We start from the raw sequence: 72,089 nt of genomic DNA, 5'->3' as shown, positions 1-72,089 counted from the left end.
AAGATGTGAGCTCTTAACTGTTCCAGTCACCATGCCTTTGGTCTTCCATCACTGGCTTTAAACCTCTGAAACTATAAATTCACTGACATGCTTTCTTTTGTAAATTGTCTTGGTTATGATGTTTGGTCACAGCAAGAGAAAAGTAACTAATACAATTTGCCATTCCTAGACCTAGAAATGTAAAGACTCCAGACTGAAATACTTACCAGCATTGTAGCTACTAAGGGAAGTACGATTTCTGAAAGGGAAATCAAGATCCACTGCTGCTAGACTGAGAATGGAGGAAAAAAAGAGAATGTCTAGAAAGCAAGGAAAATGACTGGTACCTACTGTCTACTATATGTTACTTTCTATCCTGACCTTTAAAAGGGAAAAAATAAATGCAGAAAAATAAGTTCTTGCTTTAAAAAAAAGGAAAAAAGTCGGGAGAGACATTTAAGTTGGTGAAGTGCTTGCTTTGTAAGTATAAGGACCCATGTTTGAACCCGAGTAGCATATGATTGTCAGAGCATTTGAATTGTGGACAAAAAGTATTGTCTTGTCTCTGTGCTTATACAAAGATGGGAATTGGTCATGCATGAACAAGAAAGTGACTATCACCATATAGCTAATGGGGAAGGCCTCATGTGGGACTATGTAACTGACAGAAAATTAAAACTGTTAGCTACTGATACCACAGGAATGGGGAAGGGAAGGGCATCTTTGGATGATGTGTTGATTCTTAAGAGTGTTTTCAGAAAAACTATTTCAGGTAGAACACAAGAAGAAATACTATGTTGTAGAGGAATATCAAGCATAAGCAGTGAGGAGAGAGATTTTAGGAAGAAAGAAGGGGTAGAGAACAGATAGATAGACAAATGACACATATCTAAAATATATTTTCTTATGTGGTCCCATTGAACAAATTCTTCTGCTGTTGTCTATGACTTTTCTTTTTAATTTTCTTCTTGGGGGCAGGTTGCTGAACTTACCTTTCTTATGGTTGTCAGGGTCCAGGAGGTAGCTCTACAGTCTCTAGTAATATATGGATAGAGAGTGGGTTGGAGGAAGCAGAGAAATGCCTGAGCACTATTATTTTCCCCAGGAACCAAAATAACCAGGAGGGCCAAGATAACAGGGAGAAAAATGCCTTTTAGCGTCTACAGGTAGGAGGTTGAGGGAGCTGGGGAAGAACAGACTGTGCGAAAAGCAGGTGGGGAGCAGAAGGTGGAAGGACAGTGAAGGTTATCGCTATGAAGGTTCATGAGAGCTTGACTCAAGCCTGAGAGGGATGGAGGAATGAAGGTTGTATCTGTACACACTGAAAGATCAAGTCAAGACGAAGCAAAAGACTGAGGAACCCAAAGGGAGCAATGAAGGACCGCAGTGAGAGGAAGGATGTCCACTTGAAGTGGAGATTATTACTGTCAGGCATTACAGATAGAGATGTAGGAGTAGCTGAATACATGGCAATTGGGGACAGAGCAAGAATGCATCAAATTTGTCAAAAAGGCAAAAGATAAAACATACTTTGGAGTTTAAAAAATTTGCTTGACTTAAGTTCTGTTTCTGAACCTTAACTTCAGTCTCAGTTTCCTTTTTTTTTTTGGTGAATGGAAATGTCACAGAAATAACTTGAAAGGCCTGTGATGGTGCTAAGGAGTATAATGCATATTAAGTAATGACTGCTATCTCTGACACTGAATACATACATTATCTATTATCAACCATATAACTATACAGGACCATGGAGCTACTTTAGAGTATGCATGACCTCATTCATGTTTAAGAGTATTCTATGGGGATAGGTAGCACAAGATCTGTCAGTTTTCTGCCTTGTGATCCTGGGGATATACACAACACCATCCTCACATGGCCGAGAAACGCTGTCAGCAGAACGTGTGGGACTTCCCAGAACTCTGGCTATCTCCATGGGGTACCCTGTGGGAGAAGCTGATTCTCTAAGTAGCAAAGAAGCAGCTCTACAGAGCCCAAGATCAATCACAGCGCTGATGTGAACATGAGAAACAAGACAAACAAAGGTCCCAGTAATGTGGGAGATGACAGAGCAAGGAAGAGCCCTGAGAAGAGAAGAGGAATAAGCCACACGGCTACAGGAATGTCTGTAGAATGAGCAGACATAGCGAAGATGCCAGCTTCAAGCAAAGTCTGCTGACTTTAGGACCCAGAATTCTTGACATCTCTGTCACCAGGCTGGGTGGGGGAAATCTACGTTTATCAGGATCAGAGAGACAAAGTAGTGCTACTTTTGACCAATCACATATACTGACTAGGAAAAAACTTTACCATTTTTGTTCTTAAAAGATATGAAAAACTAAGTATCATGTGTTAGAAGTATTGAAACAACAGGACTATTAATAGAGGAAATTAATTATTAACTATTCATAGAGAAAGAAAATATAAACAGCAGTTTGGGCAACAAAAATGAACAATATGTTAAATGAAATGAACTTAATGATAGTTTTAGATTTATCTTTTTATGATTTCTTTTTTAGTTTTCCTTTGGGGAAGATATTACAAAGTTGAAGCGTGGATACAGAGAGACTGAGAGATGAGTGCGATTTGGGTACAGGATGTGAATTTCCCAAAGAATCAATAAAAATTATGCTTTTCTAAAGAAAAGAATTGACATACTTTATTTTAGGCAGTGTTGAAATAGTAGAATTTTTCTGTCCCGCTCTTCAGAGAGGTCCTCTGAAGAGTTTGTAGCTTTAAACAGCACAATGTGTTCAGTCACATTGTGGAATCTACCTTTAAAGGGGCCACATATTTCAAGCATGAATGTTTAACCTTTTCTAGAGTGAAAGGGTGGAATCATGTAACATGTAACATGTTAGGAGCATCTCAGAGCAAAGGCGGGGGGGTCAGAGACATCCCTCCATGTTCATACTCTTTGATGGTTCTTCCTGTACTCTGCCACCTCAGTCACTTTTGTTTTTACAATGTCGGGTGGGCTCAGTAAGCCCAGGATGTTTGACCTACACCTTTATATTCCTCTAGACTCCGAGTTTAAGGGGCTAACCTTGCAAGGGAATCTCTGGAAACGAGGAGGGTTATGGTCCTGAAACCTTAAACATAGTCACGGAATTAAAGCAGGAACTGGAGAAGAGTTTAATTAAGCTAAATGTTCTGATATTTGAATGTTGACACGCTCGACCATACTTAGATCCAAGAGAATTTAGACAATTCCCCCCCGGGGAACAGACTTGATTTACATGGTACTTCTTTCATTAAATTCAGTGAAGCCTGCAAAACTTGCTAATGAAGGAAAATTATGAAGTATTTGGACTCAATTTTCCTTGCTCTTTCCACAATAATTTGGCCTCCGACCATCGGACGCAGAATCTGAAGTAATCAGATTTCAAAGGCATTCCCTCCTCATTCGCCTAACATAAATTCATCAGAAACATGTTCTCAGCTTATCAGAAAGAAGGTGCGACAGAGTGGGCTGCTGGTCTGGTGTCAGAAAAGGACAGTTAGGTTATATGAGGTGTAAGTCAAATGTTCTTCCAAGTCTCTTCACCTGAGAGTTAGTGCTAAGCCAAAGGGAACTTCAGCCATTGGATGTCATCGCTCTTCAGGGAATTGTCATTTTCTTGCTGCCCCTTCTCATCTACTTTACACTTTATGGTCAGAATGATGGTCAATATTAGCATGCACACCTGACTGTAGGATTCTGGTGCTTCCAGCCTGAGACACAGCATCATTAGCAAGATTTGGAGGCTCTGCGCAGGCACCTCTCTGGGAAGGGTTGCCTCTCATTTTTCACAAGCTGGAATATTTGAGCAATAGATGATCTATGGTATCCACAGACCCAAATGTCAGAAGTTCAACATGGACCGCTCAGCAGCAGGTCCTTGCCAGGCCAGCAGCAGGGGCTCATTTACTGGACTCCACTCAGGGACCTCAGTTCACGCTGCATCTCCTCCACCTTGAGTCCTGCTGTTTGTTGTACCTGACATCCAAGAGCCTCGAGAGATCCAGAAGTTAGGGGTTCTGACCTGGACATAACACCTTCAGTCATAACTCAGGGCGTCACATGCTAGTATCTAATTATGGTCAGGAAGACAACTCAAAGGGGGAAAGTCTAAGCATTAATGTCTACCACAGACTCTACGTCTCTCTTGCTCCCTGAGGCAAGGCCTTCTATTTATACTGCCATCGTTCCTCCTTTTGCTTGTTCATTCTTATTCTTCATCATTCCACATTTGCTCCTCCATTTCTCATTCCTTGTTGATTTTTCCTTTTCCATCTTTGTATTGCTTAATGTTTTCTTTACCACTATGGTTTCACCTTCTCCATTCCTACATAGCTTTCCCATCATTTCATTCCAGAGCCCCTTCTGGTGAAACCCAAAGAACCAAAAGATCTCCCCTTCCTTTGGCCTCTATAACACAGGGCACTCACTTTTCAAGAAGACCGCTGCAATTGTGAATGACATTGAACCCCTTTTGTCTCTCAGTAGTGGGCAAAGCTGTCCATCCCTAGTAACTGGAGGAGTGCCTGGGAAAGAGTCAGCTAATATTTAATCACCTCTGTGTGTTTGAGTGAATTACAAGAGATTCATTGTAGTGAAAAAAATGTAGCATTACAGTGGACAGGAGAAACTCCTTGTCAGACTATTGTGTTAATTACAAGCTTACTCTAGGCTGGGGAGGTGGCTCCATGATTAAAGCATCTGTCACATAAACAAGAGGATAGTAGTTTGGATCCCCAGGACTCATGTAAATGCTGACTGGGTGTGTAAGCTCTCCTACATTACAGCTTTGGAAGGCAGAGACAAGCAATCCCCAGAGGAAGCTGGCTAGCCGAGTGAGCTACATCAGCAATATCCAGGCTTGATAAAGGGACCCTGTCTTAAAGAATAAGGTAAAGGGCAGTGCTGGAAGAGTCCTGATGTCAGACTAAAGTCTCCACACATTTGTGCACACATGCACATATGTAACACACACACATATGACCTCCCACACACGTTAGCACCCGCAGACACACATGAAAAGAACAGTAACTCTAATCCAGCATAGGTCATTGGTTTGACTTTGGTGACTACAAATGTCTACCTGACATAGAAGTCAGTGGTGCAGGGAATGAGGTTGAATGGTAGCATGTAAAATCGAATTTAAATTCAAAGAATATGTGAACTTAATGGGCCTTATAAAGCTGAAACAAATGGTCACCAAGCAATTCCCCTTGTTCTGAGGCTCCAGCCTTGCAGATAAAGGCATTCAGCCACAAATGCACTACCTTAGTTTAACACACATTTTTTTTCCATCTCTGAGTGCATGGGGCAGAGCTAAACTAAACATTACTTAACTTTTAACTTTACAAACTTCAGGAGAAACGTCCAACCCATGCACCAATGATATGGGGAATTTAAACTCAACCTAAGAAGGATGCTTTCTCATTTCACAACTGATAGAGTGTGTGCTAAATTACCCCTGGGTGCAGTTTGGAATATCAAGCACTGTATACTGGCCTGCATTTCAAATTCGACCTCACAATTTGCCAAGTTTCTCAGATGAGGCGCAGAGAGCCCTGAGAATTAACAAAATTGTTAAAGTATAGTCTTAGAGTGTGAGTAGCAGGGGTTTGAACTGAGCTCTGTATAGCATAACAATATAATCATAAGGTTAAATGTGCAGTATCATGAAAACAGAAATAATGTTTGCCAGTTATACATCATACATACATGTGCATATATATAAATATATATATATATACTGCATACACACAATATACATATATGTGTATATATGATGCATACACATATATGTGTATGTGTGTTTAATGGTGTGGTGTAGTTGTGTGTGTGAGTGCATGTATGTGTGTATGCACATGTGTGTGCTTTCAAATCTGGAGAAATTATTACTAGAACATTAAACACCAGGGAGAACAGTTTTATGGAAAAGGAATACTTCCAAGTAAAGGATTAAACAACAAATACTCTAATTCTGGAAAATACTCCACTCAATTTCAAGGACTAGTCTTAGTTCCTTCAGAGCCAGAATGAGAAGTCCCTGTGAACCAGAGTAAGACGTGGGCCAAATCTCAACACCTGCTAGAGGATAGGTGTCTATTCCATGGGGTGTTGGGATAGGGGAGAAAGTGTTGGAAATCTGAGGTGCTGCTGCTTTGCCTCCTTCACCTCATAAATGGAAACAGCCCCAGGAGAGAAGGAGGAGATTCTGCTCGCCAAATCTGACTCTCAGGCTCAGATTTGTTCTACTGGATCAACTGGATCAGTGCAATCTTTTTTTTTTTTTTTTTTGGTTTTTTGAGACAGGGTTTCTCTGTAGCTTTGGAGCCTGTCCTGGAACTAGCTCTTGTAGACCAGGCTGGTCTCGAACTCACAGAGTGCAATCTTATACTGAAGAATATTCTTTACATAACCAACAAAGCCAAAGACCACTTTCCAATGCACTGTAATACTCTTAAGTTTGTCATAGTTATTGTGCTAGTTTGAATGTAATTGACCCCAACACACTCATAAGGAGTGGCAATATTAGGAGATGTGGCTTTGTTGGAGTAGGCGTGGCCTTGTTTGAGGAAGTGTGTCACTGTGGAGGTGGGCTTTGAGGTCTCATATATGCTCAAGCCTTGTCCATTGTCTCATACCACTTCCTGTTGCCTTCATAAGATGTAGTGTGAAGCGGCGGGGCTGCGTCCCGCCACCCGCCGCCGGCTAGCTTTACACCCGAAATAATTACACGGAAACTGTATTCTTTTAAAACACTGCCTGGCCCATTATCTGTAGCCTCTTATAGGCTAATTCTCACATCTTCCTTTAACCCATATTTAGTAATCTGGGTAGCACCACGAGGTGTGCCTTACCAGGAGAGATCTTAACCTGCGTCCATCTCGGAGAGGAGCAGCATCGAGAGTCACCATGCGACTCCCTGAAGCGTCTCCCCAACTCTACTTCCTTGTTCCCATAATTCTGTTCTGTCTACTCCACCTACCTAATTTTCTGTCCTCTTAAAGGGCCAAGGCAGTTTTCTTTATTAATTAACCAATGAAAGAAACATAGACAGATAACTCTCCTCCATCATTTCCCCTTTTTCTGTTTAAACAAAAAAGAAAGACTTCAACTTTAACATAGCAAAATTACATATAACAAAACAGTTATCAAGAAAGTATTACAGTTACAATATTTAAATCTATTTTATCTTTTATCATAACTAAGGAAAGCTATAACTATCTATTTATTCTTCAACTCCATCAAAGACTCCAGAAGGATATAATGCTACCTAAGTAAACAAGAAATAAGTAACTTATAAAACTCTAGAAATGACAGAGACAACTTGCTGCCTGGACAGTCACCCAAAGTTCCTCTGTACCATTGGGGCATCCATCTTCAGCCTTCAGGCCCATAGTGTCCAGCAGACTTTTTCATGAAGCAGGAAATTCCAAAGACAGTTCAGTCACTTTCTGCTGTGTCCTGCAGAACGTCTTGCAGACTCTTTCATGAGTCAGGAACCCCGAAAGACCATCTCACCTTTAGGCAAGTTCAGCAGTCCTCTCTCTGCGGGTTCTTTGTGTCCAGTTTATGAAATAGTCCAGCCAAGAGCAGTTTCTTGCCCAAATGGCTAACAAACTCCATAAGTAGCCTCTTCGATGCCCGTCTTCCTCTCGAAGTAGATTGGTGCTGCCAGGAGCAGACGTGTCTCATTGTCATGAAAAACCCTAAGTTATTAAAACATTAAATGCCATATTCTGCAGTCTTTGAAAGATATGAAGAATGTCTATCTAACTGAAATATATCTCTACATATCTAGAAAATCTAATAACATGACTACAAGCTTAACTATTATCAATGATTATCCATTAACAACCTATATTTCCTAATTATACATTACAGTTTTTAAAATGAACTACAATCACAATAGCTTAATCAAGATCAGAAATACATATACATATAACAAAATTGACCTTAAAATCTATACCAATGCAAATTCATATCTATATCATCTCCCCCTTTAAATGTAAAAGAACATTTATAAGCAATATTTGGGAAAATGGGCGCAGTTTTTTCTCTCCAAACTGCTTCCTGCTGAATGGGGGCGCTGTTATTTAGGTCTTTCATGGTATAACCTGTCTGCTAGGTTCATCCCAGTCGGCAGTTGAGCGAAGTAATTTTTTGAGGGTGTTCACAGCAACCTTTCAGGAGGGCGTGGTCTATCATACCATATTGGGATAGAAGCAATCCACAGAGTCTCGTCCTCTGTGAAAACAAAAGAAGAAACTCTTTTCCAAAGCATCATGTTCTTAGATCCAAATCCTGAAGTCATACCGTTAAGATGTCCATTCTGGTCTAGCCTGGCAGCCCATATAATGAAATGTCTCTCTGTACTTAGCTCCTTTACAGTCAAAAAAATCAAAGAAAACACAACAAAATACACAATCCAGACTCTCTGTGAATTTTCCATTTTTACGTGGCTTATTTTTACTCTATCACTTTACTTCTTTTAATCTATAACTATCTGTACTCTGTCTCTTTAAAGACTTTAACCTTTTTTTTTTAAGGCATTAACTTTATTCTCTATATTTTCTTTTTCTCTCTTTTAAGCCTACGTGAGCCATTTAAAGGCCTTCTATGTCTGAATCTTTTCTATTGTGAATCTGTAATTTTTTACTATCCAGGAGCATTTCTTAAAAGGTTAACCACTTCTTAAAATAATACGGTACTGCCTGTTTACAGCCAAGTCTAAACCTTAACTGCGCTGTTATTGTGGTAATTACGATAGATCCTGCCTGAGATCAGCACAGTTCAGCATGGCGGAGCAGAGCCAAAGCCGCTACTGCCTCAGTACACAGCAGTCCACATTGGAGCTGCACTCAGCAGTTTAATTTTGATACTGAGCGTGCAGCACAGAAAACTCTTTTAATCCAAGTTACAGCCAAATCAGATGCGCAGAGCACTGCGCAGACTGAAAACACCTCTCTCTCTATGGCGGCAGGAATCCGCAAATGCTGTCCCGCTCGCCTAAGCCTGATTCCGCCATCTGCCCAGGTGCAGGCGGGGAGCAGTGAGCCATTGGCATGGTCTCAGAGTACTTTCTTTCCGATACCAAGCGGGCAAGGTTTTTAAGTGGATTTAGTGACCACGTTGGAGCGCCAACCTGTAGTGTGAAGCGGCGGGGCTGCGTCCCGCCACCCGCCGCCGGCTAGCTTTACACCCGAAATAATTACACGGCTCAGTCGGTAGAGCATGAGACTCTTAATCTCAGGGTCGTGGGTTCGAGCCCCACGTTGGGCGCCAATCTGTAGTGTGAAGCGGCGGGGCTGCGTCCCGCCACCCGCCGCCGGCTAGCTTTACACCCGAAATAATTACACGGAAACTGTATTCTTTTAAAACACTGCCTGGCCCATTATCTGTAGCCTCTTATAGGCTAATTCTCACATCTTCCTTTAACCCATATTTAGTAATCTGGGTAGCACCACGAGGTGTGCCTTACCAGGAGAGATCTTAACCTGCGTCCATCTCGGAGAGGAGCAGCATCGAGAGTCACCATGCGACTCCCTGAAGCGTCTCCCCAACTCTACTTCCTTGTTCCCATAATTCTGTTCTGTCTACTCCACCTACCTAATTTTCTGTCCTCTTAAAGGGCCAAGGCAGTTTTCTTTATTAATTAACCAATGAAAGAAACATAGACAGATAACTCTCCTCCATCAATAAGATATAGAACTCTAAGCTACTTCTGTGACAAAGTGTAAGCTTGCATACCACCGTGTCCCACTATGAGGAATCTCTGAACTGTAAGCCACTCAGTTAAATATTTTCCTTTATAAGAGTTGCTGTGATCATGGTGTCTCTTCACAGCAATAGAACCCCTAACTAAAATAGATATATCACAAATTAACTTTGATTGTACCTTCTATTTGATCATTGTATTTGGGTATCATTATGTACATTTTTAGGTGTACAGTTTCTTGAAGACATGGACTCTGACACAAGTAAACATCAAAATTTCCAGTTATAACATTTTTGAAATCTTATGGATGACAAAATCTGTATCCAAAAATTATAATAAAAAAGAAACTGCTCATAAAATGATACAAGACTTGGAAGATGGCCCAATGGATAAGGTGCTTGTCTAGAAAGTGTGAGAACCTGAGTTTGGATTCCCAGAATCCACAAAAGTGAGATAGATGCTGTAACCACCTGTAATCCTGGCACTCAAAAGTCAGAATCAGGGGATCCCCAGGGCAAGCTAGCCATCTGAACTAGCCCCATTTGCCGGTTCTAGTGTCGGTGAGACCATGCCTCAATAAACCAAGTGAAGAGTGATTAAGGAAGATGCCAGAAATCAATGTAGATCCTTCTCATCATTGCATACACGTGTTCCTGGGCACCTGCACAAACACACATGACCACACACATGCAAACCCACAGACCACATATACCATATATATGCTACACACACATCTGAAAAATATGATATAAAGGTGCTCAAAATACTTTACAATAGTCTAACATTCATGTCTGATGTTGGAACAAAGGAGATGTACCAGAAAAAACATCCTCCTGTAACTATGGAACTGTGTCTAAAATGATTGGAGAGCTATCATTTGTGACCCCCCCCCCTCAAAATAGTCAACTTTTGTCTAATTAATTGTCATAATTCTTGACTTTCAAACATTACCCAAAGATTTTAGTAGGAAAAATATTTAACGCCTTAAGTGAAGTCTTTTTGGTTATGTGGTAGTTCAGGTAAGCAATTGTTGCACACTGTGGCCAGGAATGGTGTATTTATCCCTGATTGGGTACAGGGGTTCCACACATATGAAAGAAGGATACAGGTGGCAAACAGCTTCCTCAACACTGGAGCTCAGGTTCCCACATTGTGGTTTAACCATTCTTGAATTTTACTAATGTGTTCTTGAGCCTGCAATGTCTGGGTCTGGACTGAAGGCTGTCAAAGAGGAAATGCTGCATGACAAGACATGGAAAACCCAGCGCAGCTGATCTCAAAGCAACATTATAGACCTCCTGCCACCTTCATTCCCACATTGGAAGCTCAAATTTAACAAGGGTTCTATCTGTGACTTACCCGAGCGCACAGAGCACATAAGGGGCTCAGAAGCCAGATTCTTGATATCTAGCCCAAAGTGCTTTCCATGACACAATGTGACCCATGAGTCATCTGGAGAAAGGAACCTAGAATTACAAGGGTGTGACAGCAATGGAGAGCTTTAGGTGTAGCGTTTTGACAGAATGCTCTCTCTTAGTCAAAGGGAGCATTTTAGAGAAAATGCCTACTTTAAATAAATAGTATAACAAGTTCCATTAAGAACTTTAGCTTTGCGAATAAGAAGGTTCCTTCTATTCTGGAAAAGCAGCTTGCTCTGGTGAAAATCCAAAAATTGCAGGTGATTTCAGTTGGACCATATCCATAAATACTCACCTAGGATTTCCAGAGATAATCCCACTGTAGAAGAGTATCCCCCAAGAAATCTGACCTCCAGGCCCCTGTGGCTAGTAATAAGGTGCCCTTGGGAAGGGTGGTGTCTTCCAACAGATGGCTCCCATCTGACCACCAAGTCAGAACTGCCTTTCTGAAAAGGCTGCTGCTTTCCAGGGTTTCTGGCATGTGTGTTCCAAACAGGATCAAGAACATCTGGAGAACTTGGACCCAGCCATGCACTTAGGTCATGGCCTCTAGGCAAGCGATCAGCAAACTGAGTCACTAAAATTGCTTTTTCATGAAGCATTAACTGTGTGGGTCTGGAAACAGTGCCCAGGCAGGCCTGCGTAAATAGAGTCTCCCTCCACCCATTTCCCTGTGTTGGGCTAGTACCTGATGTGGGATTCCCCTCTGTATGCTGTGAATATCATTGGGTAATAAAGGAACTGCTTTTTATCCTGTGTCATTATTTCAGGGCTAAGCAGCCGGGAACCAACAAGCGGCCCTCCCACAAGTACCCAAACCCAGGTCTCCTATGTGATGTCATGTTCCAATGATGGGATTTAAGAGCAGAAGAAAAGAGAAGAGTCATAGGTTCTTTGTAGAGGAATGCTGAGAGAGGTGGCAGAGGCCCTGGTCTTGAACCTTTACACGTATCTGTGATCTGTGGTTAGTGTTAGGAACGGAAGATGTGGGATGCCCTTCTTCCATGAGTTTCATGGGGTATTGTATCCTCTGCATGATATTGGTGGCTGATTAAAAAATCATGAAGTGGGTACTATTTTTGCTTCTCCTTATGCACTCTGTGCCCCCACAATGAATGCTTGGAAATTTGTAAAATACAAATTTTACACAGACATGGCATTTGTATAAAAGCATTTGCGGTTAAGATCGTAATCTATGATAGGTTATTTATTTTGACCTTGTTCCCACCATAATTTACTCACATGGCAGGTTTTTTTTACAACCCACTTTGTGATTTTTCATTTCCTTGTCCCTTTCTAGTTTTCAGAACTCTGAAGGTATTAGTTCCCAATAATTCATTTTATAATCTCACCATCTAAACTGTACATATATAAAAAACTGAAAGTAATCAAAATGAGAAAAATTGCCTGTGGACATTTAGTAACTTTATTAATACACAGAACACACTATAGACAGCTGGCAGAGTACTTTTGTGTAGATTGCTCTCACTGTTTCAGTTCTTTATTAAGCTAGATGGTACTTCAGGTCCTGCCCAGCACTAAATCAGGTATTCAGATCATGTGGTCAAAATGTATTTATCTGTTACTTCTTTACTTGTCACTGTCAGAATATGTGGCAGAAAGATCTTAAAAGAAAGAAGAAACTTGGGCACACAGTTTGAAGTGATCCAGTCTATGATGACAGAGAAAATATGGTAGTAGGTATTTCTCACAGCTATGGAGGTGGGAGCATGAGGTGGCTGATTGCTTCTTACAGTGAGGAAGCACAGAAACCTCCGCCTAGAACCAGAGTCAATCTATAAATCATAACCCCTGATCCAGTGCCCTTAAGTTCACCAGCTAGACCTCATACTCTAAAGGTTCCACAATCTTTCAGAGCAATGCCACCAACTGGAAACCAAGCATTCAAACACATGCAGCTGCAAGAACCACATGCATGGTTTCATATCTAAAACCATGATATCTATGATCTGGACTATAAGGTCATCAAAGCATAGACCAATCCATAATAATCACTCATCCATATAAAACCTGAGAGGTGTAGTCATGGACAGTGCTTCCCAGTTTAAAAAATGAAATTTTGTGAACTTTTAAATGAAGAACTTTTATATTTATATTTTGAGTTGTCAGCCTAGTCTCTAATAGCTGGACCATCTCTCTGGCTCATGAAGGACTTCTATAATAATAGAATTAGTTCATCAAGCAAACCAACCTAAAAAGGTAAGGATCAACAAAACCTTTAAATTAGAATGTTCTCAAGTAAACAAAACAAAACAATTCTTGTAAGTTCTGGTCCCAGATTAAATGGTCTTTATACCATTTAAGCTAGTGTCTCATCTGACAAATGGATTGTTTGAAATCAAATGGCAAGCCTGCTACTTCTGTGACAAAATCCTTAGCCTTGGATTATCTAATGATGACAATAATGGTTATCTAATGGAGGGTTAACATTTAATCAAGTCCTGCTTAGTAATATTTAGCCAATGATGTACTCTTTACACTTTGGTGGGTGATTATTTGGACCTATGACATAGTTGCTGCTTTAGTTTGTGTTTTCATACTTTATGATGTTAATACTATGAAAAAACCACTTAAAGATTTATTTTCCCTGTATACCCACTGCCATTAAACAAACACATGTGTACAGAAATGCATTGGTTTCTAGTGGCATGCAAAGTTATTAAACATCAATATTTATGTTTTACATGTACATAATTTCTAACATAATAGTAATTATGTACATAATTTCTAACAATCATAGGTGAAGCTATAAGAAAACAGAGCACATGGCTGTGTGTGAGTCATGGGTGTGCATCAGGCTTTTGAAGCCTGTGCTCCCGCAAGGTTTCCTCTTGTTACCCCTCACAGAATACCATTGGTGAAGAACACAGCTAAATCACTCTGGTAAAAAAAAATTCTAGACTCCCCTTTCTCAAGATAAATGCTCACTAAGAGCATTTCCACTGTTTAACCCTAGGTCCTTGTTCCTCATGGCAGTCACTTTAAAAGTGCCACCAGTGAGTACCATAATTACTTCATTGCCAAGATACAGTGCTAAGAACACTGAGCCTGAAGGACAAAGCCACTGAGAACTCAGGACTGTCTGAGCAGCCTTGTGGCTGAGATTTCCAGTCCTATCAAAGCATACTTAGAGACTAGGAATCTTGATTGTCCTAGGACATGCAGGCACAGCTCTGGTCCTTACCACTTCTAAGAATCCCTAAAGGACATTTATTTAACTTCTTTGTGAGAGAAAACAGAACTTAGAAGTATTTCAGTGATAAATTAAGTTTTATATTGTTTGTCTTAAAATTTGCATTAACATTTTATACTACTGAATTATTTTAGTGGTGGAAATAGAGTTGTTTTTGAAGTTCTGGTTGGTGAGGTGTTTGCAGGGATGGGAGTAATTAGGATTCGATAAGGTAATAATTCCATGGTGACCCCATAATTGAATCCAGGTGACTTTATAAGAAGGAGAAAGACCAGAAATGCACGCAACATGTGGCATGTGTCCTACCTCTTGCAATGTAGCACCCATCTGTCACCTTGGGCTCTACAAGCAAGAAAGTTTATCATTAATGTGTCCCTTGACCTTGGGCCTTAGAGTAGTATGGTAAAATGTCTTTTCTTTGTAACTTACTAGTCTGTGGTATTGTGTATTGGCAAGGGAAACAGACACTAAAGCAATACAGTGGTGAAAAAGGAATTCCTAAGGGCTTACACTTCAAGCACTGAAAATGGAAATGATTTCAATACAAGTTGAGTATATGTGAACAGCTCGGGAAAAGCGCAGGCTGGAAGTAAGTAATATAACCATCTCTTCGTGCAAAGTATTTTACACTGTACTTCGAAGAAGAGTTGTTAATGCTGGAGGATCATGTTGGATCAGTGGGAACTGCCTGCAGGGGGGGATTATATGCAGGCCCAGACAGGGAGGGCTGATGACAGCTTCAGTCTGAATCATTTAGTATGGCATCAGTGGCTGGACCCCAAAAAACATCAAAATCATTTTCTCTGAGCATCAGAGTCATTTCCTTCTCAGAATGTATGCAACTCATGGAAGCTCTCTCACTCGATGAGGTCTCCTCTTCTTTCTTCATTCACATTTTGCCATGGATAAAACCCAAATGCAGAGAGCATCAAGACAAATCATGCTTGTTCTGCAGTGTACATAAGTGACCACTGAGCGTGGTAATAAGAATGTGGCAATGAGAAGCTGAGTAGCGTATTCAATATTTACAGTGCTGAAATGCTGCTGAAATTTCACAGCCACTACATGGGTATTATTAGTATTAGTGGGTATTAATATCTCAGATTTAACAAGTGGAACCTGAAATTGAGAGGGGGGAGCAATGGCATGACCTGGTACCCAGGTGTTCATCTCCCTTCATACTTCCGGAAGGATCTAAGCAAGAATGGCAGATGGTCTCAGAAAGATTTTGGAGAAAGAACAGAGGTTGTATTCGAAAGTGACTCTAACTTTAAATGATGACGAGCTTTGAATTAAATCTTAACTCCTAGATGTGCAAAGCTCCCTCCACATGCCTAATACTTCTGCCTCTGTCCTGTGGTGATCCACAGCTTGGAGCACGATTTCTCGACGCTAATGTTTGCATGTTTGTGTCGCTTCTTCAGAACCGATGGCAGCATAAAGACTTGGCACTTATTTCACATTCATCATTGCCTTTGGCCTCATGATGACTTAGCACAGAGGGTATGGTGGGCGGGAAGAACTATTGATGGTTGATGCATTGGTCTTTGAATGTTTCAGTAATTACCGGTAAAGTGTTTGACTTAGTGGAAGGAGCAGGGTATGACCCAAGGTCTGCTTTGCCACTAAGATTCTTTTTCTAGGGCTAGAGTTTTCTCATTTAAAGCCACTTATTAGAAATATCCAGGACTTCTCAAAATAAAGATTACTAGATCCCTCAACAGATCAGTCAAGTTGGAACAGTGGTAAGGATGGACCTGGGTCTCGATCCCAAAAATGCAAAGGCAGCCCTGCGGACTATTTCCATATATAGTCCTCTGCTCTTCCTACAGGTCCTAAACATTCATTCCTCCAAATGTGCTATCACTGGACAATTACCCTTCCTGTAGCTACTCCAACAGATCTAATCCCTTCTGTGTACCCCTTTATGGCAGGTAAGAAATATTTATGCCTTCAGATAGGTCCATTAAATTCTCCCAGGATTTGAAAGTCAGGAATGAGCCTGATACAAATCAAAAACAGAGTGGTCAGAAAACATATACCAAAGAAGCAGCTGTTTCTGGTAGGTGCTTCATAGTTCTATTAGAGGCAGATACAGAACTCATTGTATTTGAATCCACGACCCAAAATATCAGCCCCTTGGCACTCTTAAAGAGCCTTGGGTATATAAAGAAAGTTCCTCATATTGTTCTGAGCATTTGAGTCACTGAAGCTCAAATCTTGATGTTGGGAGATACAGGGAGCCTTTTGTCAATAATTTTAGTATCTCCCTTCTTTCTATAAACCAATGGTCTACATGGCAGGGTTGCAGTGGGAATGATTTTCTATCATGGCATTCAGAAGCATGAAGTAAAGAGTCCTGTGTGGTTACTTTCCCTAATATTGTTTTTTAAATTAATTAATTAGTTAATAAATTTGTTGTTTGTTTTAACTTACTAGCCATGGTTTCCCCTTCCTCCTCACCTCCTGTTCCCTTCCCCACCTCCTTTCTACTCCCCCCTCATCCAGTCCTTTGTCTCCATTCAGAAGGGGCAAGGTCTCTCATGGGAGTCAACAAAGCATGGCAATCAAGTTGAGGAAGGACCAAACTTTTTCCCAGCTGCATCAAGACTTGGCAAAACCATCCCACCATAGGGAATAGGTTCCAAAGAGCCAACTCTTGCATCAGGGACAGGTCCTGGTCCCGCTGCTAGGGGCCCCAATAAAAGACCAAGCTACACAAACTCTCACCCAGATTCAAAGGGCCTAGGTCGATCCATTGCTGGCTCCATAGTTGTCAATCCAGAGTGTGTGAGCTACCACAAGCTCAGGTCAGGTGTCTCCATGTGTTTTTCTGCCATGATCTTGACCCCCTGCTTGCTCATATACTCCCTCCTCTCTCTCTTCAACTGGGTTTCCCAGAGCTCAACTCAGTACTCAGCTGTGGATTCTCTGCATCTTCTCTCATCAGTGACTGGATGAAGACTCTATGATCACTATTGGGGTTGTACACCAATCTGGTTACAGGGGAAGGCCAGTTCAGGCACCCTCTCCACTAATGCTAGGACTCCTAATGTTCTAAAGTGAACATTGCATGACCTCCAGAGACTGATGTATGTTGCTATTCTGTAGTTCTTTTTCCTGGCTTTCTGATCTTTCCCAACCCTACTTATGTAGTCAATAATTATGAAATGGCATAAAAACTGTGAATAAACTTGGGTTGGTGATACTGCACATTTGCCATACTAGTTAAGTCACGAATATCCGGCATGCATACTCCTCTCCCTTGGAAGGTACTGCTCATTAATCATGTGTAAACTTTCTCCCCATTCTTCATCCACAGTTACGGACTCAGAAGAAATGTTTTTGTCGCCAGGGCACCATATAGGGAGTGCTAATAGATCACAGTTTAGAACTGACATTTAATTACCTTGTAATTGTTGCCTTTGGCTAAGTTTCAAAACTCTACAAAGATACAGTGGTGTGATAATAAGCGCATGGAAATGATAGATCTCTTCATCTCATTTTGAACACGAGGTGTGCACAAGCAGGTTTTCCATGTTCCTAAATCCAGCAGAAGGTGGAAGTTCCTTTCCCAAACCCACTTTCAACACCCCTTTAGCTTCACATAGTGATTTATTTTATAATCTTCCCAAGCTGGAAAGTCTAGTTTGGAAAAGTTGAGTGAAGCCTGACAGGACAGAATGTATGATAAGTTAGGGTTCGACTCCCCACCGCTCGTGGCTTCCTATCTGCTTGGCAGCTCTTGTTCTATTGGATTTGGCATCAAATCTAACAATGTGAACAATGTGAACCATGTGGCAGGTTTTGTTTCTCTTCTTCTGGAAATTATATCTTAGAACTGAGCGTGCAAGCGTGATCAAATTTCTCTTGAGGGTAATAGATCAAATTATTTTTTCCTATATGCAGCAGCTATGTACTGGCTAGGTATCAACTTAGGTAATTCCACCACCAACTTTCTAGTTTCTGCCTTAATTTCTGTGGTCCTCTTTCTCTACTTGCCTCCATTAAAATTTTTTGGGGAAAGAAAGACAGTCCACATTCCTTGTAGGAAGAAGTCAACTGTTTTGGCATATGGAGCACACTCCTTGCTTCTAGATGGCACCATCTCTCTCCCATCAATACACAGGCAAAGGGGTAATATTTCTTCATTGTCCCCACACTTGTGTCTTAATTGTCAGGAATTAGTATAAGACCTGTTGATTCTTTTCATAAAACTCTTAGGTGAGAATTAGTTTTTCATTCTTAAAGGATGGAAAAGACGCACATTCCCCAAACTACACCAGTAAAATGAGTAGGCAACAGAGATGCTATGCATATTGCAAAGCTTGCCGTTTTTCATGCTGGTCTTTTCTGAGATGTTTGTTGTCTTCTACTTTCACATGGACATAGACGTGTACTATGTATTCACCTTATATTTATCATAATGTTGTAATATTCTGTGTGTTTCTTTCTAACACAGTTACTTTTTACAAAGACTGATACACTATGATAGGCAACTTTTATGTGTATCCCAATAATTCTTTCCTGTGATATTTCCCCATTTTAGTCTTACCTTTCAAGTATAGGCTCTTTTGATAATTGTTACTTCTTCTAACAGGCTATAACATAGTAGAGAATGATTATGTAGTGTAATTAAAATTATATTGTTGTGACTGGAGTTTTTTTCTTGAGTGTGCCTTTGGCTCTCCCATGGATTCATTTTATGAGAAAAAATCTAGCTGGCATGTAGAGCTGTCCATGTGAAGGAACCACAACCTGCACTAACTCCAGATGTGAGTTAGAAGCAGTTTTCTTGTTCATTTACCTCAATTGAGCCTTCTGGTAAGATCACAGCCCCAATCATCAGTTTGACTGCAAACCTCTTGATAATCCTGTGTAGTAGTGATGAGCTGTTGGGCCGGCTTCCCACCGCCCAGCTCCCAGCCACTGGCTAGCTTATCCAAAATAATTACACGGAAACTGTATTCTTTTAAAACACTGCACTGCTGGGCCCATAGTTTCAGCCTCTTATTGGCTAATTCTCACATCTTCCTTTAACCCATATTTAGTATCTGGTAGCACCACGAGGTGTGGCTTACCAGGAGAGATCTTAACCTGCGTCAATCTCGGAGAGGAGCGCAGCAGGAGACTCCTATGGCGACTGCCTGAAGCGTCTCTCCAATTCTACTTCCTTGTTCCCACATTCTGTTCTGTCTACTCCACCTACTATTTTCTGTTCTCTTAAAGGGGCCAAGAGCAGTTTTCTTTATTAATTAACCAATGAAAGAAACATAGACAGATAACTCTCCTCCATCATTTCCCCTTTTTCTGTTTTAAACAAAATAAGAAAGGCTTCATAACTTTAACATAGCAAAATTACATATAACAAAACAGTTATCAAGCAAGTATTACAGTTACAATATTTAATCTATTTTATATTTTATCATAACTAAGGAAAGCTATAACTATCTATTTAATTCTTCAACTCCATCAAAGACTCCAGAAGGATATAATGCTACCTAAGTAAACAAGAAATAAGTAACTATAAAACTCTAGAAATGACAGAGACAACTCGCTGCCTGGACAGTCACCCAAAGTTCCTCTGTACCGTTGGGGGCATCCATCTTCGGCCTTCAGGCCCATAGTGTCCAGCAGACTTTTTCATGAAGCAGGAAATTCCAAAGACAGTTCAGTCACTTTCTGCTGGTCCTGCAGCAGAACGTCTCACAGACTCTTTCATGAATCAGGAACCCCGAAAGGACCATCTCACTTTAGGCAAGTTCAGCAGTCCTCTCTCTGTGGGTTCTTTGTGTCCAGTTATGGAACAGTCCAGCCAAGAGCAGTTTCTTGCCCAAATGGCTAACAAACTCCATAAGTAGCCTCTTCGATGCCACCATCTTCCTCTTGATAGTAGATTGGTGCTGCCAGAGCAGACGTGTCTCATTGTCATGAAAAACCCTAAGTTATTAAAACATAAATGCCATTTCTGCAGTCTTTGAAAGATATGAGAATGTCTATCTAACTGAAATATATCTCTACATATCTAGAAAATCTAATAACATGACTACAAGCTTAACTATATCAATGATTATCCATTAACAAAACTATATTTCCTAATTATACATTACAGTTTTTTAAAATGAACTACAATCCACAATAGCTTAATCAAGATCAGACAATACATATACATATAACAAAATGACCTTAAAATCTATACCAATGCAAATTCATATCTATATCATCTCCCCCTTTACGGTGTTAAAAGAACATTTATAAGCAATATTTGGGAAAATGGGCACAGTTTTCTCTCTCCAAACTGCTTCCTGCTGAATGGTGGCGCTGGTTATTTAGGTCTTTCATGGTGTAATCCTGTGGCTAGGTTCCTCTCAGTCGGGCAGTTGAGCGAAGTAATTTTGTTGATGGTGTGTCACAGCAACCTTTCAGGAGGGCGTGGTCTATCATACCATATTGGGATAGAAGCAATCCACAGAGTCTCGTCCTCTGTGAAACAAAAGAAGAAACTCTTTCCAAAGCAATCATGTTCTTAGTATCCAAATCCTGAAGTCATACCATTAAAATGTCCATCTGGTCTAGACTGGCAGCCCATATAATGAAATGTCTCTCTGTACTTAGCTCCTTTACAGTCAAAAAAATCAAAGAAAACACAACAAAATACATAATCCAGACTCTCTGTGAATTTTCCATTTTTATGTGGCTTATTTTTACTCTATCACTTTACTTCTTTTAATCTATAACTATCTGTACTCTGTCTCTTTAAAGAACTTTACCCTTTTTTTTTAAGGCCTTACTAACTTTATTTTCTATATTATTTCTTCTCTTTCGCTCTCAAGCCTACGTACATTTATCCAACATTGTGACCCAGTTAAAGGCCTTCTATGTCTGAATCTTTCTATTGTGAATCTGTAATTTTTTTACTATCCAGGAGCACTTTGTTTTGTGCTTTTAAATCGCTACACATTAAGAATCTAAGCTGTGACATTCCTAGGTCAAAAAACCAGGTACTGTGAGCTTGCCCACGCCCAGTCCAACATGGTGGAGCCGCTTATGACTCTGAATTGGTTGCAGCTCTGAGCTTGCAGAGCAGCATGCTGCTCTGAATGTTGGCTCCACCTCTCTCCAATTTCAAAATGGAGGACGTACCATTTTCTGCTAGCTCTGGGGCTGCCAGGTAGGAGCCACACTCAGCACTTTAATTCTGAGACTGAGTGTGCAGCACAGAAACTCTTTTCATCCAAGTTACAATCAAATCTGACACGCAGAGCACTGTGCAGTCTGAAAACATCTCCCTGTATGGCAGCAGGAAATCCGCCATGTTCTCCCGCTCGCCTAAGCCTGATTCTGCCATCTGCTCAGTGCAGGCAGGGGAGCAGTGAGCCATTGGCATGGTCTCAGAGTACTTTTTTGCCCCCTGATCCCAAGCGGGGCACACAAACATCCAGTCCATAAAAGCCACTGAAATGCTTTAAGCCAGAGTTTGCACTGGCAGCACAGCACCAGGAAGCCGCGTTTTAAAATGACTCAGCTTTTTCTCTGCCGCGTATATGCAGAAACAGAAAATCTCTCTACGGCCTGTCCAGGCAAACAGCAGAAAGCTGTGTTAAACTCTCTCTCCTTTATTTAAAGCCCTCTCAGGTTAAAAACCTGAGTGGATTTAGTCACCAGCGGTTGGAGCGCCAATCTGGTAGTGTGGAAGCGGCGGGGCTGCGTCCCGCCACCCGCCGCTGGCTAGCTTTATCCAAAATAATTACACGGAACGGTATTCTTTTAAACACTGCCTCGTGCCCATAGTTTCAGCCTCTTATTGGCTAATTCTCACATCTTCCTTTAACCCATATTTAGTAATCTGGGTAGCACCACGAGGTGTGGCTTACCAGGAGAGATCTTAACCTGCGTCCATCTCGGAGAGAGGAGCAGCATGGAGACTCCTATGGCGACTGCCTGAAGCGTCTCTCCAACTCTACTTCCTTGTTCCCACAATTCTGTTTCTGTCTACTCCACCTACCTAATTTTCTGTTCTCTTAAAGGGCCAAGGCAGTTTTCTTATTAATTAACCAATGAAAGAAACATAGAACAGATAACTTCTCCATCAATCCTGTAAGTAAAGGCAAAACAGCAAAACCTATACCAAGAAAGAGGAGAGAGAGAGAGAGAGAGAGGAGAGAGAGAGAGAAGAGCGAGGGGAGAGAGAGAGGGAGAGAGAGAGGAGAAGACTCGTCCTCCGCTAACTTCCTCCTCTCATCTTCTTCTTCTTCTTCTTTTTTCTTCTTACTTCTTATTCTTTTCTTCTTTGTTGGTTTTTCGAGACAGGGTTTTTCTGTATAACAGTACTGGCTGTCCTAGAACTCACTATGTATACCATGTTGGCCTAAAACCCACAGAAATCTGTCTGCCTACCTCTGTCTCCTAAGTACTGAGATTAAAGGCATGAACCACTACTGCCAGGCTGTACCAAGGATCTTGATCCGGAGAAATCATAATGTTAATGTTAAAGGTAGTGTGTTTAGGAGGGAACTTGTTAGGTATAGACATTGTTACCTAAAAATGGGAGTATTGCCAATAACAAATGAAGCACTGGGTTGGCTTTGAACCGGCGGAATGGGCAGAGACTGGGAAGTTTGAATTTCTATGACAAATATTACCACCTTGCTTAAAGTACCCTGAAACACAGTGGTCACAGAATTCTGAGCTTACTGAGAGTTGATAAATGCAGAAAATGTGAAGAAAATATTATTAAACATTGGGAGGAATGAGGATTAGCTTTTCTGTAAGTAGCAGAAAGTCCAGCAACATGTGCCATGCAGTTGTGGAGAAGGATGAGAACATACCGAACACACTGTGATGTTTCCAAGCCATGTGTTGGGCATGTTGGATGGTTTCTTTTCCCTGATAACACTGAAATGTAACAGGAGTGAGAGAAATTAGAGGAAGTAGTTAAGTAATAACAAAAAGCAGCCAGCGCTCTATTGCTTTGATAATTCTCAGATTCTTACATGGCTAAGATGCTAAAGTTAAGAAATCACTATAAGCAAGTATCAATTATACAACATAGTCAAGGATTTTAATAAACTTAAGGCTTAGTCTTTAAGCCACATCAGGTAAGCGTCCAAAGTAGTAAAGGACTGAGGATGTGACAATTGGATTAGTTACGGTAGATTTGGGGATACCCACTGAGTCTTGTAACAATGACATACAACAGCTATTTCACGTAGACTTAAGGAATGGAAATTGTCTATGATGAGATTTTTAGATTCTCATGGCTCTGTCAGAAAGACGTCTGGGAAAACTGTTCATCTCCAATCATGCTACAGCTTTCTGTTTTTACATTTGTGATTGTCTCAAATTTTATCCAAGGCTTACCTTGAACTCTGGCAATTCTTCTGCCTCAGCCTTCTAAATAGTGGGATAATGGGCATTACTCACCAAGCCCTTCAAGTGACATTTACTTAATTATTAAAAAACACTAAAATGAACAACAAAAAACCCCCAAGATACCAAAACTGTTCATGCTGCAAATGTTATGAAAATTTCTTCACAAACCTCATTATGTGTTAAGAAACTTTGCGCTTTTGTGTTGGGCTGCTGTGTTCAGCCCCATGTAACTCATAGGCATCAAGTTGGACATGCAGGAACAGAGACTTGACAAACAGCTGAGAAAAATGGAAAAACTATTCTTAGCTTTGAGACCCATCAAAGTGCCCTTAACAAGATATTGGCTGAACAGTAGATAGAATTTCTATAGATCAGTGATTACCCTGACCTCCCATTTACTCCAGTTTGAAAAGGATGTTATATAGTGGATTTCCTGTCCTCTTGTTGAAGTAGTCTGATGTGTGTGGAAGAAGGCATTTTTTCTTCTTTACTTTTACAGTCTGGAGTCTGCACTCATGTCTGAGGTGAATCATCTGCACCTGGACCTGTTTTACATACCATGATGTCATTGTGTGAAACAGGCCTTAAGAATGGGTAGGCAGATATTCCATACACAAGGGATGTGAGTCATTAGGGGTCAGGAAACAAACTGTATGAACAGTTGCTCAGATGCTTGCCATCTATAGGTAGGTGATCGTTCTCCTGAGTGTGACCAGGACGTAGCGGCTTGTGTTTAACAAAGTATTGCAGAGATGATGGGATGTTCCTTATAGGTCAGGATTCTGGGGATGGATGGAAATAGAGACAGAGCCACACATTGGTGCACCGGGCAGAGCACCCAAGGTCCCAATGAAGAGCAGAAAGAGGGAGAACATGAGCAAGGAAGTCCGGACTGTGAGGGGTGCTCCCACCCACCGAGATGGTGGGGCTGATCTAATCGGAGCTCACCAAGGCCAGCTGGACTGGGACTGAAAAAGCATGGGATAAAACCGGACTCCCTGAACATGGCGGACAATGAGGGCTGCTGAGAAGCCAAGGACAATGGCACTGGAATTGGCTCCTACTACACATTCTGGCTTTGGGGTGGGGGAAAACTAGCCTGATTAGATGCTCACCTTCCTAGACCTGGATGGAGGGGGGGAGGAACTTGGACTTCCCACAGGGTAGGGAACCCTTATTGCTCTTCGGACAGTAGAGGGAGGGAGAGGGGGAGGTAAATGGGAGGCGGGGAGGAGGCGCAAATTTTTAATTAAAAAAAGATTGTGGCTTTTATCCTCAGTATTCTGCTTTTTATGAGGTCTGGGAGGAAGATCTGGGCAAAGGGAGCAAACTTACCATAAGCCCTACTAGAGGGAACCTAAGCATACGTTCCCTCTCTTGCCATCATGCCTTTGGATGTAACAGCAGCCTAAGCCAACAGCTGGATTGCAGAGAGAGCAGGAAATAGAAGCCAAACTAATCTGTACCTGGAAAGCTGATCCATAGAGACTAGGATGATAACTAACATTGTTTCATGATGTTAAATAAAAAAAAAGAACACAAGTTGATAGAGTCCATGTTGTTCAATGCAACATAACCAATGAGAAATGGAGCTCAAATTTGAACTCAGGAAGTCTTCATAAAGAGTTTGCACTTCTAAGATCATTAGGAGATAAAAGTTAACTGAGTTTCTGACTGTTGAGTGGCTAGGCACCAAAAAAAGGATCCCTTTGCGAGGGCAGGAGCATGGACGTTACCGCAGATACAGCACCATGAGCATCCTTATGACACAGCAAGTGCCTTTAAGGAATTTATACCATTTCTAGCTGTTGACAAGCACATAGCACCTTTAGCCATACTTTCATAAAACCCAGATTAGTTTTCTGCTATAACCTGGGCCTTCCAGAACAGCTCTGGCCCCAACCACTGAAACTTTAGAAAGAGTATATGGGAAAAATTTAAGTTTAAAATCATCAAACAGACAGGTCCTAGACTCAGGTTCTCTGTCTCCTACCTTTCATGTTTATGCTAACGCATATAGCACGAGTGAAGTGTGGGCTCCAGAATGCTAAGCAACAGTTTGACACAAGGGTGGTTTCTGGGAGGCTCTGGCTCACGTGGGGAGGAGACTCACATCGGTCACCTTTGCGTTTGTGTTTAATGGGTACTTGTAGACAATTTAATAGACTCTAAAGAAGTTTAAGTCCACAGCAAAACTGAGCAGGTAAAGACATGTTCCAAATAATCCTTCCCTCCTCAGATGCAGAGCCTCTAAGTACTGCCTTACAAAGGAACAGAATCAGTAGGACACCTCTGAGATCTCCACTGTCCTACAAGCAAGTTAGGATGACTATGCAGGGCACATGGGGTCCCCGGTGTAGGGCTGTAATAGCTTCTAAGTGACAATTGACTTTCCAAATCCTTGACAAACAGCTCTTTTATTTTTCTGTGCTAATCATTTCTCTTTTAGTACAAGATACTACCAGAAGACCAAGACTTTGTAGACAGCTCTGTGAATAGGCAGCCAGCTCCAATTACTTTAGAGGGGTGTCTGTACATATGTGTGTATGAACCCATACACATGGTGATCCTGGCATTGGGCAAGGGATATGTAACTTTTAGTAAGGGCAGGCTGTACCTGTCACACTGCTGACATTTTAGAGATGTTTACCAGTGACTGGTGTGCTTTCCTGGGTTTCTAAGAATAGATGTAGCATGTTAGAAAGGGGGATTTCCTGAAATGTGTATCCACCTTGGTAATGAGACTGATCATCAAATTTCTTTGTATTTATATTAGTTACTTTTATGCAAATGGGCACCATATCCGTAATAAAACTCAAACTACTGTTTAGAAGTCAGGACTATATCAAAGATGTCTAGCTTTCTATGTACCTCAGTGGTATCTTTGATGAAATACATCAGTACTATCTTTCTTTTCTTCTGAAAAATCCTAGTGATCAGGCTATGGTAATTCCAGTACCATTTAAGGGCATTTTGAATCAATATTACCTGGGATCTTATTAAAAAGACTAATGTTAGGGTCCTATTGCTGATGTACTGGACCATGCTGGTCTGGGTTGGGGCAATAAAATCTGTGCTTAAATTGGTGATTCCTATATGTGCTATATTTGAGAAGCTCTTGTGAGCCTGTATTATAGTCCGAATAACTTTGTTACAGGTTTCTGAACTCTTAAATATACAGTTTTGGCAAGAGTTACTTTGTTCACAGTGAATTTTTCTCTTCACACTTCATTTTTCTCTCTTGCGGAGTAGTGGTATTTGAAATGTGGTTTGTAACAAATTACTTAAATAGTGGAGACTCCTTAACAGAATAGATGGATGTTCACTTATGTTTCTTCCTATAGTTTTTGATTGTCTGGAAATTCCTTACTCTTTTCATATGTGAACCATGTTAATACTGTCAATCATAACAGTCCTAGAATTTCAATTTGTTGTTGACACAGAAATATCTGTCCTTGGATCTCATCTTTTCATAAGTGTTTGGCATCACGATTCCATGTGTTGAGCACAGGCTCTCTGGGCCACTGAGAAACAATTGTTAGCGAGTTCTAGGAACTGCTGGTGGTAGGTTTAAAATAGTTAGTTATACAATGTCTCAGAGGGTGCTGTTTGAAATAAGACAGCTATCTCCTGGTCTATCTGGTATCTCCCTCTTGCATGGTGAACTGTGTCAGGCAATTATTATGCCATTTATTATTATGATGCCATTTATTTCCAGCTTATGGCAGACGTGGCGCCTCATGTGAAGACTGGGACATTCCTATCTTCCCTGTCTCTTAAAACAAGAAGATAATAAACACTCTGACAAACTGTAATCAGGAACTGGCCTGGTATTAATGAGCTGTTCAGGGGTGGCCGTTGGGGATGTTTCTGAAGAAAGTTCTCAGGAAAAGCTACAGTTTCCTCAGAGGTGATGACAGGCTTTGGTGGGAGGAGGGAGGAGGGAACAGAGAGAAATGTACATGCCCCACCTTTTCCTCTCTTGTTTCTCTGAAACAGAAAAGAAGCTGGGTCCCATCTGAACAACACCCCCACACTCATTGCCGCTTTAGAGAGGGAAGCTTGTTCTGTCTTTCTATGCCAAATGGGGAAGACAGTCTAACAGAAGTTGGAGAGGACGTGAACTGGATGGAGCCCTTCCCCTACTTTGCATTAGTCCTGGGGGCAGCGGGAAGCCAAAGACACAGCAGGCAGGGTCTTGCCATTCTACAATGCCAGCTACTCCAGAAGGAGGCCAAGACCAGAGTATTGCAAGTTCAAGTCCTGGTTGAACTATAGAATGTGTTCCAACCTGCCAGCATGGACAAAACGGCCTTAGAATAAGAAGTACGAGCACCGAGGATGCAGCTCGGTGGTAGAGAAGCCTCAGATTCCATTCATATGTGAGGATGGGAAGCTAACAATTTGTGCTGTACTTCCTTCCATTTCTCACTAGTGCTGCTCTGCTCTGGAGGAGGATAGTTACACGTTAGTGCTGCCTTGATCTCCTTCCTCTTCGATGACGGAGGAAGCAGAGTCCCTTTTCTTACCTCTTCTTGCTTCTACCAAAAATAAAACTTTTCTTTTTCAGTTGAAGACACGAGTTTATGTAATCAAAGCCAAAGAAACATGAAATCTGATTTTCCTGAGTATTATGCAAGTTTGTAAATTGCAAACTTATCACACCAAAGTATTCATTGGCTCAAAGGGCCCCCGAGGCTCGTCGGTTGTCAAAGTTATCAGCCTGTGCAGCACAGAGAGGACACAGAATTATTGATACTGGAAATTTCGAGGAGACCCACCAGTGCTGCCAAATGGTACCAGGGAATCTGCAATCCCTTCTCAGGGCCCTCAGTCCTGTTAATCAAAGAATTTAAGAATATAAAGTCAAAGAAAGCCTGAGGACAGCTTTATTGGAGTGAAAGCAAGTATTAAATTAGTTAAATGATTTAAACAATATGTAGTTATGTGGCGACATCAGAGAAACTAGCTCGATAAAACCGAATTGCTGAAGAATTTCAGTCTATTAAACTGTCACAGGAAGAAAAATGAAAACACTTTTTTCTGCTGAAGCCTCCAACTGGCAGGCTCTTTCTTCGTAAATGTCTCCCCATCCTCCGGCGGCACTTCCTGTCTCCCTTTTCTCTATTGTCATTTTGAATCTGGTTACATCTTGGATAGATTAGATATTTTTGTATTATGTGTTGCTTAATTTTCGAGCGAGGAAAAACAAACAGCACTGTTGTTTGACAGTAGTAAGTGTTCTATAATTTCTTGGCTTCACTAAAGCAAGCAATTTTATAACATCAGCACAATGGGACAAACATCATTTTAACATTGTACTAAAAATAATGTTTCCTTAATGTTGTCCCTCCAGCAAGTAAATAATATCTCTACTTTTCTCCTAGTTTTTGCCAATGAGGACTAATATGAATTGTTTTGCAAAATCAGTAATATTCTTTCATTTGAGTTGTCTGGAGCCTTGTCATGAGCTAAGACAGGTGTTAATAGCGAAGTATATTATTATTTCATTTTTAGCAAGTCATTTAAATCTAGGCCTAAAGAAATAAGTATATGATTTAATTATATGTTAATTAACTTGATTTAATCACTACAGTGTATACAGAGATCAAAATATGGTATATTTCCATAAACATAAACAACTTTGTCAACTAAAAATAAATGACTTTCTAAAGCTAAAATGTTTCAAACATAGTTCTATTAGTAGCATATTTTCCCCATTACATGAAGCACCTCTAGTTGTTGAAAGTCTATTTTAAGTAGGAATATTTATCTATATTATCTATGATTTTAAAAAGTGGGGATGTTTCCATGCTACAAGATTAGATGCGTGACTCTGAAATGGAAATGGGACAGCAACTCCTCGCCATGGCATCCTAATTTGGAACTTTTAGGCGGCCCAATTTATATTCAGCCCTCAATTATCTCTTGAGCCCAGGCGCTCAGCGTAAACATCTGCTGTTTGCTTCTTTTGGGCACATGCAGTGCCCAAGTGCTTCTGCAGGCAGAGAACCTCTTATAGAGTTCTAGCATCCTACACATAACATATTGAGTAGGTCTTCAGTGGGTTTATACCAGTTATTTTCTCCTTCTGACTTTTACCATTTTTTCAGTCTTTCTTTTCAACTCTGTATTATTACTCCTGGTATTTACCCTGCTCAGCTCCTTTCTCAAAGCAAAGGGTAGGTAGAAATCCAGTCTAGGACTCTCACTCTCATATCTGATTCATTCAAGTGTTTTATGACCCCTCTTCCTTTAATCACTTTCTTATTTTTCTTACAGTTTTCTTATTTAAAGATGTATCACTTTTAATGTATATGAGTGCTTTGCTTGCAGAAGTATGTATGTGCACCATGTGTGTACCTAGTGTCAAAAGAATAAAAAGAGTGGGTCCGATCCCTTAGAACTGGAATTAAGTTTAGAGTGAGCACCATGTGGGCTGTGAACCTAGGCCCTTTATGAGATCCAGCATGCGCTCTTAACCATGAGTCAACCCTGCATCTCTTCTCATGACTTTCTACAAACATATCATCTTAGTTAGGGTTTCCATTGCTGTGAGAGGGCCCATGATCACGGCAACTCTTACAAAGGAAAACATTTCATTGTGGTGCCTTTATTTTTAGAGTTTAGTTCATTATCATGGTGGCATGCAGGCAGACAAGGTACTGGAGAAGGAGCTGAGAGTTTTGAATCTTTATCTGCAGGCAAAAGGAAGTGAACTGTGTGGCTGGGCACAGTTTGAGCATAGGAGACCTCAGGGCACACTGCCACAGGAACACATCCTCCAACAAGGTCACACCTACTCTCACAAGCCACATCTCTTGATAGCGACACTCCCTAATGAGGGCTATTTTCTCTCAAACCACCACATAATCTTTATTCTCCTACTCTGAAATAGCCATGGAAGCATTTCTTGACTCTTAATGGCTTGAATTAACACTCTTTTGCTCAGTTCTTTTTTTGTAGTAACATCCTAGAGAAATACAACTTCCATTTATCCATCACATGTCCTCTCTCTTCCAGACCCTGTCATAGCTGGGCTTCTGCAATATGTCTCCACTGAAGCCATGGTCTTGGTACAGACATTATATACTGTAATTCCTAGACAGTGCCCTCATTCCTCCTCCCATTCTTATTGATGTTCATTTTCCGATGTTGAGTTTGTTGTCTTCTCCTGTTCTTGATGCTTAAGTATGGGTATTCTTGAAGTTTCAGCCTTTTGTCCATTTCTATTAATTTCTATTTCTATTAGTTCTTCCCACTCTTTTTCTTTTGCTCATCTTATCTGCTCCCATGTTTCAATTTCCATGTAATTTATTCTTAGACTCTATCTCAACTGTCTACAAAGATTCTGTTCCATGCTTCTATCCAACTCCTGAACTAAACCATTGGCTTTGCCCCTGAAAATTTAAGTTGAGATCATATCAAAACAAGTTTATTGTTCCTTCTTCTTTCTCAAGCCATGTTTCCTTTTCAGTTCAATAAAGCAAAACATGCCCATACCTTTTCTTTGGTGCCTTTACCACTAAAAAACACTAGGGCATCTTTGAAAGTTTATTCATTTTCTTCATCTCTTTTACAGATCTTCAGATTCTTGTGGCTGTTTCTCTGTCACTCCCGCATACACTCTCTTTGTCCTAATTAATACATATTTCAATCATTGAGATCCAGACTGTGTGAGTGGCTTCTCCTTCCTCTATTTCCTACCCATTTGGACAGTTTGATGACATTTCTAGTCTTTTTCTGCTCTGAATGCCAGTCTTTGCTCATATCTCAACAAACAAGCTTCTTCTAAACTTCCATTCTGGTGATGAGAATGCTTTCATTGTCACCAAGAATAGCAGTGTACAACTGTAATATTGGTACTTAGGAGCCTGCAGCAAGAGGATCATCAATTTAAGGCCATCCTGGAAACATAGCAACATTCAATCTAAAAATTAGACTGTCACAAATCAAAACAAGAAAAGTAACTCTGGTATTTACAGTGATCCAGTTTATCCCCTCTATTTCTGTGATATCCTGTCTATACCCTATATTCTAATCACTTCCCTTCTTATGACTGAGGTTTGATCCTATATCCTATTGGTTGAATCTGACTATAGAGAACTCTTCCATTATGAAAGCATGCTTACTAAAATTAGTAATTTCTTTTTAATAGTTGAAATATTTAGCCTCTCCTTAAATGATAGATTGTGTTAAATTCTATTATTGATAATACACTGGAAAATTGAAGTTTTGAAATGAAAGCATTTTCCTACCTCCACGGTTCTCAGCTTAGACAGAGTGCACCAAGTGAAACCAGTATGACTTGTAACCATATTTATGGTGCATCTTCTTGTACATCCTTATGGTAGTTTGAACAAAAATGGCCTTATAGGCTCATAGGAACTGATGATATTGGGAGGTTGGCCTTACTAGGTTAAGTATGGTACTGTTGGAGAAAGTATATCATAGAGGTGGGGTTTGAGGTCTCAGAAGTTCAAGCCAGACCTAGTGTGGCTCATCTCTTCCTGATGCCTGTGGATCCAGATGTAGAACTCTCAGCCTCCTCTCTAGCACCATGTCTGCTAACATGTCAGTAGGCTTCCCACCATGATGATATGGACTAAACCTCTGAACTATAAGCTGACAGTGGTTTCTGTCCCATCCAGCCCATAGCCGTTTGCCCCAAAGAAATACACAAAGGTCTACATTAATTATAAACTGGTTGGCTTAGTAGCTTCAGGCTTCTTATTAACTCTTAACCATCTCCTACATTAAACCCATAATTCTTGTCTGTGTTAGTCACATGGCTTGGTACCTTTATCAATGAAGCATTCTCATCTTAATTCCTCTGCGTCTGGGTGACTACTGCAGACCTCAGGCCTTTCCTTTTCCCTGAATTTTTCCTGTTCTGGTTTCCCCACCTATACTTCTGCCTGGCTACTAGCCAATCAGCATTTTTTTAACCAATACAAGACCATTGTCCCACAGCAATAAGCCAACCCTAGTTAATCTCTATTCTTAAATATAAGTTGCTATGGCAACAGTGTCTCTTCCCAGCAATAAACCCTAACTATGACAACGGTGAATTCATTCAGAAGAGAAAAATTGATGTGTATCAGTAGAACATGACCTACCTTTGATTTGGGCAGCCAATGCAAGAAGCAGAGAGGTCATACTGTGTCTGCTGCTTGTTGGGATTTCAGTGTTTCGGGGGAAGTAGAGAAGCGAGATGGGATCAGTTGTCTCTGGAGTGCAGTCCATTCTGCTTTCTCCCTGAGAACATGCACATTTCATTCCCTGGCTGCCATGTCAGACACTGTCTTAATGTCCCCTTCTCAGCAAGGTCTGCCTCAGTCATCTGACTTTAAATTATTCTCTCTCTCTCTGACTATACTTATGATACTTAGACCCATTTTCAATTATAATATAAAGCCACGTACTAATAGTATTAATAGTTTCTTTCATATTGTGGCCTTTGTCTGCTTTTTTATGTTAGTGTCAAAGCTCTGTGAGAACAGGTTTCACTGTTCGCTTTATGTTACAGTTTACTGGGAACAGTATCTGACTTCAGGTGCTCTAGTAGTAGGAGTTGGTATCTACTCAGTAATTGCTTGCTGATGTAAGGAATAAGTTAACTCATTCAATAATTGATTTAAATTTTTTCTATTTAAGAGTGGTATTTGGCCTGCATGGACCATGGAGGCCAGAAGGCAAGAGGGCATCGGATTCCCTGGGAACAGAGATGGTTTTAACCTGAAATATGGGTGCTGCCCATCAAGCCTGGTCCTCAGGAAGAGCAACCAATATTCTTAATGACCAAGCTATCTATCCATCCCCTCAATAATTGATCCTTGGGGGGTGGGACCAAGTCTTATCCCAGGTGCATGAACTGGCCTTTTGGAGCCTATTCCCTGTAGTGTGGTATCTTACTCAGCCGTGATACAGAGGGGATGGGCTCAGAACTGCCTGAACTTGGTAAACCAGACTTTGTTGACTTCCCAAGGGAAGCTTTAACCCCTCTGGATGGGGTGTGGAATAGGGGGATAAAAAGGGGCAGGAGAGGGGAAAGGAAGAGGAGCTGGAGTTGGTATGTAAAATGAAAAAAAAAAGCAAGGATGAATGAGGAAGGCACTAATTTGACCTCGGGCTTCCACACATGTGCGTGTGCATGCATGTGTACATACACACTGTACTACATACTCTGAGATATAATAAGGATATGAGCATCTTACCAGCTGGTTCTACCTGAATGGCCTCGAAAGGTACTTATTTAAAATAAACATGTACAGAGTCTAAGGAAATCTAGGTCTAAGAGTACATTTTTTGTTTTTCCCCTTAGTGTTTGTGGAACTCTTACCATAGTATGTTGTTTTGACTTAGTCAAGAGTTTCGTATTTAAGCAACATTTAGATATTTGCTCCAAACAGCAATGTGCATTTTAAACTAGTTAGATTAGTGGCATTTATTTTGGAAACAACAACAACAAGAAAGAAAACTGTTTTAAAGATGATTAAATGTCTTGTTTGTTGGTCCTATAGCCCATGTAGGTTTCCCTCTAGCTACATAAACATCCTCCTGCTTCAGTGTAAAAGTCATAGCTGAGAGGATGCTGTGAAGAGAAGTACAGATTTTGCATAAATTTTTATCTTAATATTGCCTCTTCCCTCGCTCTGCTTTTAGAGTTCCCTGATAGAAATATTAGTATCCTCCATTTTTCTGCTCTTAGAGAGAGAGACAGCTACCCATGGCTCTGTGTGTACTTTCTGGTGTATGTGTGAGAGAGAGAAGGCGGGGGGCTTTGCACATATTTTCTAGTTCCCTAGAAAGATAACTATCAATGACTGTGCATCCATACTGGGTTCACACCTATTTGCTCTCAGCAACTTCAAATGTCACCCTTTATCAGCCCAGACCTCTTAGGCAGTCTTCCTAGGTGATTTGTTTATCAGATTTAGTAATATTAATTTATTTTGTCCTCAAGGTAACTAACTTCTTAAAAATGTATACATTGTAGTTGATGACAAAGACAACTCACTGATTTGTGTCTAAAAAAAAAAACTACATGCTTTGGTTGTATTAGGTAAACCTTATTTCTAAGTAGTAGAGAAGAATATGAGATTTAATTTATACTTATCTTTCTAGTGTTTAGTTAGTCTTTGTCTTTGGGGTAGAGAAAGCCTATATTGATGGCAAATGTCACATGATCTTTAGACACCTGTCTGTAGCTCATGACTGATTTGGGTTAAGTGCTTAGTTTTAGGTTGAAGGCAATGAGCTCTGTTTCAAGACAATTACAGGAACCACCATGTGACCTGACTTTCTGCTTCATGAACCCCACCTCCTTTCTAATATGCACTTCTTTCTATGGATAGTCAAGTTATTATAAAACTATTATCACAGTATTGCAAAACTATACAGGATAAGCAAAACAGAGATATTATTTAGAAGTTTATTTTTAGATTTTAAACAGTTGACCTGTTTAAGATCTAGAGAAACTCTTCCAAGTGATTCTGAGCTATTAAAACTGGGGTGGTTTCTCTGTCTCTGAGTGTCTGTCTTGGTCTGTGTTACCTCACTGTCTCTGTCTCTCTGTCTCTGTCTTTCTCTCACACACACTGGCACAACACACACATACACATACACACACACACAAAACACTTAAAAGGCCATGTATTGAATGTTAACTCTAAATAATAACTACTGACATGTCTGAGGTAAAATTATTTCTTGCAAGAAAATACATCCTGTTCAAATAGAATACACATAAATAGCATCTAAAGATTTATTTCAGAAAGAAAACAAATGTCACACAGTTCTGATAGATATGCTCTCCAGGAAAAAACAGTGCCCAGCATCACAAAATTGACTCTGCTTTTGGATTTGTCTAGCCTACCACATATACCAAGAATCTGACATATTTTCAGATAATGTAGTCTTAAATTCTAACAATCATTATAATACAAACTGGCCAAAAGTTATTGGGGAACATGTAATTCAAACCTTGCTCACAAGACACAGTATCTGTGGATGCGATTTTATACTCATTTGACTATCCAAATCAGCCTCTGGGCTGTGACCATCATGGCTCTCAGTTATGACTGCCTATCACTGACAGTGTCAACTGTCATTGTACTGTACACCATTTGTTCATGCTTACATGTCCAAGGTAGAGTCTTGGTTTCTTCACCCCAGGGAGGACTGTTAATTGGTGCAGTGGCCTGACTATATTTCCAAAGTGGCATTTTTTGGCCAGTACCCATTTCTGGGCCTCTGGGGATTCATAGAGTAGGCAGTTCTCCCTACATTCCAAAGTCAAAAACCAAAACCATTGATGCCAGAATTTCAATTATTAGGGAATCAAGAAGGCCCTGATCTCCCAGAAAGATCGGCTGCAAAGACTTTTTTTCACTCTTAAATCCATATCCGATTTTGAAATCACTGAACATATTGGCAATCATAATAGTATTTCAACCTAATAGCAATGTGATATTGTAACCTTTATAGTCGGTGTTATGCATTCAGTATTTCTAAGGGGGACTACAGAGAAGACAAAGAATAACGAAACCAGATGGATATGAAAGTAGCATGTCTGAGGGAAAGGAGTGTTCAGGTGCAGCAAGCCTGGCTTTGGTAGAAGCCCTATTATGCTAGTTCCCCCTCTCCAACCAACTTTGAACAACTTACCACCAACCTTTTTACATGGAGCCTCGAAGGAGATTAGGTTAGATAATGAGCATTAAAGTGCCTATCAGCAAGGTGCAGAATACGTGTTAGCTTCACGTCTCTGTAAGAAGAAAACAGTACAGAAACCATTGCGCAAAAACTCACCACTTTCTCATGGCAATTCCACAGCTGTGAACACATGATTTAAAGAATAAGAAGGTCGCTGCTATAAGTATGTACTTCTTTTTCATAGGCATAATAACAACCACTAACTCTAACTCAGAGTGTGGAAGGCCAGCTCCAGATCTGTTCCAGGTAATAAAGAGAAAGCCTCAGAGTAGCAGCACTTAGGACAAACTTCTTATCTGAGGGTTGCTGGCTTTTCTATCAGAGGGGAAAAATAAATAAACACACCATTTTTCTGCTGGTAACTGACGAACATAAGGAACAAACACACACCTTCCTGATGATAACCTTTCTCTTTACTTAAACTTCAATAATCACTTTTTTCTTGACACTCTCTCTTTCCTGCCCAGTTTCATATTCCTGTATTCAGTTACATCTCTTTACGTCCTGTTCCATATTTCTCTTTACACGCACCCAATCTCACACTCACGCTCAAACTCATTCACTCTCACTTCTCTCGTGCTTCTTCTTCATCTCTCCCTCAGCACACACACACACACACACACACACACACACACACACACACACACACCCTTCCTATTCTGCAGCAGCTCTCATCGCTCTACACAACCGTTTATCTCCACACCCGGCTATTGCTTTTTCTCTCTACATTGCCTCTGCTTCTCTGATGCCTCTCCTCTCTCACAGCCAAACTCTGGACAATTTTAAGATACATTTTTTTTGTGCTCAATTCATTCTCAAAAACCCAAGATAAGTCACAGAGTTTCTCTTAGGCTAAGAATGTCTCAATGAACAGCCAGTGGGCAGCCAGGGCCTTGCACATTGCTCTAAGTAGGTGAAGGTTCTCAGACAGTAAATCATGGGCTAAATCATGGGTGAGATTGGGGAGTACAAACAGATCAAAGTTTCTTCAGACTCTGCTATCGAATCAACAATAAACAGCATCAGGGAAAATGACTTCGTGTATTGTCTCCAGAGGCAACCAGCCTACTTTGAAGTCTAAAGTTAGCTGTCTGTACAAAGGCTGTCTTTGTTACTGAGAATCCTATGTACATCTTCCTGTCATCCTATGGTCATCTTCCTGACCATTCACAGTTATATGTGTGTTGAGCAAGTATAAAATATACCACCAAAGGGCTGTGGAAAGAACCCTACAGATGCTCTTATTAGGGAGGCAAGTAGGGGCACTTGAGAAAGGTATGGACGAGAACAAACAGCCATCCACAGCCAATAACCCCACTGCTTTGCCAAGTGGAGTTCCCCAAATGGGTCAAGTTGTTAAACACTAGTTTTCACTGCTGTACGGTCCCACGGACGGCCCTCTGCATAGCTCCAATCGTAACTTAGATGTTTATTCAAAGAGTATGGTAGCCCTAGGGACCATGTGTATAATAGCATTCAAGAAAAACTCTGATGCTAATCTTAGGATTTTATGGGGGGGGGGGAGATACAAATGCTCCACCTTTAGGAACAAATGTATAATGGAATGATGTATTATGCCATTAAGAGGAGACTGAATTATGTTTTGATACATTTTGTTTTCACAATCCTATGAAGTGGCTTAATATATGAACACATAGTTACTTTGTTTTGGGGAAATGTCATCTTATGCCATACCACAGGTTCAGGTTGAGAAGCATAATTTTCTTTTATACTTTCAATAATAATATCACTCCATAGGTTATTAAAATAACTTTCTCTCAAAGACCCATAGGAATTCAGTAATTTTGCGGGGACCCAAGAGTTACCACGAGTATTTTATAAGTATATATTTTATGAATTTTTTTCTTGTTAAGAGATGGGACTTTTTCGCTTATAGGATAAACATTTTCCACAAGGAATTATTTTCCTCAGAACACAAGAAAACAAAAGTGATTTTTTTCCCAAATCTTCCATTTGCGTACCTTAAAACAATTTAACCTGGAAAAACTCAACCTGATTTTGGTATACACAAATATAAAAAAATGTGGCTTATTTAAGTGTGATTCTCATACTCGTGACTGTAGGTCAATAGCTAAAATTAAGATTTTAAAATAGCATCTGTTAAATATTAACTTTATTTCAAAATCCCGTTAAAGTTAACTAGCTACACAGAAAACCAAATCTGAAATCCCTCTCTCCTTGACACATAGAGCTTAGCATCTTTCTTTTTGAAGACAAATTTCCTACGTATTTCTATTCATGTATGTCTATAAAAGGAGGCTTTCCATGCATCCTATCTTTCAAAAGGACAAGCCTGTTACGTGCCTATGCCTCGGTATTTTTCTGATTTGTTTGTTTGTTTATTTTCTAAATAATTGCCAATCATGTTCTTTAAAGAATAAGTCATATTGGCTTCTACATTGCCACACTCAGGCGTGTGATATGCCAATGTAGTGAGCCGGGTCCTTTCTCTAGATGATGAGTCAAGCTGAAGGAGAGAAAGTGATTACTGTCTCCCTTCCCAGCCTTTCCTGTTTTTCTTATAACAGCAGCCTTCAGGGTATCAGTCAATAGACAGTACTAAAGGCTGTGTGCCTTACGTAGAGGAAGTTCTTGATCCTGCTGTCCCTGCTACAATTGATTTTCCAGTCAGCTGGCCTGTGACCCAAGCATGGGTGTACAAATTCATCACCCCCCATAGTTTGCTGGGTTGTGAGAATCATAATAAATTATAAATTAGGATTTATGGGATACAGGTAGAAGAGACTTAAAATAATTCATAAAGTCTGGGTATCAGGGTAATTGTAGCCTCATAAAAGGAGTTTGGCAATGTTCCCTCTGTTTCTATTGTGTGAAAATAATTTGAGGAGTATTGGTATTAGTTCCTCTTTGAAAGTCTTGTAGAATTCTGAGCAGAAAACCATCTGATCCTGGGCTTTTTTTTTTGGTTGGGAGACTTTTGATGACTGTTCTATTTCTTCATCAGTTAAAGTGTGTTTTAATTTGCTTATCCGGTCTTGATTTAATTTTGGTAAGTGACATTTATCCAGAAAGTTGTCCATTCCTTTAAGTTTTCCAATTTTGTAGAATACAGGTTTTCAAAACATGACCTAATGATCTTCTGTATTTCCTCTGTGTCTGTTGTTATGTCCCTCTTTCATTTCTGATTTTGTTAATTGGATATTCTGTCTCTGCTTTTGGTAGTTTGGATAAAGGTCTGTCTATTTTGTTCATTTTCTCGAAGAAACCAGCTCTTGTATCATTCATTCCTTGTATGTTTTCTTTGTTTCTATTTGTTGATTCAAGCTCTCAAATTTATTTCCGGAGACGTGTAGTTCTCTTAGGTGAGTTTTGCTTCTTTTTGTTCTAAAGTTTTCAACTGTTCTGTTAATTCACTAGTGTGGGATTTTCCAGCTTCTTTATGTAGGCACTAGTGCTATGGAACTTGCCTCTTAACACTTTCTTTCATTGTGTCCCATAAATTTGGGTATGTGTTGTGGTCATTTTCATTGAATTTTTAGAAAGTCTTTAATTTCCCCCTTTATTTCTTCCTTGACCATTGATGATCCAGTGTGAGCATGTTTAATTTCCCATGTATTTGTGGGTTTTTTCTGGAATTAGTATTGCTGTTGACTTCTAGTTTTAAACCATGGTGATTTATATAAGGCACATTGGGTTATTCCATTTTTTTTTATTTGTTGAGGTTTGTTTTGTTACTGAGTATGTGGTCAATTTTTGAGAAGGATTCCATGAGGTGCTGAGAAGAAAGTATATTCTTTTCTGTTTGGATGGAATATTCTAGACATGTCTGCTAAGTCCGTTTGAGTCATAACATCTGTTAGTTCTCTTATTCCACTGTTCATTTTTGTCTGATTGACCTTGTACAGTGGTGAGAGGGGAGTGTTGCAGTCCCCACTATTAGTGTGTGAGGTTTTAAAATATGATTTCAGCTTTAGAAATGATTCTTTGGCATATGAGGGTGCCTTGTATTTGGGGCTTAGATGTTCAGTATTGAAATTTCCTCTTGATGGATTTTTCCTGTGACTAATATGAAATATCTTCTTTGTCTGCTAATTGTGCCACAAGGACATGTGCTCAACTATGTTCATAGCAGCTTTGTTTGTCATAACCAGAACCTGGAAACAACTTAGATGCCCCCTTGACCAAAGAATGGATCAGAAAAATGTGATACATTTTACACAATGAGTACTACACAGCCGAAAAAAATTACAACAGCTTGAATTTTGCAGGAAAATGGATGGAATTAGAAAACATTATTTTGAGTGAGGTAACCAGACACAGCAAGACAAATATCACATGTACTCACTCATAGGTGGTTTTTAAATATAGAGCAAGAAAGCCAAGCCTACAAACCACAATCCCAGAGAACTAGACAACAAATATGGACACTAGGAGAGAACTACATAGATCTAATCACATGGGTAGTAGAAATATAAAAAGACAGGATCTCCTGAGTAAACTGGGAGCATGGGGACTTTGGGGAGGATTGAAGGAGGGAAGGGAGAGGCAGGGAGGGGAGCAAAGAAAAATGTAGAGCTTAATAAATATCAATAAAAAATAATTCATATAAAGCTTACTTTAATATTAATCCAGTATTTCTAGTGTATTGATTTCATTATTTCCTGTGTTATATGAACTATAGCTACATATTGTTTTATTCCCCTAGAATTATTTCAGAGGTAGTAGAGAAAACTTTTAGATTCTGAATGGTTCATGGTCACAGTTATTGTTTAGTTTATATTTTTTTTCTGGAAGCCAGGTAAAGTTCTCTCTCTCCTTCTCTCTCTCTCTCTCTTCTCTCTCTCTCTCTCTTCTCTTTTCTTTCTTCTCCCTCCCTCCCTTCCTTCCTCCCTTCCTCCCTCCCTCCCTCTCTCCCTCTCTTACACACACCCACACACACACACACACACACACACACACGAATCTGTAACTTTTGTTCAGTCATCATGAGAGTGCCCAATAAGATAATGCAAAAGTCTGAGTTTCAATTAACTTAAACCTGCTACGTATCAATGAATTTTAAAGCATTTTTTTTTAGAATGGTAGCTGTTTAAATTTTTTATTATTATTATTAAAAATTTCCGCTTCCTCCCCACCTCCCCATTTCCCTCCCCTTTCCTTAATTCCCCTCCCCCTCCCTTTCCAGTCCAAGGAGCAGTCAGGGTTCCCTGCCCTGCGGGAAGTCCAAGGTCCAACACACACCATCTAGGACCAGGAAGGTGCGCATCTAACAGACTAGGCTCCCCAAAAGCCAGTACATGCGGTAGGATCAAAACCCAGTGCCATTGTTCTGCGTTTTGTTTATATCTAATCTCTTGTTAGGCAGAAACAGGTGGACCTCTGTGAGTTCCAGGCCAGCCCTGGTCTACAAAGGATGTTTTCATGACAACCAGGACTGTTACATAGAAAAAATGGTCTTGTAAAACTGCAAAAATGAAACAACAGCCAGAAGATCTGTTCTTACTTTATGACTCAGGTTATCTTGACCTGAAAACTGCCATATAGCCCAGACTGGCCTCAAAATTGTATTCATCTCTTCCTGAGCCTCCCTCCCACAAGTATTAGGATTGTAGGTAAGCTAATCCTCGTGACCTTTAAAGCAAATCTTATGCCATCTTCATTTCCAAGTGATTGAAAACAGTGGGTACCATTACAAGATAGTTTTTTATATTTTGCTATCTGCTGGGTAGATTACAATAGTGCCGGAAACCATATGTAATATGTAAATTAAAGATACTAACATGATGCAGGAGCCCCCAGAAACTAGTGAGCAGCTATTGCAGAAGGACAGGAAAGGGTCAAGACAATGTCATAACAAGCAGCTGCAGAAGTGCTTGCTTGTGACTTGTGGAGCCTGACCTCTAACTTAAATGGTGTTACTCAAATTAGCTTAACTCCTCATTATTTTCTGTGCAAAAAAGTAAGCAAGAATTATTACTGTGTTAGTTCTGTTTGCAAAGAATTTTATAAGTATTTAATAACTCTGTTTTATGTGTCATAGTGATTGAGTAGAAAAATCAGTTGAGTAAATTCCAGTACTACCTGGTTATTGCCAGTCCACTCTGGGGATAAAGGGAAAGTAGAACTTAGTTCAGTTGATGTTGAAATAGTCACCACATTCATTTCATTTCATTGTAAATGCTGCTGTAGATTGGTTGAAATTAAAACTCATGGTGAGATTGTTTGTTTTGGCTACAGTGGAGTTTCACTGTTGGAAGAGGAGAAAATCATTCAAAATGAACCAGAGCTAGGCGATGGTTCAGCAATTAAGACATGTACTGCTCTTGCAGAGACCTGGGTTAATTTGCTGGGTGATGTAGGAGGATCTTCTATCTATCTGTTGCTTTCATTGATTAATTAATAAAGAAAAACTTCTTGGCCTGATAGGTCAGAACATAGGAAGGTGGGGAAGACAGAACAGAATTGCTGGGAGGAAGAAAGCAGAGTCAGGTAGATGCCATGACTCCTACCCAAGACAGACGGTGGTTAGACTCATGCCAGTAGCCACAGTCAACTGGCGATACACATTAAAGAAATGCGTTAATCAAGATGTGATAGTTAGCTAGTAAGAGGCTAGAGCTAATGGGCCAGGCAGTGTTTAAATGAACACAATTTGTGTGTTGTTATTTCGGTGTGTAAAGCTAGCTAGCCATGCGGAGCTGGGCAGGATGAAGAGCAGGCCTGTTCGCCTCATCACATAGCTGGGTGGCTCAACAATATGTAACCCCAGGTATAGGACAGTCCAATGCCTCTAGCTTTCTGTTAGCTCACGTGAATGCACAGTTCTCCCCACACAACATACCCATAATATAAAACAATAAAAATATATCTTTAGAAACACCATCTAAAACTAGCAAGTCTGTGGAGCAAAACTAGCTTGAATTCGCTGTGGTGTGTTTAGAATCATCATTATATCCAAATAAGATGAGGTCTACCAATTACAACATCTTATATTGTTAAACTGACTGAGAACAATATCAGCTGACAACCCCTGTCCTACACACACACACACACACACACACACACCATGATACACAGTCACAAAATTATAAAACATACAATGTAAATTCAACTACCACTCTTCACTTTTTAAAAATTGAGTTTGTAGGGGCAAACATTTCATATAACTTTTTTCTTGACATGCAATTTTGCTTTACTTTTCCAATTTTCAAATATGTATATGAAAACTTCTATATGAATTTTTTCTATAAGATCACCAACAATCTGAAACACACACACACACAACACAGCCAAAATAGCATAACAACAACCAGCTTAAAAGCACATATTTTTCTTTTTTATTCCAGCATGTTGAAGCTTCGGAGGACCCTTAGGAGTGTCTGATAATCATATTGAGTTCTTGTAATTGCATCTCGAAGTATTGATTGCATGTTGTTTAAAATCAATTATGGTGAATTTTGTTTATATTTAATCGGTATATGAAATGCCAAAACTTTTAATTTTGCAAGTCTTGGGTGAATTGCAGCTACAGGGCAAAGTAAAATGTTGCAAGCAGTGAGGGGTTGAGCTTCTTTCTCCATTACATAGGAGGCTCCCAGCAAATAAAATCAGGGTTTCTTAATTGATGAACACATTGCCAAAGCGTAGCAATAGGCTAGGGTTGGGCTTACAATGTCTATGCGGCTTGATTTAAAGATTGCTTGACTTAGCCAACTATTTATAAAATAGAATTCTGATTATAGTTGAGGTTGGCAAAGCCAGGAATTTCCACCTGAAGTAAACTAAGGAGTGTTGTTGTAGCTATTCAGAGGTGGATGCAACATTTTTCAGGATCATCTCATCAAATTCTTATTTCTACTCTTGGAGATTTGTCAAAATGATATTTTTTTAGAAGAAGATAGAGGGGTTTTATGCAAAGCCTTGTTGGAAACCACTATGAAAACAAAGCTCTGAAAGTAGATATTCCTGATAACAAAATTCTCCCCTAGGGCCTTTCCATAGTAGAGTGATTGTTGTGCTGGCTCCACAAGAGTCCACTCTTCTTCGGTGTGTATTGCAGCCCTGGCATAGTCAGAATTATGTCAGCGCTACCAGGAAGGCTCTAATAACCACAGTGGGGTTCACTCATACAACTTCTGTCTCATCGATGTTTCTTTATGAATACAAGTTGCAATGGAAGTTGCATTTTGTGAAACTTAGATCATAAAGGCTGGGAGATATTACATTTCAACCCCTATGTCAAATGAATGCCAGTAAGATGGTCTCGGATGTCTTGTGGCTCATGGAAATGACATCCTCCTGAATGTATGCTCATTAGGAGTTCAGTAACATTAGGCATTTGCCAGCTAGAAGAATATACATAGAGGAACACTTGTATTGTTGTGTTTATGCACAGAATTTATAACACAACAGGGAGAAATTCTGAAATAACTAGACAACCGGACTTCTGATACTACAGCAAACAAAATACCCCACTAGGCTGCCCTTAGCCTATCCATTCTGAGTCTGTGCTCAGAAAAAAGCCCATGACTTGTAGGAGGAAGATCTATTCAACTGCAAAAATAGACTTTGAATTTTATTTTTATAAATACATGAAAAATCACAGTAAAAATTTTCAGAAATGCAGTTATAAATGTTTAAATGTCAACTCATATGCGGCCAGTTATTCTCAGGTTGCCAGTAACTCATTTTGTCTAATATAGATTGTTCTAAATTTTAGAAAATCCTACCAAACAATACCTTATGATGATGGGAAAGGAAGAAATGAACTTTTAAAAGGGAACGTTTTAATCATATCCCCCTTTTATATCTTTCCTGTTATTGCGCTTATCAAATTTTCTCTAGTCATATTATGTCATCTCTTGGTGGCTGCAAGCTCTCCTAACACTAACTTCATACCTAGTTTCATGCTTTTGTCATCCCTAGGAACCATTGTTATCATTGTAATCAACAGCAAATATTTATGAGCACCTGCTATGTGTAGGATATCACACTAGGGATAAAATAGGTTTGTCATCTTTCCTGCAAGGAGTAACCTTTGATCTAGTTTGGCATTCACCAAAGCTACATGCCAAGTGGTTATGGATCAAAACAGATGCTCTAAAAAGGACTGAGAATGGGCAGCTGTTGTGTTGCGTGGCTGGGGTCTCTAAGCTGAACCCTGAAGGAAAAGGTATGACTTCAGATGGGAGAAGAACAAGGAGAATATTGAAAACCCTGGCAAATGCCCGACAATATGACCGGCATTGGACATTTCAACAGCATTGTCATCTACAAATGTGTTGCGTCACAGCCATAGTTATCTCAGGCCGTAGGTTGGACACCACCTCGTGGGGTTAGGGAACAATGTGATGTCTCTAGGAAACCATGAATAGTCCCCACAAAGTGGAAGGATATGTCCACGTTATCTTCTTAGGAAGGAGAATCTGCGGAAGTTAGAAGCCGACTTCATAACTCTTGGTTATGTTTTTGGGCTGCAGGGAATTTTCAGGTGGAAGACGATACTAATGATGCCACTCATTTGCTTGAGTTGGCTTTCTGTTTCTGGCACCAGCTTCTTTCGTATCTTATGAGTGGGGTGCATCAAGATGGGAAACACAAGGATAAACCCTGTTTTGTGGATAAACTTCAGTTCAAACTGCCAAGCAAGGTCAGACTATTCAAGAATCACTTTACCAGTTATAGAATCATAGAACTTAAGACTTTTGGGCCTAAAGACTATTATCAGCCCCCTGAACCCCTTAGAATTTATACAGCCATGAAATATCTTCATCAACAGAAAACACTTTCGGAGTTATAGTCTATCCTGTAGATCAGTTGAGCCCGGGCTTAAAAACCTCTTCTCTGCCAAGTGAGTTTTTTTAGGCTATTCCAGCATTGGTATTCTATTTATTTATTTGGGCATACCATTTTCCATATCTGTTAAAAATATGCTATATCAAATAAGTGCTTTACATACTGTGAGACTTAAAAAATCAATTTAGTATTTTCTATGTCAAAATGTGTTGACAGAAAGTGAAACAATGCTACACCTGAGAATGTGAATGGGGATTGAGGAGTTGTGTATTCCTAAATGCACTCTGATGTGTATTACGTTCTTCAAACAGTGATTGGAGTTTGCACTATTGGACACCAATAAGCGTAGGTCTGAAGTGTTCACACAAAGTAATTGCCTCTTTTTGCCCACTCTGGGCAAATCAGCAAGAAAGAAGAAATCTAGAGAGATGGTAACTTGGCACTTATGCATTAAGTCTGTCCACAAAGCTGCCCATTCATGATCAATGAAGTGCTTATTAAATAAATGAATGGGTAGATCCCAGAGAGAATTCATTGCCCAAATACAAAAGCATTGCCCTTTTGTAGAAAGTTGCACATATGGTGAGGAGCCATAACTCTCCGCAGTGAATTTAACTCTATTTTAACCTCACATGTACTAGTCTTATCGTCTGCGGGTTAGAAGACTTATGTTTTTGCTTTGCTTTGTTGGTTTACTTTTGCCTAGCATTGAGCTTCTTTAAGAAAAAGTTGTGTGGCTCCTTAAATCCTTTGTTGCTCACCTGGCATTGCTATTTTCTGTGTTACGTACACATAACTGAGTCATAAGTGTTTGCCATTTCACTCAGCAGGTTGGAGGGAGAAGCTCCACCTTGTTGCAATAACAGTGAGAAAGAGACAATGGAAACACAGACAAGGTAGAAGGGTAGATGTTGGCCAAACATTCATAATTAAAATTAGTCTCCTAGCAGGGAAGGGGGCATTGCTGCAGTTCTCACCATTATGGAGAGAGTTTGGCTCTTGTTTCTGAATGATGTGTTTTATTATTTTGTTTTAATGTTCAGTTCTTAAATTAAAAGAAAGCACAGTGCTTTAAAAAAATGGCAGGACTAACTATCGAAGAGTCATATAATAAAGGAAATTGTTATTTAAGATATCAGTGTAGCTGCTGCAATAAGGGATGCAAAGTGAGATCCAAAATGAAACAGTAATTCATTTCTGTCACATAGAATCTGGCTGGAGGTGGGGGGCTCTGGCCTCTGCGGGGGCTGTGCAGTGCTGGAGAAATGGGCATTGTGTAGCTTGTTGATCTGCCTCTGTGATGCATGGCTTCCATCTTGGGATTCAGGATGGCTATTCGAGTACAATCACCACATAGACATGTTAGCAGCAGGAAGGAAGGGAAAGAAATCTGTAAACCTTTCATCTTATTTGCCTGAGCCAAATGTCCAACTTGCATCCAGTTGGCTGAAACAATTATGTCTGTTTGTGTATGTGAGATTTACGGTGTATAGATTGGTGGCCATGTGTCCAACTGAACACTATTAGCTTGCTAGGATAAAAGGAACAGCAGTCCCTATTGCAAGAAATAAAATTTGCAAAGACCATTTCTGACCATTTGACAGTTTGCATTAGCAAAGGTGGAAACTGTAATGACAGAAATACAGTTGTCTCTTTTTGCTTATATATAATCTTGCATCCACAATGTGGGAAGTAGTAAACAATGATCTGATAGGGAAATAAGGGTAAAGCTCAGGAAAGATAATGAAGCTGTCCAATGAAGCATAGTCATTAACATCTGCAGGACTATAGAAAAATCCATTTTCTTCGAGGTTTTAATGACCAATGAGAGAGCCTAGTATTTCTTTTTGGGGTGCTGGCAACTGTTTAAAGAGAATTAGAATAAGTTTTTGTGGGGAGGGGACTCAGAGACGGTTTTATTAAAGTATAACACTGAAGGCAGAGGAAATGGCTTAAGAAGAGACTACACATAATTCTAGGGCCTTAAGAAAGACCAAAATGTTAGGTATCTTGAAGGATAAATGTAGACATAAGCTTAGAGCCCTGGGGGTCATGAAATGTCAGACGCCATAGCAGTTGTTTTAAACAGAGAGAATTTGATATAGAGAACAGCCAATTATGTAAAAAGAGGGCAATAAAAAATAAAATCTGAAGTAGGGTTTTCAACAAAGGCTATTCTGCCACCCTAGGGACCAGTGTCTTGGTTATCACTATGTAGTGGAGAGGTTGTTATGGCATTTAGTAGGTAAAGTTCAGGAATGCTAAATTACTCAGAATCCCTGTGACACAGAAGCCTCCAGCCTAAAGATGACAATATTGCTGAGCTCAGGAAGCCTTCTCTGGGGTATGAAAAGGCTATAACCACAGAAAGCAGGAGCTCCTGATGTTGGAGGTGAGAAGGGAGAGGGCATGATGATATTGAGGCCCTAGGGATGCAGGTTAGTTGGCTGGTCTTGAAGATTGTGGGCTGAGGGTGGGACGTTAAGATTAATTTCAGTGAGCTTTTTGTGAATACATATAGTCTGAGAGACTTTAAATTGGCACCTCAATACGTGGTCAGTTTTGCCTAGCAGGCAGAGAGGAATAAAGACAGACTTGGAAGTCTACTCTTCCATATTACCAAGAGAAAATCTTCCCTAACTACTTGGGGAGCAAAGGATGGGTCAGTTTTCAACCGTTAACCCCAGTTGGAATCAAACAGCATGCAGAACAGCAGGGCTGGCAATGTGAAGCCGACATACAAGTACCTCCAACCAGAGACCAGCTAAGGGCTGAAGTCATAGAAGGTAGGACTAGCTAGGAAGACACTGTGGTATGTAGGTCAGAATGTAAACCTTCTCATTTTAGAATCCCTTGTCCCAAGAAGGAAGTGCACATTTGAGATCACAACACCAATATCATTGCCTTGGAGGCATTGCTGGATTTTCTATTTTAAAATGTTACAGTTTTTGATAGTGGTAATTTGGTTGTGTATCATAGTATTTGTATGGGCCATTTGGAATACTCTAGAAGAAAAGCTGATATTTTTAAATCAACCCACTCTGATTATGTTTTCTTCTTTATAACAAAATATATGGCTACACAAATCTTATAATGATACTACTTCATTCTGTCTATATTATAACTGCTATATCATAGACCAAAAGAAGAGTGGAAAATAAGAAATAGAGAAGAAACTATGGATTTTATTCATTAATGGATGGAAACTGGTTAATTAGTTGAACAAACTTATCAGAAATATAAGCTATATAATATAAAAATTTATAAATATAATGTAAACTATTACTATAATAATTGGAGAATTTGGGAAGGGAATGGGTATGTAAGTCTTATACTACTCCTGATTTTTGTTTGCAAATATCAAACTATTAAAAAAATAAAGAAACTTATTTTTTAACAATTGGATTTTGAGGGATGGAGAAATATGATAATGTTAATAAACAGGTACAGAGTTAGGTTTATTAGAAGTTTTTGTGTTTCTGGAAAGTAAAAGTAACTGTAGCTAATTGTAGTGCACCATCCTTAAAAACATGTAAAGATGAGATTAGAATGTTTCATCAAGAAATGAATGCCACATGTTTGAAAGGAAATAGACAGGATGGCCTCAATACAAACATCCCATGATCTATACAGGTGTTGTTGAAACATCACATGGGACCCCATAAATAAAGACGATTTTTTATGGTATCAGTTAAAATAGTCTCAGTTTTTTTTTTAAGTAAGATTGTTATGTGTGTTTGAGGGTCTTTAAATAGATTGTCTAGATCAGACATCCTTCATTGCTTCCCCACCCTGAGCAGCAATGTTTCCTGTTCCTTCACCCACTTGGTGCTTCTCCTCCTCAGCAGCAATGTTCCTGATCCCTCTCCCCCTCTGTGCTTCTCCTCCTCAGCGGCAATGTTCCTGATCCCTCACCCACTCAGTGTTTTTGCTCCCCAGGCAATGCTCTTGTGTCCTCACCTACTTCTCTCTTCCCCATCAGCAGCAAAGCTCTTATGCCTTTACTTCCACAGGGTCCTTTTTGTTGCTTCAGAAGATGGGTCCAGAAAGGAGAAGATTCCATGCATCAGTTCCTAGAGCAACTGAATGAATGTACCACAGACTGGGCAACAGAAACCACACAGAAATTTATTCTTTGACTGTTTGGGAGGGCCACAATTCTGTTTTTAAAGTGTCATCAGGATTGACCCTACTGTAGAACTCTGGGATTTACTAGGGGGCTGGCCCCATCCTATGTCTCTTTTCTAGTTTTCTAGAAGTTGGTGTCATTGCTTGGTATTCCTGGGCTTGTAGTATAAATGTAGCCCTGTAATATCTGCCACTTTCAGTGTGTCTCTGATCTTGATCTTTTTTTAAATCTTGCACAATCACCAGTAATTCAATTTAGGGCTCATTCTAAATCCAACATGGCCCCAGGAACTTTAACTTAGTCACGTGTGTGATGTCCCTACTTCCAAGCACTGTTGGCAATAATGGCTACCAGCAGTTTGGATGTGGAGGTATATTTTGAGGAAAAAAAATGATGTTTGTAGCTTGCTACGTACGGATAGTAGCCATGTCTGTAGGTGCTCTATTTCTCCTCCATTCATTTTTCAGAATGAAAATTGACACTATTTGGCCAATGTGACATAAAAAGGACATTTGCTTGGTATTATCTGGAATAAAGGTTTTTCTTGATTTTGAAAAGTAGTCAAGGGCAAAGACATCTCTTCTTTTATCTGACATTGGTGTGTACTGATATCAGATCTGAGATGACACAGTTATATTGTGACCATGTGACTGAGTAACAAAGCCACTGTATGGATAAGGGCAGAGGCAAGGGCCAGAACACAGAAAGAAAAGGACCTGGGTCCTAGAAGGAACAATCCCTGAAGTTACCTGTTTTCCACACTTCCATGGCCTTAACATGCCGTCATTATATAAGGTACCTGAGTTCTGAAGGTCTGCCACTTGAAGTGACAGGAAGCAGGGATAGATGCATTATCTATGTTCATATTTCTTTTTTTTTTTTCGAGACAGGGTTTCCTTGTAGTTTCTAGAGCCTGTCCTGGAACTAGCTCTTGTAGACCAGGCTGGCCTCGAACTCAGAGATCCGCCTGCCTCTGCCTCCCGAGTGCTGGGATTAAAGGCGTGCGCCACCACCGCCCGGCCTCATATTTCTTGAGAAAAAAATTAACAACCTTTGTCATGCAAGGGAAAGTTAAATCGACTATGACTTGTCTCAGATGGCACTGATCAAAAAATAAAGTGTATAGAGTTTCAAATCTCATTATATAAAGTACAAGATATTTTGGTTAAACTATTTGGAATTAAAGTAAAACTATAGCCTGTTACACAGAAGCTAGTAGATTTCCCTGTAGCATAGGATTTACATTGACTTTTTCATTTTATGAATGGCGATCCCTCCTAAAAGCCAAGTACAGAGACTACCAGAGCTCTTGGCACAAGCTATGACACATTTATATCAAATTATTGAAAACTTGTGTTGGGAGTCAACCAATCTGTTGTCTTCGGAGTATGAGTTTTTATAATTATCATATGAAAAGGAGAAGAAGATATATATGGGAGGCTTGAAGGGGGGAGAGAGACAGAAGGGGGAAATGATACAATTATGCTATAATCTCAAAAATAATTATTTGAAACGTTTTTTATATTCTTAGATATATCTTAGATCACTTAAGGTTGTCAGACCATGCTGCTTTCACACTGAGGGAAACACCTCTGCACTTTATCAAAAGAAGCTCTGTGTTGATTAGACTTGGATTCATGTTTTCTCTAAGTCAGACTGTTGTAACAACAACAAAACTCTGTGAGAAATAGAGGCATTTATCAATCAACTTAATGCTGGTCTTTGAATATGAAACACACTCTTCCTATAATACATTGCTGTTATTGACGTCCAACACACAGTTAAAAGGACAATATCTATAGTGTCTCAGAACAGAGCAGGACTCCTTCAAAGGAAGTGGGGGTGAACTAAGAGGGCTGTCTCTTTAGAATGAATGCTTACAACGCCACATTTCCACACCATGACAAAGAAGGTCCTCCAACCATCATGGTTGCCAGTAATTTGGCTGTTGCTTAGCAACTGTGAAGTGATGTCCTTTACAAACTCAGGAAATTAGATTGTCTATTAAGTCCATCTCGTCAGGCGAGTATTTTTACTAAAAGTTTAAATGACAATAAAACTTGATGCACCGAACTTCACTGGGTTTTTCCAGCTGTGACTGATGCACCCTGGCAGAGGAAGTCATCTAGCTAAGGCTAGACTTCACATGGACTTTTCAGAGGCACATGTCCTCTTGGGCTGCATGTATTCGGTCCCAGGATAGGGTTTCTCCTTGAAGAATGGAGAAAGATGGAGGATATGTGCAACTTACAACATTTAAAAGTGTATTCAGGTAATCCTGGATCACGTGGGCATTCTTGAAATGAGGCTAGGGTATTAAGTCTGTATTTATTACTTGACTGGCATGTAAATTCTTTTTATATTATATAGTAAGTAGTTTCTACTCATGGGGTTAAAAGAATAAATGGAAAAAAAAAGATTTTGTGTTGTGACACTTAGTTGAGAAACCTGTATTTGTCAGAATGTTGGCTTTATCTGTATATTTTCCAACTTGGTCTTTTTCTTCTTTCAAGTTTCTATTGCTGTGAAGAGATACCATGGCAACTCTTGTAAAGAGAAACATTTAATTGGGCGGCTCTTACATTTTCAGAGGTTTTGTTCATTATCATTACGGTGCAGCTTGGTAGCATGCAGGCAGACATGATGCTGGAGCAGTAACCAGTGTCCTACATCTTGACTTTCAGGCAACAGGAAGTGATCTGTCTCACAGGACATGGCTTGAGCATATATGAGACCTCAAAGCTTGCCTCCATAGCAACATACTTCCTACAAAACAAGGCCCTGCTCCAATAGGGCCGCACCTCCTTGAAGTCCCACTCCCCTTTGGGAGCCATTTTCTTTCAAACCACCACAGCTCTGTTACTTCTCTCTGATTCTATCCCTTGTCCCTCTCAACTGGACACAGTAACATTGGCAGCTTTATCTTCCTCTCACTAGCAATCTGTGCTGTTGATGGAGGGAAGTATTATAGACTTACTATTTTCAAATATTCTTCTCATACTTAAGTAGGAAGTTTAACATATAACAGACTAAGCAGAATATTTATGTTTGTGCAATAGCACAAGTGGCTTCTTCACTCCCACCCTAGAAAGAAGATTATATACTTATTCTATCAGGAAGTCAACAAGCATTTGTCTAGCAGTTATAATTTGTTGACCTGGGCCCTTGACTGTCTGGAGCTTCCAGTCTAGGTCAGAAGCAACACACATACACACACACACAAACCACACAACCACACACACACACACACACACACACACCACACACAGAGAGAGAGAGGAGAGAAGGAGAGAGAGAGAGAGGAGAGAGAGAGAGAGAGAGAGAGAGAGAGGGAGAGAGAGAGAGAGAGAGAGAGAGAGAGAGAGAGAGAGAGAGAGAGAGAATTCATACTTGCATGCTAAGTAAATGCCTGAAGAAAAGGAACAAGTGTGAATCAAGAAAGTGGCATGTCCTTCTTGACCCCTGGGGAATGGCTGAGTGGCAGATCAGGATGCTTGGGAGCACCGCTAGTCACACTGCACTGGGGGGAATGAGTAAGGATTGATCTCTTGGCACAGACGGAAAAGTTTGAGAAAAAGTTGTTGGGATGTGTGAAGCCACAGAAAGGCAGGGATTCATTCATGCTGAGACACTCAGGGTCAGCCTATCTCACCCATGCCCTCTTGTTCTAAGATTGATGGCTCTGTGATACAGACTATGTCACCTAAGGTCTCAGTGCCTTGGGCCTTCTAAGCTGGATTCTGAGGTTTGTAGTAACCTTGGGAGAACTGTTCTGAGACCTGATAATGCTGGCAGTGAATTGTGAGCCTAGAGGACACTCTACCAGCATTGCTTTTTTCTTTTATGAAGTCTTTCTGCTATATTGTTTCCTAGTTACTCCAGATATGCTTTATATCCAGGCTGGGGTCATAGCATTTGTAATTTAGAGCTATATATGTCCTGAATCTTTGGGAAAATATTATAGTAAGTAGAAATGAAAATAAAATCCATTCCACTACTTTATGGTAGCTACCGTGTTTTCAGAGCCTATAGTATTGAACTCAAATTTCTGATTCAGAAATGGATTATTTTTCTTTAGATTTTTATCTTTAAAACTATCGTATTTTACATACCAATCCCAGTTCCCATCCCTCCGGTCCTCCTGCTCCCCCCCCCCCCCCCCAACCCCCATCCACTCCTCAGAGAGGGTGAGGCCTCCCATGGAGAGTCACCCAAGTCTGTCACTTCACTTTAGGCAGTACCAATGCTTTCCCTTGAATCCTGTATCGAGGATGAACAAGGAATCCCTCCATGGGGAATGGACTTGAAAGAGCCAGTTTGATGTGGGAAGTGATACATGCTGTGAATATGTTTTATTGCCATTGGTTAATAAAGAAGCTGCTTTTGGCCAATGGCTTAACAGAATACAGCCAAGCTGAAAAAAGATATATAGGTGGAGTCAGTGAGAGACCATGTAGCTGCTGGAGGAGAAGGATGCAAGCCATGTCCCTATACTGGTAAACCACAAGCCTCGTGGTAAAATATAAAGTAACAGAAATAGGTTAATTTAAGATATAAGAGTTAGCCAGGAATATGCCTAAGCTAATAGTCCTAGTAGTGTTTTAATTACTTGAGTTTCTGTGATTATTTTGGGTCTGGGTAGACGAGAAACAAATGAGCAGCCTCCAACAACATCAGTTCATGCACTAGGGGTAAATAATGGTTCCACTGCTAGTGGCCCCACAAACTACCCAAGCCACACAATTGTCACCCACATTCAGAGGGCCTAGTTCAGTCTTATGCAGGTTCCTCAGCTGTCAGTCCAGAGTCTGTGAGATCCCATTTGCTAGGGTCAGCTGCTTCTGTTTCCCCATCACGATCATGGCCTCTTTTTTTGTTATATTGCTCTTCCCTCTCTATGACTGGACTCCAAGAGTTCGGCCCAGTGCTCAGCTGTGGATGTCTACATCTGCTTCCATCAGTTACTAGATGAAGGTTATATGATGACAATTAAGGCAGTCATCAGTCTGATTACTGGGGAAGGGCAGTTAAGGTACCCTCTGCACTATTGCTTAGATTCTTGGCTAGGTTCATCCTTATGGATGCCTGGTAATTTCTCCAGTGCCTGGTGTCTTTCTAACCCCATAATGGCTCCCTCCTTCAAGGTATCTCTTTCAATATTCTCCCTCTCTGGCTTTCAATTTTATTCTTCAGTTTCCTCTGAACGTTTTAAGACTTGCCTTGGCCCAACGGGATCAAAATAAAACCCACATGCATGCTAAAGGAAGAGCAAATAGGTCTCCAGTTCCAGAGCTTCTGGGGAGAGGAACATCAGAGCTCACAGACCCAGTCGAAGTTCAGGCTGCACTCTGAGCATGGGTCCTTGTGTGGGCCTGGCATGCTTGGGGTAGGGACAGTCTCCTGCATGTTTTCTGCGCTGGGTCTTACCCTTGGTTTTATAATGAGACAAAGGAAAGGAGGGAGGAGACATCTCTGTCATTGCTCATTCTAATGCACTTTTGTTTTCTCAAAAAAGAAAAAAAAAGTTCTATTGGGAATTTAAAGTTTTCATGCTCTTTCACAGTGAACAGATGAATTTATTTCCAAAAATTATAAGAAAATTGTTTCAACATGTTTCATACGTGACACTCTCTTAATTTTTGAAAACAAGAGACATACTCTGATCTCATGTAAAATAGTATATTGTAATAATAATATAATGTACTCCACCTTCTTAATTATGAACCGTTCTTGTCTCATTCTGAATATATTCTTTTGACTGTTGCATGCCCAAGGCTTTTGTTAACAAGCCAATCCAAGCAGAAACTCAAAAGCCACCATCATTTCCCATCCCTCCCATGTTACATTCTTTATTAATTATTTGTACACATACTTTCTGAATACTCATGTTATACCAGGTTCTGGTCAGGCTTTGGGATGAGTAAGTCTCTGGATTTTCAAAGCCTTAGCAGTCATCAGATAGGGGCTTTTGAGTGAGTCTTCATTTTCTTAAAAATGATGTGTAGTGCTTACTATTCGTGGCATTCAGGTCAATGTTAAAAGATCTAAGGTCTGGAAAGATGGCTCAGTGAGGAAGCACTTGCCACCAAGCCTGACAACCTGAGTTTGATCCCCAGAACCTATATGGTGGAAGGAGAGAAATGATTCCCACAAATTTTTCTTTGATCCACATGTGTGCTTCACACCATTAAGTACACAACAAAAGAATAGGACTGTAAAGAAAAGAGTACTTAGTGTCATACCAAGTGTGACAGTGTTTCTGTGTCATCCTTGTACTACCAGAGGGCAGGGAGTGGTCTTGTGGCCACAAGGGAGCTGGACAGCCCTGTGGGTCTATCTTAGAGTAACCCCTCTCACGTAGGCTTTGATGCAGAACTTGGAGAATGGGCTGGGGTATGGTACAAGACATATGGCCTCTGATGAGCAGTTCTCCTGAAAAGCCAAATAAAGTTACAGTACTTTATTCATCTCAACCAAAATACTAAAAGAGTACCAGCCCCATTTTAGCACCTACTCAGCATGAGTTAAAAACAAATATGTAGCTCCCCTTAGAACCTGAGTTATAAAATGTAAGACTTAGGGCCTCCCAGACCTCAGCTGGCTTAGCTGGCTCTGTTTTCAAAGCATTTGTTTGTAATCATGATGCTCTCATTACCTTTGCTTCATGTAGTAAGTGTTGCCATAGGCCTGTCAAAGGCAGTGTGTCAAACAGGGTCAACCTCATCATGCTTCTGCAGATTCAAGTTTTCTCATGGATGCCATAAAGGCTAGTCTGAAACCCCTTCTACAAACTATAAATGCACTCTTAAGACTATTCAAATGTTAATATTAAATGCCTAATAGATGTACAAAACATACAATGATTATTGCTGTTCTGTGACTCCCTTTTGAAGTCCCAGAGTTTTTCAAAGTTAAGAACCACAAGGACTCGTGAGCTCATGCATCGTTTGATGTCACCTAATTGCTGGGGTGTTTGTATAGTGACTTCTGCATCACATCGTTGATTCTGCACGTGCCCCTGGCAGTGGGGATATTCATGATGGACGAGAATGGTGAAGTAAATTAGGATGGAGCTCTGGTTTTGGTTAAATTCCCAAGGTTTTACAAGTCCAAGTAGTCCATCGACAATCCCTGCAAGGCTTAATACTCAAAGTATAGGCTTGAAACCCTTTGGGGAGCAATTCGCTAATAGCTAAGCTTTCATGTTTTGTTTTATATTTTTAGGTTTAAAAATACACTTTTAGTTTGAATAGCTAATATTTTGACATTAAAATATCACTCTCTAAGTTATTGTCCAGATAACCATGAGCAAAAATGATGTCCTAGGATCTGGTGCCCAAACAACAGGCTTCTCTAACGTATTTCTGTCAATTAGTGATGAAGTGTGTTTTTCAGTTACAAACTACTGATATGGAAAGGACATTCTGGTAAGGAAATCCTTACCAAACAACAACCTCTTTGGTGGCTGTGGAGGCAGGCCTTGGCTCAGATGGCCCATGCTTGCTGGTTGAGGGCTTGGCTAGATTTTGACTCTAGACTTGGCACAGAGGCTGGAGTTACCCATAGCTCCCTCCAGAAAGTGGGTGAGTAACTTCTTCAGAGCGACCTATTGGTACTTCCTTACACATCCTTCTTATAAATAACACATAGACAGAAGCTTATGTTCTGGCAACGTATCTTTTTTGTGGGTGGTGGAAAGCAGAAGACGAGGCAATAAAAAGAGCCATAGGTGGAGGAACCTTCAAATCTTCCCATGGCAGCAGTTCAGAGTGCAGTAAACACCCAAGAGTAGAGAACTTATGAGCACAAACGCATGTCCGAATTCAGAGACCCTCCAGGTAGATCCACTGTGGAGAAAGGGCCAGCTGCTTTGCATCCAGTATGTTTCCAAGGCTCATGGAGTGATAGCCCTGGCTTTCAGCTAGATCTCTCTGCCCTCTCTTTACCTGCCTTTTCTGTTTCATTTGCCTCCCATTACATGTTTCCTTCAAGAATAGACCCTTTAAATATTAACCTTTGGCAGGATGACAAAGAAAAGCAAGCATACAATTTTTGTCCACTTCTCTCTAATCAACCAGGGATCGCTACGGGAAAGTTTCTAGAGGCTTCTGGAAACAGGCAACTACATTTCTACAGTCCCGGTACAGGCAAGAACATCATTTTGGGAAGTGATTACCCTGCAGGCAGAAGCAGCCTCTTTAGAACATGGTACATCTAAGAGCATTTTATTCTCCAGTTTGAAGGATAACTGTGCACTTCGTTTTCACAACTGTAGGGCTCATATACACCCAGGGGTCAGGTTGCATTTGCTTCATAATAGAAAAACTTCTATAAATATCTCAACAGAAAACATATTTTTCTGCTAATAAGTCATTTTGTGGGTACAGATTAGTTATGAAATGTCTGGCCAAGAAGTGATTTTTACAATAATTTTACAAATTATTTTTATATGAAAAATTAAATAATGCACAAATTGTTGTGCTCTCCCAGCATGACATTTGGAAACTTGCTCAGAAAGCCCCTGCGAAGACCAGGAAAGCTGTCTACAGTAAACATGCCAGTTGCTTCAACTTACCTGAGAAGCTTACGTGACTGGAGTGTAGAAATGAAAGGTAAATTATGTATTACGATTCAGTAGATTCCTAAGTATAGCAGTTAGAGTGGGCTTTTGACAAATGATACCCATATACGGCCTGCCCATGCATGCTCTTGCTTGTTCTGGACTAGTCCATTGTCATACCTCGCCACCAGCGTCTGTTTTCTCTTAGCGCCTACTCTACCCACTGACCTCACCAAGCCTTCTGTACACATGCTACTCCCCTTCAAGTATTTGATCTTAGTAGCAATTTTGTATGACTAATTCTTATTTTGGGGGGTTTGAGTTTTAACATCACTTTTTAAAGTAGATCATCTTCTGTGAGTTCCTTGTTTTGTTTAGGTCCTTACATATACATCTCCATTGCCTATAGCATTTCTTTCCAAGGGTGCTTTTCTCAACCATGATGAGATAGCTATTTCATGGTTGATCATTGTCTCCTTGGCTAGGCTGACATGAAGATCTGTTTACTATTTATTGTTTCTTAACTACCTAGCACAGAATACAGAATATAGAACATGGACACAATAAGCATTCAATATGTATATACATATATATATGCATACATATAATATATATATATCAATGCATATATAGAAAAATAGATGGTTAGAAGAATAAATGAATATTATGAATATGAGTCCAGAAAATTCCTTTGGTTTCTACGTAGTTAGCAACCCAAGTCTAATTATTTTATTTAAAAATCAGTGGAGAAACTCTTTCATCTCTAAAGAATGTACTTCCAGATGTTGTATTAATCTGACTTCTGGACGCTTGAAAATAAGATGCCTACCAAGGGGAGAGAACAGATGGGTGGATTACCTTCCTGGAGATCTCTATTGGAGACTACCCATTGAAGACAAACTGTTACATTTCATTGGTATGGATACCATTTGTTATGTTTCAGAATCTAATGCCCCAACATTGTAAATATTGTGAACATGCTCCTTTTAAACAAACATAGCTACAAGCAAAAATTTAGAAATCCATTAAGTTTGACCGAGAAAATACAAATACTTGAATGACTTATATAGGGGGAATTATGTAAAACTGGACACCTTCGACCATGAAATGCTTCTCACTGACTTTCCCAGACCACGAACTCTCTGTTCTTCTCTTCTGAATGTACAGAAAGACTATATTAAAACATCCTTGGCATCTGCACATCATTTTTTCTTATGAATGCACCAAGGAGGAGCGTTCGCCTCTCATAAATCTCCAACAAGAATAATTTGAGCAAAAGAGACTGCAGATGGAGCTGTCAGCTTTAAGTTCCTAGCAAATTACTCTTCTAGCCCCCATGAGCTTCCAAGTGGAAAGCCTGAAATGCTTGGAAATTTGATGGAGATGCTTGCATTTCTATGTGGGAACGGTGTTTGCCAACAATAAGATCACTCTTACTTAGGCTAAGCCGCCACATGGTATTTGATGTTTACTTAAGATTATTTTCTCATGCATTGGCCCTATCCACTCTCTTGCCCTTCTTCACTTCCTTCTTTACAACCATCTCCAGTTTTCCAACATGGCACACAGCGAGTCTCCCTGTACAAAAATAATTTTATTCCCAGACTGAAGGTTCTTTGAGGCCATCGGGCTCATGTCACCTTTATACCTGCTACATAGCTGTCATCATGATGCCCAGTCAATATGTTAGAGTTAAGCTAAATTGAGTACCATTTTTTTTTTGAGACAGGGTTTCCATGTAGTTTCTAGTGCCTGTCCTGGAACTAGCTCTTGTAGACCAGGCTGGCCTCGAACTCAGAGATCCGCCTGCCTCTGCCTCCCGAGTGCTGGGGTTAAAGGCATGCGCCACCACCACCCGGCGAGTACCATTTTTTAAAAAGTCATTTCTAGTAACATATATTCGGTAAAAAATGTTTCTATATTTTGTATTATAAATATTAAAATGATTTGTAATGTGAACACAATCACAATTTATTGATATGGTGGGATGTGATATGGTGGGCTATCTTCAATGGTGATTAGAAAATTACACGTAAGCGTTTGTAGCGTTTTAGCATGACTAATCTATATTGTAATACAATTTATGATGCCATATTGGATATGATACAAAGTGGCTTTTTTTATAGTCGTAAAGAAATGGATGGTTTTATACCCACATAACCTGTGTATTCACATGAATGTGACTGCAAGCCATTAGGTTCAGGTCTATGGGTAAAAGTGAGTACAAGGTCTGCTTTTCACCCATTGCCTTTGACCTTGTTAACTCTCCCCTCAGAGGGTCGCGCTAGCCGTGCTTCCAGTAATTTCTTTAAAAACTGTGAAGTTCTTTTCTACTTGACCTCATTAAATTTTGAAGCTTTGCAATATATAATTGAATACAAACTATAATTTGATTTTCAGCCTGTCTTTCTTTGGACAGTCCTCTCTCTCACTTGCTCTCTTTCTATCTCTAACACACACAATTTCTCCCTCCCTCTCTCTGTCTCTCTCTGTCTCTCTCTCTCTGTCTGTCTGTTTCTCTGTCTGTCTCTCTCTCTCTGTCTGTCTCTCTGTCTGTCTCTCTCTGTCTGTCTGTCTGTCTGTCTCTCTCTCTCTCTGTCTCTCTCTCTGTCTCTCTCTCTCTCTCTCTCTCTCTCTCTCTCTCTCTCTCTCTCTCTCTCCCTCCCTCCCTCTCCCCGCATCCAGCTGATAATGACATGCTTAATATGTTTTCACTTTAGAGACTATGCTCAGCGCCTTAACCTGGATAAGTGTTTATGTTTGCAGTAACATTGTACCCGTGAGTTCACGTGTATGGTTGTTTTGAGTCTGTTCAGTGGATGTTGGATATAATTCAGCTAACCCATAAAAATGACCCCTTGAGCTAAGTCACCGAATGTATTTTGTTTTCTGCATTTCAGAGCTGCGTAAGAATCTGGCTTCTGTCCAGTGTGGGTCACAGTCTTTACAATTATCCTTATTAGCAGTGTCAGCTTCTGATGTGCTGGGCAAGACTGAACACACAGCTGCTTAGGTAAACCGCCCATAGAAATCTGGCAGAAGAACAAGAATTGCTTGTCACTTATTTCTTATTATACACAGACTGCTCAAAAACCACCTTATTTTCTCTCGTGACATGTCTCTCCTACTGATTTCAGTCAGATTTACTTCACAATCTTCTCATATTTCCTGTCCCCAACTTCAGGAAATTCTTAGGTTTTCTGCTTTCCATTCTTTGAAAATGCTTTGTAATGTTTTATGCTAAGCATCAAGTCCTGACTAATCTTTTGTATGGCTATAATATGCACATATGATCTTATTGACCTTTTGGCGTATTCTTTCTGAATCAGAAAATGACAGTGGCGGCAAGCTTGTATTTCTTTCTTTTTAAATCCCTTCACAACAGGCTTAAAACAGTTGCTGCTTCATTTAACTTTAACAACAACAAAAACAGAACTTGAACACAATTCTGCCATTAAAGACGGCAGCTTCTGTGACTCAAACCCTTTCCTTGAGTCACGTGCCTTATAAGGCTTCCTCTGTTTTGTTGCTTAGGAGAGTCTGAATTCTGTAACTTTTCAAGGCAGAGAGTCAGCAGAACAGAAGAAAAGTCTCTCTTACCAAACTCAAGCAATTACATCCAAATAGCTATGTGACATTAGGACTTTAACTTCCTGACGATAACCAAAGAAAGGTGTTTATGAAATTTTTTGATGGTTATAGTCAAGTAAGGATTTCCCTTATTCTTATTGATGGATCAGTTTTCTGGACTCTTGTAGTATCTTTGTGCTTGTACCAAAACCCAAGGTAGCTAGAGTTGATTCTGTAAACTAATATTACTTTCTTCTGGAGCACACCTCTACATTGCTGCAGAGAAGAGTGTCTGTGACTGTCCTGAAAAGTAGGGTTATCAGCAGATAAAAACATACACCTTATGTGGGAACTGAAAGTGAACTTTGTGTTCCCTCAGCAGAGCTCAGGGTTTCCTAGGAGACCCAGATGCACCATGTGCACAGTGTCACTGCATCGTATAGCCACCAAAATACATTTATCTAAAGATGATATTGAGTCATTTGAAACACATTTTATTTCTCTGTCTTTTACAATTCCCTTCTTCCTGTATTTCCAAGAGATCTTTTTGTGGTTGGCTTAACTCAGTCCATGTGAAAGTCTAAGTGCATTGGTGGTTTTAGAATCATCAGCAGCAATACTTAAAAAGTGGAATCTTTAGCTTTTAGTAGGACACATGCAGTCTGAAGGTGAGCAAGAGAGCACAGTGTCTGTTTAAGCCAAGCGTGGAGATAAAACTGAGGAAACACTAGTTGTTTTTAGAGGGCACTGATGCTTAGTACTGGATTCTTAAAATCAGAGAATATGGTGTATTTTGGACCACGTGGTTTCTCCAGAGAGACACGGCTAAGTCTGACCTACAGAGAAGCTGATAGAGCAATGTAAAACTACTGACCACTATGCTCAGAATGATTAAGCATAATGGTTTTATTTATGAAACATTTCAGGTTTACATTATTTTATTAGGACTAGAAAGCAAAATTATTAGTTTTATATGTTTTTCTTTGGGTTCACCTTATTATCTTCTCAAGGATCCCGAATTATAGGCTTGATGTCCTTTAATTATGGCTAGAAACCGATTATGAGTGAGTACATCCCATGTTCATCTTTTTGGGTCTGGGTTACCTCACTCAGAATAGTGTTTTCTATTTCCATCCATTTGCATGCAAAATTCAAGATGTCATTGTTTTTTACCACTGAGGAGAAGAAGGAGGGAGAACATGAGAAAGAAAGTCAGGACCGTGAGGAGTGCGTTCACCCATGGAGACAGTGGGACAGAACTAACAGGAGATCACCAACTCCAGTTGGAATGGGACTGATGGAACATGCGACCAAACCGGACTCTCTGAATGTGGCTGACAGTGGGGGCTGACTGAGAAGCCAAGGACAACGGCACTGGGCTTTGATTCTTCTGCATGGATGGGCTCTGTGGGAGCCTTCTCAGCTTGATTGATCACCTTCCTGGACCTGGGGGTAGTTGGGAGGACCTTGGTCTTAACATAGAATAGGGAACCCTGATGGCTCCTTGGCCTGGAGAGGGAGGGAGGGGAGGTATGGGTGGAGGGGAGGGGAAGGAAGGGGGAAGAGGAGGGCAGGAGATGGAAATTTTTAAATATAAAAAAATGAAAAAGAGAAAAATGATTAGTTTTGATATATAAATGACTATATTTTTATTCTTGCAAGTGTTTTCAAGAAAAGACAGACTTAGCTCTGCCGTGGTGCATGCCTTCAATCTCAGCACTGGGGAGGCAGAGGCAGCTGAATCTCTGTGAGTTCAAGGCCAACCTGGTCTACAAGAGCTAGTTCTAGGACAGTCAGAGCTACAGGAAAAACCCTGTCTGGAAAAGCCAAAAAAAGAAAAAAAATTAAAGAGAAAAAGAAAAGATAGACAATGTTTGATGTTTAATTAAAACTATTGGATAATTGAGCATTAAAAGACTTTAGAGAATATCACAAGAAATATTTTAAAGTTGTTGTGAAAAGTATTGAGTAGACTTAATAAATAGTATAGATTTATATAAAATATAATTGAATATACATAAATATGCAGTGCAGCAATCAGATGTTCTTTTATTCAACAGACACTTCACATTTGCCTTCTATAAGCTACTTAATGGATTTTAATCAATATGAAATTCATTTTAAGGGTGTTCAAGAAGAAAATGAGACACTCATGAGATGAGTAAGAAATCTTCTGTGTGTGATAGAAGGTTGGTGGGAGGATTCTGAGACAGGACCTAGGACTGGGTACAGCTTAAGCAGGCCTGCTGCGAGGCTACGTCTCCAGCCCCAAGGAAAGACTCTGAACATTTATGAGGAGGACGCGCATAACAGAAACCTTTGGGATTAAGGAATTACAGCAGATTTTAATGATGTGTAGTGTCTTATTGAGTAACCGATTTCATCCTTCCTCTGTGGGGTAATGCGGCAGCACTGATAAACAATTGCTTTCATATTTTCAAAAGTGATTTTTAGTCTTCTTCTGATGTACGCTTTATTATCTGAGCAGTCCTCCATCCAACAAACAGTTGCTAATATTACCACCTTGGTTTTTATAGTTTCCATAAATGTACTTCATTTTGCCAGATTCTTGAAAAGAGGCTGTTTATAATTGTGTATGCCAAGAAAAACTTCATTAAATATATTCAAGTATACAATGTATTACTACTTCATACTTTAAAAAAAAAACCTGCCCTGTCTACTCTTTCATTTTGTAATGGTTAACCAAAAGAAGCCTTTAGTAACCAGGAGGCAATATTCTATCCTTAAGAAGTTTGTATTCTTAAACTATTTTCTCTTCCATTCAAACATGCTTGTGAGGTGTTCATTTTCAGTGTTGCAATAGGCCACAGGAACATGACTTGCTCAGAGAGGGCAGGATTCAGTGCTGCTGGTTTTTAGGGAGGCCAGTGCCTCAAAGGGCAAAGCTGAGGGGTTATGCCAGAATAGTGGGAATGTATCTCTTGGGACAGTATTGAAAGGTTTAGTTTCTTATCCACAACGGAGACCTTATGTAATGTCCACACAGGTGGCATGCATGGAGCTCTCATTTAAACAAAACAATTTAGAAAAATAACATGAGCAGCCCTCATGTGTAAAAGCCTTTGAAGTCAGTGATTTGAGGGTTATAGAGAAACCTCTTTTCATGCAGCTCCTTCCTCTGTTATAGAGACATTTGGATCTGCATTTTCTTTAGTCTGGGTTTTCCCTGAAAGTACAGGTACTTCATTTTCTTGGCAGGTTCAGAACCTGCAATCACAGGCAGAAAATCCACCCTCACTGCCTGCTATCCCTGCTTTCATGTGTATTATTTTATGATCTCCTTTTTTAGAAAGAATAAAGAAACAGGTAAACAAAGATTCTCCAGCTGTAGCCCCACATGGAAACCCATTCCCCAAAGAAGCGAGTTGTAGATCTTGGAAGTACGCTGAGCTGTCTTGAGTGTCTCCCCTGGGAATGCGCAGCTGGATGAGATTCGTTATTTAAAATAGTAAAGGAGAACAGTGGACGTTTGAGGGGGTAACTCCGTGGGATGATCAATGAGCTCTGTGGGGACATGGATGAAAAAAATAGAAAACATCTATTTATCTTGTCTCAGATGATGTTCACCTGGGTGATTTCAGTAGCCATCCAGAACCCCTTGGAGTCTGAGACCTAGAGTGTTCACGAACTTTCTAGATGTTTCTTCTTCCATTCACAATTGATGTGTTTTATTTCATGAGATTTAATTCCAAAAGATCATTTATGTGAGCATAAACTGAAAGACCTGCTACCTCCCCTTTGGCTCATAGTTTCTATATTTTACTTTTAAGAATCCCAAGGTCTTTGGAGCAGAAACAAATTCTCATTTTTATGTGTCCTATAACATGAACCTATACTCTGTACATGAATGCACAGATGGGTTGGTAGAGTCTTATTACACAAGACATAAAATTAGTGATTTGTGTAAAGTCATACTAGCCCCTTAGTTTCCTTTAATTTGTGTGTATATATTGTAAAATATTCTTTGGATATTTGTAAATGTTTAATTAAGATTGTGTATGTGTGTGTTCTTAGGAAACTTCCTGGACATCAGGAAAAGCAATATTTTTTTAATTGTCTTTGAAATAAGAATTGGAAGAAAACATCAAATATGATCGTGGCTGTGTCCCAGAAGAATCATCACTGTTGTGGAATAATTGATTCTCATAGTAACATTTGCCATAGAATTTTTTTAGTAAGCTCTTAGCCAATCTGGGAACAAGAAGAAGGTTGAAAAGATGTGGGATTTTATTAAATGTGTGTGAAGCAATTCAGTACCTTAGGGAAAGTCAGCTGAATGTCCAAAGGCTTTTCTGCAGCTGGGAAAGTAAATTCATATATACACCAGCTTCATGGCCAACTCCAAACCTTGCAGGCTGGCTCTATACATCAGACTCATGTACACCCAGAGGGACAGATTTCCATTTCTGTGGGGGATATCCAGGGAACGATTTCCTGTATGCAGACGGGTGGAATACGTTGCTGGCAGTTTCTAGTCACAGAACAAGAAGACTGAATGCCTTTAAAGGATTTAGGTTTTCATCTTTAATAAGAATGGATTAACTCATAGTAGTTTATCATTCTCTGCCTAACAATCAATCATTTGCACATTCTCCTTAAAGTTATTGCTGTTTTCATGGACCGTGATACTTTTGATATGTCACTAAATCAGCTTATTTTGTAACTCAATTAATTTAAAAGTGAACTTTATGTCACTACTAAACAATGAAAAATCATTGCCACAGGACATAGATCAAAAGGAACTGTAAAAATAACATAAAAATAAAACGATGTCCTTACAGTCTAATTTGATATTATTGTCTGCTCAAGTTTGTATTCTTGATAGTCTGTTAACTCTTTGTCAGATGGGAGTTTTTTTTTTTTAGATGCTAGAAATGAATTACAGAACAGGGGATGGGGCTATAACTCAGTTTGCAGAATGGTTATCTACTATCCAGGGAGACCTGTGCTCTATCCCACCACTGAATAAACTGGTGGAGCATGTCTATAATCTCGGAATCCAGAAAGTCAGGGCAGAAGGATCCTAGGCTAAAGAGCAGTAGAATTTGAAGTCACCTTGAATGCATATACATTGTCTTAAATGCTCCAAATTATTTACTTAATACTTTAAGACAATATCATACTAGTGTTACTCTTTACTAATCATAATGATTAAATAAGTGGGAAAAAGACTAGCTAATTAGGGCCCTTCATCTATAATTCCAGCACTTTGAAGAGGAGACAGGAGTTTTGCTTCAAGTATAAAACCAATCTGGTCTACATCGTGAAGTTCCTGGACACCCAGAGCCCATATCTAAAAGATAAACAATGTTATATGATATGATATTAGTTAATGCAGTAGCAGTGATGCCACTTTTTTTAAATCACCTTGCAAAAAGGTTCACACAACAATTTGAGTGAACCTCAACATCCATGCTCTATGAACCATCAATGTTGAAGCCCCCAAAACTTGGGGTCACTGCTCTGTAATTAAGTAAGGATTGAGGACAGATGTGGCAATAATAAAGTGATAGTTTCTTCATAACTTTTTCATATTGTCAGGATGGTAGCATCACCAAGGTAATTTGTTTAGAGTAGCATAGGGAAAGAATTACAAATGTTCACATAACCTAGATTCTGAAGGTATGGGCATTTAAAACTATTGAGTTTTAGGGTATTTCTGAAATATCTAGGTGATAACTTTATTATTTTATTAACCAGAATCCAGATGTCTTGAAAAAATAATACCTTTTGTAATGTGTCCCTCAGTATATGCATGTGGTTATTAGAAGATTGACTTTTGACTGAGATGTTATTTTTACGAGATTAACAACTACTATTGTTCTTAGGAATTTTATAAAAATATTGCATTAACACTTATTTCATTAGTTGCCAGTTCTTGGAGAGATATAAAACCTCTAATGTCTGCAGGTTCTTAATAAAGAGAGCAACAGTAGATTCAGTATGCCAGAAATCACAGTGCTTCAAGAGGTACTCAAGACTCTTCAACTGACAGTCCCAGCTCTGTGATTTATTAGGCCTGTAATCAAATAATGATGCCTGTTTGTTTTATTATGCTTATTGCAATAGTTAATACAAAGAACGAATAGAATGTTACATGCAATGGTATGCATTAAAAATATTCCTAGTGTGGAGACACGGCTTAGTGGTTAAGAGCTTCTCTTGCAGAGGTCTTGGGTTTGATTCCTACATGGGAGCTCACAACCATTGTAAGTCCAACTCAGAGGCATTAATGTCCTCTTCCACCGGCACCAGAGACACATATGGTACATAGGGACACACATAGGCAAAACAAGTCCATACCTTAAAAATAGAATAGCAAGTATCATTTCTGCTGCTGTTCGTGTCAGATAGCCCTAGGTCAGAACATGGGGTTAGAAATACGAAGTAGAATAAGCCACACAGTACTTCTGAGTTTCAGAAGTGAGCAATTTAAACACAGTCTTACTGATTGTGAGCATTGCCACCATGCTCATCTGTATTCCAGCATTCTTGAGTGTGTTACATGATATGCTAGGATGTGCTACACAGGAAGACACGAGCAGTATTCATGTGCAGCCGTCCTCGGCACCGAACTTTGCAACAGCAGTTGACTGCGAAACTTGGAGAGGGTCGTATGGAGGTGGTGATTAAAAGCTTGTAAAGGAAGATCTATTGAGGAAGGCTAAAGAAACTTGGCTCGTTTACCCTGGAGAAGAGAAGACGTATGGGTGATTTAGTGCTGCTATTGAAGCATAAGAGGGTTCTTTCCTAGAGCCTTGTGGTAATCTCTTCTATAACTCTCCAGAGATCCACGCAGGAGAGGGCGGGCTGACATTGCGGCGAAGGATTTACAGTAGGTAGGAAAGGCTTTCAGTGTGGAATTATAAAAAGAAAGAAAGAAAAACTAAAGCGAAAGTGAAGTTCAATCTGGGGAAGTTTTAAAAGGAAGAGTCATTTGAAGTGGTTGACTACTTCCTGCCTCAAGACAGTTGGGCATATTGTTCAAGAAAATACTTTCAGCCCACTAGACTCAGGAACAGCCATTCTGCTTAGATACCAGTCCTTTCCATCAGCAATGGTGTACTTACTTTAAAAGTAAGTAAGACAAACCCTATGGTGGAGGGCTCACCCCAGGCTTGCTAGTCTGAAATCCAAACCCGTCAGTTCTGAGGATGTAGGTTCTTAGCCCAAGCTATATCTGTGTGGCCCGATTCGTCTATGTGTTTTCCATATTGACAATCCAGAAACTTCAATGGACTTATCAAACTTTCAATGAATACATTAAAAGTATTGGTAGCTACACTTGGTTCTGTATCAAAGAAAACTGAGATGCCATCTTCACCTGGAATAAAACACCATCCTAAAGAGTCAAGACAGCATATAAAAGAACAATTTATGTGGTACAGAGTTTGCTTCAAAGCTTTTCACTGAGACCTTGCCCAGTATCCCACATTGCCGGAGAAGGAGGAAAATGCCGTTGGTCCTTAAGATGAACTCACATTATAAAGATAAGTAGGGACTCACTAGGTGTATTTTTTTTTAAAAAGCCAATGTAATGGAAGGCTTGGGGGAAAGCATGGAAAATTTAGGAAGGTATAAAGATTGTTCTGGTAGCTGGTGTGTGCTCAGAACCATGTTATCAATATAGATTCACTAATGACATTTGGCTTTGGGGACTTAAGATGTGACATCTAAAGGAAGGTGTGTTCTAAGTATAATATACCTACCAAGTATCAAAGACTTAGGACAAAACAAGAATGTATATTATAATTTTAAACTTATTACAGGTTGAAATGATAATTTGAATTTAATCAAAGAAAGACTAGTACATGATTTCATTTTTCTAATGTGGTTATAAGGATTGTATAAATTATGTGCATGCACATTTTTATAAAAAACATATGATTATGTATATCTCTTCAAAAGAATTCCTACACCTAAGCCTCAGCAAATATTGTGGAAGAGAATCCAGAAATATTGTAAAAGTCAGAGGACCCGAAGTCCTCAGTGAGACTCTCTTAAAATCGGCTAACGAAACAAAGCCTGACCATTATCAATATAGAGGCTAACAAAGAAGGGAAAAATTCTGAGTCACAGTCCTGGGCAAAGAACTTCAGGCATCTAATAACTGCTGAGAGAGAGAATTAGCCACTTCTAGACATGAGCCCCTAATTGTTTCTCCAATCCAAAATGTTCATCCTTCAAATCAAATTTATACAAGCAAAAACAGATTGAGCAGATTGTATTTAAATTGTATTTAAATCTTGTGCATCTGTATCTAAATATATAACAATATTCAATGAAGTCATCAATTTGAGAGGAAGATGGGAGGACATGGGAGAGAAAGTAGAAGGGTTTGGAGGAAGGAAAGAGAGGGGTGATGTAATTGTGTTTTAATTTTAAAATATTTGGAATTTTTAAAGTTATTTTTAAGATTATAATATAATTGCATCATTTCCCCTTTCTTCCAAACCCATTCATATACCTCTCCTTGCTCTCTTTCAAATGCATGGCCTCTTTTTTATTTTGTAGTTGTGTGTGAGTGTGTGCATGTGTGTATGTATGTATGTATTGCTGAATACACAGATACAACCTGCTCGCTGCTTATGTTACTTGTATGTAAATGTTTTCAGGACTGACCATTTCATATTGTGTAATCAATTGGCATGCCTTTCCCTGGGGAAGACTATTTCTCTTGCAATCAGAATTCCACAGTTGCCTATAGTCTTTTGTGTAGGGTTTGAAGTCTTCTGATTCCCTCTTCCCAATATATTTTCTCTGATCCATATTAGCATGCCTATTGGTGGTGTCCTTGTTCAGCTCCTCCGTAGGCTCATTTTGGTAAGACTTTATTGATATAGTTTCTGCCTAGGAGAAACAGTCTCACAGCAAACTGTCCCCCTGGCTCTCACAATCTTTCTGCCCTCTCTTCCACAAATTATTGCTGAGCTTTAGTTGTGGGGTTGTATAATGGATATATCCATTGGGACTGGGCTCCATAACTCTGCATTTTGATGGATTGTGTTTTTCTGTAAAGGTCTCCGTCTATTCCAGAGAGAAGTTTCCTACACTTATCAGTGGGTATAAGGGCAAATATTTAGAATGTAGTTATGGAGAAAGCAAATTTATGGTTTTATTACTACTGGCAGAAAGTACAAGCATAACTTTGCAGTCATATATATATATATATATACACATACATGTATGCATAGCATAGAAACCTTCAAAACAAAAACAAAAGGTCACAAGTTTATTCTTGTGCTTTGCAAGATTCTCTGATAGTTTTATTGTATTTGCTTTCTTTTAAGGCTTTTGGAGACTCATTATATTTGTTTAAAAACTTTCACCCTAAAATTATGAAATATGATGTTATCCAACAACTGCTTTTATTCTTTAATTACTAGTATTTGTTTGTTATCAGCTCAATGATACCAATGATTCTTGGAAGTCTATCAGTATTTAGAATTAAGGAAATGACAAGAAGGGAGCCATGAAGTTGAAAGCCCTGTCAGAGTATATAGGGAAGCAAAGGAAAGTTCTAAACCACTGTTTCTCAACCTGGGGGCCGTGATCCCTTTGGTAGTTGCATATTAGATATCCTGTACATCAGATATTTATGTTAAAATTCCTAAAAGTA

This window comes from Arvicola amphibius, chromosome 6, assembly GCF_903992535.2.
Source record: "Arvicola amphibius chromosome 6, mArvAmp1.2, whole genome shotgun sequence".
NCBI classification, from domain to species: Eukaryota; Metazoa; Chordata; class Mammalia; order Rodentia; family Cricetidae; genus Arvicola; species Arvicola amphibius.
Note: the sequence above shows the minus strand (reverse complement) of the source record.